Source organism: Fistularia commersonii, chromosome 31, assembly GCF_037954325.1.
Source record: "Fistularia commersonii isolate RoL2024-O1a breed Wild chromosome 31, RoL_Fcom_v1.0, whole genome shotgun sequence".
Classification (NCBI taxonomy): Eukaryota; Metazoa; Chordata; class Actinopteri; order Syngnathiformes; family Fistulariidae; genus Fistularia; species Fistularia commersonii.
This window is the reverse complement of record NC_141314.1, coordinates 8,457,655-8,527,312: the sequence shown is the minus strand read 5'-3', so window position 1 is coordinate 8,527,312 and position 69,658 is coordinate 8,457,655. Positions and strand designations below refer to the sequence as shown.

At 43.1% G+C, this 69,658-nt stretch overlaps 6 protein-coding genes across 8 annotated transcripts; 2 read left to right on the top strand and 4 right to left on the bottom strand.

Moving 5' to 3' along the window:
• Window positions 1–36,330: 36,330 nt before the first annotated feature.
• Window positions 36,331–37,035, top strand: atoh1b (atonal bHLH transcription factor 1b). The gene has a single exon (XM_086178613.1). The coding sequence runs from the start codon at window positions 36,331–36,333 to the stop codon at window positions 37,033–37,035; it is 705 nt and encodes a 234-aa protein (XP_086034739.1).
• Window positions 37,036–37,551: 516 nt separating this feature from the next.
• On the bottom strand, window positions 37,552–42,361 carry dok3 (docking protein 3). The gene is made up of 5 exons (XM_086178856.1): window positions 42,232–42,361; window positions 40,531–40,833; window positions 40,164–40,245; window positions 39,233–39,420; window positions 37,552–38,415 (listed from the first exon to the last, which is right to left on the bottom strand). Exons 1-5 carry the CDS (start codon window positions 42,292–42,294, stop codon window positions 37,693–37,695), a joined length of 1,359 nt encoding a protein of 452 aa, XP_086034982.1. The 5' UTR covers window positions 42,295–42,361; the 3' UTR covers window positions 37,552–37,692.
• ddx41 (DEAD (Asp-Glu-Ala-Asp) box polypeptide 41) lies at window positions 41,680–48,812 on the bottom strand. The gene is made up of 17 exons (XM_086178855.1): window positions 48,630–48,812; window positions 47,670–47,765; window positions 47,023–47,173; window positions 46,859–46,933; window positions 46,682–46,742; window positions 46,463–46,599; window positions 46,299–46,371; window positions 45,564–45,717; window positions 45,263–45,399; window positions 45,003–45,165; window positions 44,720–44,851; window positions 44,546–44,617; window positions 44,359–44,455; window positions 44,039–44,188; window positions 43,884–43,955; window positions 43,689–43,799; window positions 41,680–42,782 (listed from the first exon to the last, which is right to left on the bottom strand). Exons 1-17 carry the CDS (start codon window positions 48,654–48,656, stop codon window positions 42,646–42,648), a joined length of 1,845 nt encoding a protein of 614 aa, XP_086034981.1. The 5' UTR covers window positions 48,657–48,812; the 3' UTR covers window positions 41,680–42,645.
• A 139-nt stretch (window positions 48,813–48,951) lies between these two features.
• fam193b (family with sequence similarity 193 member B) lies at window positions 48,952–58,742 on the bottom strand. 2 transcript variants are annotated; one of them, XM_086178554.1, is made up of 10 exons: window positions 58,478–58,742; window positions 56,617–56,895; window positions 55,986–56,187; window positions 54,130–54,348; window positions 52,891–53,299; window positions 52,591–52,774; window positions 52,258–52,491; window positions 50,939–51,959; window positions 50,759–50,834; window positions 48,952–50,631 (listed from the first exon to the last, which is right to left on the bottom strand). In XM_086178554.1, exons 1-10 carry the CDS (start codon window positions 58,634–58,636, stop codon window positions 50,535–50,537), a joined length of 2,880 nt encoding a protein of 959 aa, XP_086034680.1. In that variant the 5' UTR covers window positions 58,637–58,742; the 3' UTR covers window positions 48,952–50,534. The 2 variants fall into 2 exon arrangements, with proteins under 2 accessions (XP_086034680.1, XP_086034681.1); XM_086178555.1 differs by having other exon boundaries at window positions 54,184–54,348.
• Window positions 58,743–59,843: 1,101 nt separating this feature from the next.
• Window positions 59,844–64,489, top strand: mxd3 (MAX dimerization protein 3). 2 transcript variants are annotated; one of them, XM_086139267.1, is made up of 6 exons: window positions 59,844–59,988; window positions 60,631–60,730; window positions 60,857–60,886; window positions 60,993–61,107; window positions 61,980–62,145; window positions 63,295–64,489. In XM_086139267.1, exons 1-6 carry the CDS (start codon window positions 59,919–59,921, stop codon window positions 63,306–63,308), a joined length of 495 nt encoding a protein of 164 aa, XP_085995393.1. In that variant the 5' UTR covers window positions 59,844–59,918; the 3' UTR covers window positions 63,309–64,489. The 2 variants fall into 2 exon arrangements, with proteins under 2 accessions (XP_085995393.1, XP_085995392.1); XM_086139266.1 differs by having other exon boundaries at window positions 63,272–64,489.
• A 104-nt stretch (window positions 64,490–64,593) lies between these two features.
• prelid1a (PRELI domain containing 1a) lies at window positions 64,594–69,443 on the bottom strand. Its single transcript, XM_086139265.1, has 6 exons — window positions 69,228–69,443; window positions 68,552–68,674; window positions 66,908–67,133; window positions 66,700–66,813; window positions 66,369–66,447; window positions 64,594–65,548 (listed from the first exon to the last, which is right to left on the bottom strand). Exons 2-6 carry the CDS (start codon window positions 68,641–68,643, stop codon window positions 65,427–65,429), a joined length of 633 nt encoding a protein of 210 aa, XP_085995391.1. The 5' UTR covers window positions 68,644–68,674; window positions 69,228–69,443; the 3' UTR covers window positions 64,594–65,426.
• Between the last annotated feature and the right edge of the window lie 215 nt (window positions 69,444–69,658).

Sequence of the window (69,658 nt, the reverse complement as noted above, 5' to 3'; positions counted from 1 at the left end):
TGAGCTGGTTCCGGACAAAGTCAAATGGCGTATCGCATAAATATGGAAAGCATAATGGATATATTATTGCAGATTTTTTTCTATCTTTATCTATCTATCATATGTATTTATATATATGTATATGTGCACATGTACATATATGGGTATATATATATATGTGTGTGTGTGTGTGTGTGTGTACATATACATATGTATATATATATGTACATATGTATATATGTATGAATGTATTTGTTTGTATGTATGTATTTATGTATAAATATTTGTGTATACATATGTTTGTATGTGTATATGTGTCTTTGTATGTATAAAAATGTGTGTGTGTTAGTGTTAGTGTGTGTGTGTGTGTGTGTGTGTGTGTGTGTGTGTGTGTGTGTGTGTGTGTGTGTGTGTGTGTGTGTGTGTGTGCAAATCCATATGTGGCCCTGTGATTGGCTGGCAACTGATCCAATGGTGGTATTGCTCATTAATTAATTCATGTTTTCTAGTTCATTCCACCCAAATGTAATTGTTGTCTAACTTAAGAATAAAACACAATAGCAACCATCATCACAATTGCATGCTTTATTTATTTATTTATTCATTTATTTATTTATAGTTTATTCACCTTGTAAATTTATGAAGAACTTTCGCAACAAATCTTTCACCTGTTTTATGCCTGTTCTCCTGTGCAGCTACTTCCATTTTATTCATCCCCCTTTAAAAAACCATAAAGGTTGATAAAATGGGTCAAAGTGTTTGTCTGGCACCAGCTTTTCACTCGAATTCTTCCGAGAGCCCTAAAACAATGTGCCTCTCAAGTCACATATCAATGCACACCTTCGTCGCCATTAAATATTTATAGCTGATATTGAGGATAACCTCAAACCTGACGCATGCATGGCTGCAGATATTTCAAGAGTTTGGAGCAGCGTTGCCTCCGCGCCGGAAGTTTTCTAGCTCACTACTCTCTAATTCATACTGACAGGTGGGGGGGGCTCTGCAGGAAGGCAGACAGAAAAGCAAAGGCTCTGCTTCCACTCAGCCAGGATGGCAAGAGTCTCACCACAAATGCACTTGTTAGGTGTTCAAGAAATATACAGATGTCATCCTGGTTGGAAAAAAAATCAATATGAAAAAAAAAAAAATTTAATCACATCCACTTTTTTTTTTTTTTTTTTTTTCTGGTTCTAAGAAATCTCTCATCTTCTGCGGCCTGGAGGTGCTTGTCGTATCAATGTCTTCTGACGGAGCGGAGAGGAGCCCGGCCTCTTCGTCGGCTCCTCCGTCCACGTGACGCCTTCATATCTGCCTCTCCTGAGGAGAAGAAATGCCGACTCCCTGCAGACAATGCATTTATTTCTCATTTTGGACTCGAATCTAAACAACCCTTTGGTAATAAGCACCGATATGGCGGAGTGAGATGAAGAAACCTTCATCAAAACAAGGGCTGTCGGCCGACGCTGCGTAGGCACAAAGATCCGTCAATAACAGATGGAGGGATGAATCGTTGGACTTGTTAGACCCGAGTGGATCTGCGGGCTCACGTCTCGCGAGGCGGTGTTTGTTTCACACGGAGAGTTTGTTTTGTTGTTTTTAAAAGGCTGTAGCTGTCATGGCGGGGATCACGGGTTAACAGTTCAGAGCCGACGGAGCCCCGACTAAACAGATAATCCTATTATTCTACTGCATCTCTATCACCGCCGCTTGTGTGAGAGGGAGTGTAATGTATGTACAGGGAAATAAATAGATCAATCTGCCGAGCAGAGCCACGGCAACACGCACGGAAATGCAGCCGCAGAAGAAAATACCACTCTCTCTCTCTTTCTTTCTTTCTCTGCTTTTCTCTTTCCTTTTCGCTCATAAACGCACACGGAGATATTTGCGGTGCTCGCAGACCTGTAGTCTGGGAAACCGTTCCTTGTTTGGATGTGTTGTCAAGGAAACAAAGATTAGGGGGGCGGAGGTTGGGGTGGGGGGGGGGGTGGGGGGGGGGTTGCTGAAATTTTTAGAAAATCCATCTGCTGTGTTGGAACAACAAGAGTCCGCTGTTGGAGTCTGGTAGGACGAGTACTTCCAATAAGAGCTGTCTTCTGAAGGGGAAAGGGGCGCTATTGATTTTGCTACTATTATTAATAACAAAAAATGGAAAGGTGGATGTGCGCTGTACATAAATGAATTCTTTTTATTGCAGTCTGGCGGTACCTTTAACCTATCGAGCCGAAAATGGTGTAGGACGTTAAAAAAAAAACACAGAGCGGGTCGTTTGAGCCAATTACCGCCTAGCCAGCCACTCTTCCTCCCTCGCTCCGGCGAAAAAACGGCACGTCGAATTGTTTCTAATCACCGATGATTGCCGGTGGAAGGTTAAGCCGGGTTCAATCTGTCAGCTCAATCTGCTGTTAAAAAAACAAAGCAAATACTACAAGGATGGAAGGGCGGGTGGGGGGGTGTAATCCTGCTTATTAGTAATGCTGAAATGAAAACAGATAATAAGGAAAATAAAGGTGCATGAGAGAATGAAGATGTGGCCCAAATACTCTTTCCTCCGTTCCTCCTGAGGCTCTCCTGGCTTTACATGGTGTGTTAAACACATGATGCAGTCATTCAATAATCATGTTTCCCACATGCCGGCAAAAACAATTTGCCATCTTCCTCTGACAATCATAGGGTTGTTGTTGTTTCCCCCCCCTACACACACACACAGATGATCAATCATTTATTTAGGGTGTGTGAGTTGCCGGTTAACTGCTGCGGCTCAGGCGACACAACGCTGGGGTCTTTAAGATGTGGAGAAGCAGTTACCGGCGGTCAATCTGACGGACAAAGAGGCAATCTCGAGTGGGAGGGTCCGGCGTTCAGGGACGCCGCGGGATTATCCCCTCTTAATTCTTTACAGATCTTCCCTCTTTTATTCACCTTGCAGATCAGCCGCGATGCTTTTTTTTTTTTTGTTTTTTTGTGGAGGTGCCGTCACATGGCGTGATGCTCCCGCGCAGCCCAGGGCACAACAGCTTCCCTCAGGTTGTATCCCGGCGAGAGAGCCTTGTCAACACATCCAACACGAGGGGCTCATCTCAGCGATGAGAGGATGACAGAGGGTGGAGGAGGAGGAGGAAGAGGAGGAGGAGGGGTGGGAGAAGAGAGGAGAGGCAGGAAGCAGGAGAAGTCCAGGTCATTGTGGGATCTGACAGCGGAGGGCAGTGCCAGGCTTCATTTAGAATTCCCTCCCTGAGAAGCAGCTGTTACATCTTTTATCAGAGGAACAATGGGATGGTGTGCTATTTTCATATGAGGGCGGTTTTCTTAGGAGTACCATCTATAATGGGAAAAGAGTGAAAGAGATGTGTGTGTGTGTGTGTGTGTGTGTGTGTGTGTGTGTGTGTGTGTGTGTGTTGTAAAAATGCATGTTTCCGTGCAGGGTTGAATAAAATTCTTATTTTAGGCGCACAAAGACGGCCAACATGATGCTCATTACTTGCTCCTCATTGCTCAGCGCTTGTTGACTGCAGCGGGTCCTCACCCCGTCACTGTCTGGGTCAAAAGCCTCCTCAGATGGAACGCCAGGGGAGTCGTTTCCAACACACCCAGACAAATCAATACCTAGATCCCGGTTTCTTCCTGCAGTAGTGCTTGTCTCGCGGTACATATACGCTTTCTTACTTTTGGGTTGCATTTAATTAAAACGAAGAGTCGCTGGAGCGTCGTGTCTAATTACTGTAAAATATGCACAAAAAAGACACTGCAAATAAGCGTGGCACGGTAAGGCTTCTTTTTTTTTTTTTTTTTTTTTTTTCATAGACGTTGGAAATGAGCAACTGTTATTCAAAAACTCATTATGATTTCCTTGCTTGGCATTTTAATACTCTGTGGGGGTAAATAATAGGACGGCCCCGGTGGGCACATTCTGGATGTTAAAACAGTGACTTACGCGCAGAGTGATGTTTTCCATTGAGTTTAAGAAAGCTATTAAAAGGGATTCTACATCAAGAGGGAGGCCACTGTACCAAATAAAGGTGTTGTAATTTGTAATTATCTTTTGAATTCATACATTCATTCATTATCTACACCGCTTGTCCTGGACTCAGGGTCACTCTTCATCCTTCATACCATAACTTTGCACTATGTAAATAACTCGTCTGTCTATTTCCTTTTTGTTTTTATAAAAAAAAACCTGTTTGCACTCTGAGTCGGAAGCTCTCATTGCAAAATTTCACTGTGCTTCACGATGAATATCTAGATTCTTGACATGCAGACACATACGACCATTCATGTCTTACAAGGACATCCAGGTCTTCAACCTGGGCTGAGCAGGGACTCCAAAGAACCTCCTGTATGTTTTTGGACCGTCTGAGGAACCTTGAGGAACCCCACGCAGATCCAACCACTCCCTTCAGGAGTCGCCATAAGCAAATCCATCTCCATCTAAGCCGGGGGTGGGAAAACTTTTTTGGCTCAGGGGCCGCATTAATTTTTAAAATTTGACAGATGGGCCGGGTCACCAAAAGGTATGATACATATCTAAAAAAAAAAAAAAAAAAAAACACATTTGTTAACAGTACACATCAGACTCGTCCGATATTTGATATATTCGCTTGCATTTCATGCACTAACTGTTTTTTCCCTTGTAGCTTCACATGCAGCTCATTCATGTGTCAGTACGTCCACAGTAAAGGCTCAATCATAAAGCCAATCTGTCATTCAGCTCAGAAAAATTCTCAAGTAGCTCCAAATATGAAATAATGTCCTGTTTGAGTTCCAACATTCATTGAGCCAATCATGAATTCTGTACCGATTTTTGGCGGGCCGGATTAAAAAGGCCAATGGGCCGGATGTGGCCCGCAGGCCGTAGTTTGCCCACCCAAGATCTAATTGCATTCTTTGTACCCTTGTCTTCCGCATCAACTAACTTCATGTCATCTTTCACTCCATCCATAAACCTTCTCTTTGGTCTTCTTCTAGACGTCCTGCCTGACAGTTCCAACCCCAGCATCCTTCCACCAATATATCGACTATCCCTCCTCTGTACATGACCAAATCAACTTTGTAAGCTTGCGAAAAATCCCCAAAAACACGTGCCGTCCCTCTTGACGGACTCGTTTCTGATCTTCTCCGTCCTCGTCACTCCTTCACACCTTCATCCCTTCCACCCCCAGCCCTGCTTCCTGTGCTCCCTCCAATGCCACGGCCTCCAAACCATCCACTTTCCTTCGCAGGAATTCAAACAACGTTGAATTCATTCACCGGCCGGCCTTGTATCGTGGACCTCTGTCTGGGAGAAGGTCGCCCGGCTGAAACGACCCGGTCAGATCTCGCTGCTCCTGTGTGAGGCAGCCGGCGCAGAGAAGCTTTTAAGTTTTGTTGTCTTGTCTTGGCAGGATACTGTCCTTGGCTCGCATCCGCTGGTTATCCGTGAATGTTTCTTCCCCCACGTCAAGGAGCACTCTTGTAATTACCCGAGGCGGGGCAGAGCTCGCCGCTCGTACGTGTTTGTTTGTCGAATAATTCTATTTCATAGCTTCTTCTGTCAATTTGCACGCATGAGTAACGTGTCAAAAAAAAAAAAAAGAAAAGACTTGGATCACAAATGTCAAAGAGGTCTGTTTGTATCCTGATGGAGCAACAGAAGGAGAGGAAGGATTAGGCTATTTGCCATTTTTCACCCACAGCGGTGCTTTGCCTGTAATTGATTGTTCATGTTCCCAAATCAGATTTAGCCGGGAAAAATCTATGACATTGTCGCTAAAACAACACGTCTCCGGTGCATATGGTGGGGGGGGGCTGTTGCACGTGGGTGCGAAATGAATTCTGAACCGACAATTGAAACACCGGGTGAAAAAACCCGCGGATTGAAACCAGAACGATGATGGCGGCCTTTTGCTTCTAACAAGGCAAATGTCCTGCACATGAAGATGACGCAGAGTTATCGCCTACAGAGCTATTTCCTTTTTAATGCACTGATTCAGATCATTTCCGATAATGCTCTTCTATCTAAGGCAACTGGGGAATAATACCGCTTTACCACATCCCTCATTAAATAACAAGGAACAGTCATTTACTGTTAATTCTGGCTCTTTGCAGACAAAAAGCTGAATGTCCTCTGCTTCCATAAAGACTTGGATTTGTCTCGCACGTCGGTTTTAACACAGATTCTTAACACAGATGCACAGGCGACATTTTGTTCCCTGTCTGCGGCTCACTGCTGTCAACCAATTCGTCATGTTGATTTACAGCCAATTTTTTTTTTTTTTTTTTTTTTGGAGAAATCTACTGCTGGTGCTGCGTTCTTGATATGACATGCAAATGATAGAATGAATTGTCATATGTTTCTCTATGACGTGAGTCAAAGGGTGAACGGTTGCGTGTCTACAGGACTGTCTCAGAAAATTAGAATATTGTGATGAAGTTCTTTAATCTTCTTTAATGTAATTCCAAAAACGAAAATGTCATACATTCTGGATTCATTACAAATCAACTGAAATATTGCAAACCTTTTATTATTTTAATATGGCTGATTATGGCTTACATCTTAAGACAACTCAAAAATCCTATCTCAAAATATTAGAACATCATGAAAAAGTAATTTTTGTTTGTTTTAAATGCATTACAGATGTTAAAGAACTTTATCACAATACTAATTTTCTGAGACAGTCCTGTCTATGTGGCCCTGTGATTGGTCCAGGGTGAATTCCCGCTTCTCGTCCAATGACAGCTTGGATGAGCTGCAGAAAATGAATGAATGAATGATTTTTACTCTTGCAGGCGTTCTGACCGTGTCGTTCTCCTCAATGGCGCAGCGACGGTGGAATAATATTTGTCATAATAAGCTGCGCCGTCGATGGTTCTCCAGTCCAGACGGGGCGTCTCTCGGCGGGGCTTGGGAGGCGCTCCGAGCCCCCTGCCAACACAAACCGCACCTTTCCAAATCTGCGATTTGCATTCAGCGGCACCGCACGACCCGAATCTACAGGGGCCCCCCTTGTTTCCCAGCTGGTGTAAAAATGCAGCACATCCTGCAAGTTATCGCAGAAAATTAAGGGGTGTGTTTAGAAAACTGTCCTTGAAAATAATCTTGTATGAAAAGATAGGTCCGCTTCCTTTCACATGGCTGAAATTAAACAGAGACCATCACAATCTGCAAGTCAAATATCCTCTTTTTTTTTTTTTTTTAGAGGGAAAGAGACCACTTGGCGCTGTAACAAAATACCTTTTGAAATAGCTGACATTCTGGCTGATGGTCTAATTTTTCTCATTTTTACTCTTTTACAGTGTTTTCAAACAAGGTAAAAATCGCTCTTACTCAGGGATTCATGAGATCTAAATAAAGCAAATGTTGCACTCGGACAGCGCTAGAATATTTCCTATATCTCCCCTGTCACACACACACACACTGATACGCTGCATTTTATGACCTGAGGAGCAAAGCCTGTTAACATCCAAGGGTTAGAAGCTTTTTTTTTTTTTTGTCAGATTAATCCCCCAAAAACTTCCATGAAACATTGAACTATTTCATTTCTCCTCCTCCCGTTAAAGCAAACCGGGTTGGGACGAGCAGAATCACCACCGTTTAATTCTGATATCCTGAAAGTTTGCAAATATGCTTTTATCGCTCGGCCATAACGTGCCTTTCTGGGGTTAATTCCTAGGAATCTGTTTCAGACGCCGTGACGCCCCGCAAACAACTGCAACAACCGGCACAAAATAAACAAATATTAAAGGCCATCCGGCGCTTTCGACTGTCGTGGCTGTTCTGTATTACGGCTGATAATGGAATAGAAATAGCTGCTTGTCAGGCTACGTGATTACAGAGGAGCGCCGCTCGCAACATTTCTAGGGGGCATCTTTCAGACGTGTCTCATGTTGCATTTCAACAGTAAATCATAATTTAGTGGTCGGAGCATCACTCGCATTATATACTGTGGTTTTCCCTCGTCGTGCCAGGGGATGAATTATGCACTAGAAAATTGAACAGAAAAAGGAATTATTCATGGAAAACGGAAATCAAGTGTAAATGTGATAATATTTCTCTGCCTTTCACCAAAAAAGACACGGCAATACATCATCCGCGCGCGGCACCTTGAGTCCGCCGTTCGGTCACAGGAATGAAGGAGGGATCGCTCGCTTCCTTCGTTCGCCGGGGAAGTTTTTGAATTTCCCCGGATCTACATTTGTCAGCAAGCACAAACAACAAAGTTACTTATATTATTTTTTTTTTTTTTTTTTTTATAATTAGATTTCTCCCAAGTGGTGTCAACAGCGTCCGCGCTCATGATGCGGAGTAAGTCGATTAGTCGAGGCGAGGGGGTGGGTTGGCCACCGCCCAATGTTGTCGGGTTGAAGCCTCTCACTCAAGAGCTGGATCGGCTCCAGCCGCCAGCAAGTTACCGGGAGTTTGAGTCACATCTGTCCTCGCACTCGCCGTATCATCACGGGCGGAAGGGCTCCGAGCGCGGCGCCAGCTCGCTCTGGTGGCCGAAAGGAACGTGAACGCCGGCCTGCGAGGAAGGATGCCGCAAAGAAGGATGCAATCTTTCTGAGACGCTCAAAGCTGCCACTCATATTGGACCAAATAGTGAAATAATGCGGAAACAACGTAAAAATAGTGCGTGTGTGTCTAGAGCACGGGTGCTCACACTTTTTCAGCATTTTAATTATAAAATGACCAAGTCAAAATGATCTACCCACAACAAAAATGCTAAACATTCTTTATATGTATAATGTATGTTGATGTGCCTTGCATAACCGCATGAGCCAATATTGCACAACACAAAATAAATACGTATATTTTTTGTCTTGACTCACGTTCACTCTCATGATTTGCACTGAATTGAATCATAGTTTGTTGTGATAAAAGTGACTTCTGTCCAGACAGCTGGGATTTTACTTCCTTCACCTTTCTTCTTTCCCAGCTCGCTTTTCGGCGGGGCGTCCGTGTCGTATTTTCCACAAACGGTCCGAAAATGCCGCTCTGCATAACCCTGCTTTGGTATTACGATGTTAGACTTTAAGAGAAAAAACCAAGGGCTAAAAATCGGAGGTAACTTGCTGACCAGCTGGTTAGTTTTGCTGCACTTCGCGCCGTTGTTTGTGCACGTGCAGTGACCTCCGTGTCAGAAAAAGTCAGATGTCATCTGACTGGCTGCCCTGTATATCAATCAAGTGACGGGATGGATGATAGGCTGACGTCTATTTTTTTTTAATGTCATGTGATTTACTGGTATTACCTTTGCGATCGGTGTATCGAGCACCGCTGGTCTAGAGATTTTTATGTCTCAATAAGACGTTTGGAGAGAATTGTTGCATTCTTCAAAATGACAGAGATAAGTCTGAAGTTGACGTGTGAATGAATGGTTGTGTCTCTATCTGACATGACTGCAAGGGTGAGTAGGTGCACGTCTAAAGATAAACGAGAGGGTGAATGGCTGCACAGGACTGTCTCAGAAAATTAGAATATTGTGATAAAGTTCTTTATCTCCTGCAATTAAAAAAAACAAAAATTACTTTTTCATGATATTCTAATATTTTGAGATAGGATATTTGAGTTTTCTTAAGATGTAAGCCATAATCAGCAACATCAAAATAATAAAAGGCTCGCAATATTTCAGTTGATTTGTAATGAATCCAGAATGTATGACATTTTTGTTTTTGTAATTGTATTACAGAAGATAAAGAACTTTATCACAATATTCTCATTTTCTGAGACAATCCCGTATGTCTCATATGACTCCATGCTAAGCTGTATAGATGAATGAATGAATGAATGAATGAATGAATGAATGAATGGCACGATAATGCTCATTTCAATCCTCTTTATAAATGTGTGTTTTGTGTAAAATTATCTGATTCTCCCGGCCCTGGGCGTCTTAATCCTCACCTCTTAACAAAAGTTGTTTACCGTTAACATGTTGTGTTCCCAAGGTCTTTACCAGGACCGGGATATTCTGCTATGTTTCTCTTGACTCGCAGCAAGGACTCGAATGTTGTTGTCGTACGTACAGTGAGGAAAAATATTTCCTTGCTCAAAAACATTCTTTTTCCTCTGCCCGCAGTGAATTCCACGTGGGTATTGGTTACATACTTCCTTAGTAATGCTTAACAAAGATGAGCTGACAGTGGCTAACTTGGTTGATCTTTATGGCGTACCGTATGTCACGACGATAGTAACTAATGTCTTGAAGAGATAAATTCCTGTATAATTGTTTCCTCTCACTCAAAACTACAACGTATTTATAGCATCTTCATTTAGACTAATAACTTTACGCTCTTTGCATCTTTATTGTTAAAATTAAGTCATGCTCTACCTCACAGTGACAAACAGATATCATCTCATACTATAAGTATTATGGGAACACCATCTTTTGTATATTTTGTAACCATAACTGGCATTATAAATGCAAGTTCTTACACATTTTGCAAGGTTACACTGATGGCAGTTTCACAGATGATCAAATTGTATGTAAACCGGCGGTCTCACACTCTCAGATTGTGGCTTTCGGCACAATATTTTGTGGCCCCCCTGCCAGAAATCAAATCTTTGTGTTAGTGCGGGCAACGCCTTTTTTCTCACATGCATCGCGGGGTTTTATGCAGCAGGTTTCAGAAAAAAAAAAAAAAAAAAAACAAGGGAAAAAATGAAAAAGTAACTTCGCAATGTATTTTTTGCTTCAAAATTTGAAAACAAAAAAATGCTTTGATGAAAAAACGTCTAGTGATATTGTTAAAACAAGCTTTTCTTATTTCTATGAAAACCACAAAAACAAAAATGGGCAAAATTAAAAAGATTGATTTAAAAACCAGAGTAGCCTTGTAAACATTATACCCCCTCTTATAAATGCTACCAATCAATTTTCTAATAAATTCTAGTGACAAATTTTCCCACAGTGACAAGATTTTCTCTTTTAACTCAACAATATTTTTAGCATGTAATTTCACAAATTCTTTTTTAATATTAATTTGTCATGTATTTTTTAGAGGAACAATTCATTACATAGAAATATTTTTGTAATTTACCGGTTTACATCTTTTACACTAAAACGAAGGAAAAATTTGGATTTAGCGTTACTTCTAGTTTATGATTTTACTGGTCCGGCCCCCCTGACATCAAATTAGGCCGTACATGGCCGTTTGACACCCCTGATGTAAAGTATAAAGACTTCAAATATTATATTTAAAATTTTTAAAAAAGGTATTCTAAAATTAATATTTCTTGCTTTGTTTGCGAATGTCACTTGATTTAATAATGTTTTGAGATGTTCCTCATCGCCAAGGACACGTCGGTGCAGCTGTTGAGTCCAGAAGATGGTCGTGTCCCATTTTCGCCGGCGATGCTCATCCCCGGCTGCAAGGGCGCAACAAGGAAACAACACATGGCACAGCTTTATTTTCATTCGAACCCCGTTGTTGGGATCTTTTTGCACACCTGACTGCTCAGTCGCATCCCCAAATGAGCGCCAGGCAGCATCTGGAGTCGTACGGGAGAGATGACAAACACGGAGGCAGAACAAACAGCCGTCATAGACAAACGCGGGCATGTATACGAGTGAGTCACTGGAGGGAAGGCGTCTTACTTCTGAAATAATCACTACCCATTAACATCCTCGTGCAGGAAAAACAACTTCTCCGCCGTGGCGGTGTTTAACCGGTGTTAACTTTTCACAACACCGCCACTGAAATTCATTAAAAGAGTAATTGTCAGGATACGATGCTGCGCAGGAACTCGGACAGCTGGGTCAAAATGACACACGGTCGTATTTTTAGACCCAGCAAACTGTTGAGAAACGTGTATTCTTTTGCGGATCGACACGCAGGAACACAAAAAAAGGGATCGAGAAGTTATTTTAAGGAGTTCAACAGAATGATCTTCTCTTCCTTTGATGGAAAACAAAAAAGGTTCGATTGTTTTTGGACTTTTTATATCAGAGAACACGGGAATTTGAAATACACAATTGCTTATCGAATCTCCATTTATTACGTGCTGCTTTAACGGTTGACAGTTCAGGCTGCATTTTAATGCATCAAATCATTTCATCTCAAATTCACGCAAGACAGGAATTCCACAGCGGCGTATCAGATACTTGGTATATACGGTGGATTTCGAGCAAGTAAATGTTCTGACATTGAAAGACAAATGAAAAGGACAAGCCAAACTTCTTCTCCTCGTCTGCTACGGTTCTCTGTCGTCTTTTCGGCACGTTGCACTCATATTTGTATTTGTAGAATAACGAACGCTTTCCATAACACTGCTCCACGCTCAAATTGGCTCCGAAATCACGCGCGTGTCAATCCCGCACGGTATCGTCAGAAAAACAAAAAAATTCAGCCTCGGTTCGGGGGTCAAACTGAGACTCAAAACAGAAACTTAGCGGTTGGATTCAAGAGCACATCCTGCCTGCACGCCGAAGCGTCTCTTGGTAAAACGTCGAACCCCAAGTTCCTCCCGACGGCCCGGTTAGCGCCCTGCATGGCCGCGCTGCCGCCATCGGCACGTGAATGGGTGAACAATGTATGCAATGTCCAATATCCAATGTGAAGCGCTTTAAAATCCACAAGGTGTGGAAGCTGGTCTCCATGTTAATGGACTTCTCAGCCCACAAGTCCCAAAACAACACTGACAGATGCTGGCGACTCCACCGCTACCCCCCCCGGAGGTGAAACCTCAGAAAATGTGGGCACGGGATTCACGCACGACTAAACGCAAACAAGCACGGGCACGACAACGGCACAAAAGAGCAGAACAACCGGACAACCGTGATATGATTTTAAGCGTCAGTCAAAGTAATAGCTATAAACTAGCGCCGTGTAAATGTGTGAACGTTGTCGGGGTGCAAATTTTTTTTTTTTGGCAATGTTACAGTGTTTATCTCAACTAATGAGATGGGTGGCTTGTATGTGTGGAGCACAGCAAATCAGTTCTGGGTTTAATTTTGGAGACGGCCACTTGGAGATCATCCTCAACATTTGGACAATATCTGTTTTTTGGTTGTTTTGCACTGCCAAGAGAAGAAAAAAAATGAAATAAAAAATTGCAAAGGTAAATAGAGCCAAACCGCATCAGTGGGTCCATCACAGATTTGGATATCTGCGGATATTCTCTCTCTCGACTGAAATCCAGAACTCTGCGAACGTCTTGGAACGAACAGCTGTCTTGCAGGCGCCGCCACCAGTGCGTCCTAAGAGCGGGCAATTATTTTAAAAATTATATGATTTTTGTGCGCGGCCTGACTCAGCATCATGTAACTTGGACAAAATTAAATTGCAATTTAAATATTGAAATTTTTTTGCAATTTTTTTTTTTTAATTTAACTTTAAAATCATGAATGATCATATAAATGTACCGACATTATTTTGTATGTCATCATCCGTACAAAATTAAAAAAAAGGAAAAAATAATGAGTTTATAAATTCAATATTGATTGAAAATACTTGGTAAAATATTTAAAGAAAATAGGCCGTAAAATACCCGGGTCTGGCAAAGAGCAAACTAAAACACATTATCCTGTTCGGCTTGTGAAGCTACACGACATGAAAAGTTTGAGCGCTGCAACACCCCCCCCTTTTTTCAATCATCATTTCTAATTTCGATTCAAAATATACGTCTGCTGCCTGCAGGTCGCTCTGAAGAAATGAGTTCCTTTCATTCGCGTCACATTTCTCTTCTCATCCCGTTTCCTGCTGTTGCATTTGTGATGCTTCTTTTCCCACCTTCAAAAACAAAGAGCGGCGCACATTCATTTTCATATCGCAGGCACGATAACGGGGAACCGCCGTTGATACATGTTCGAATAACAGCAACAGACCGCAGCTACCTGTTCAGTTTACCAACAACTCATAGCTCATCAAAGCAACGTTCACCAATCAGTCAAATCCAAAACGTAACTTTATATTTTCCATGCAAACGTGTGCTTGTTAAACGTCTCTCTTTACGTGTTCCACGACTCCCTGGGTGGCGATGGCAACGGTCAACGTCTCGTCCGGAAACATCAGCGATATGCAAATCTGTGCTGGACACAGTTTGAATAGTTAGTACGTGTTCAACTGAGGTCTGGAATAGCAACGCGCCACGTGTCGACACAATAAAATTCTTTAGATTTATTTATTTATTCATTTACTTTATCACAGATCCTGCAGTGAAGGTCTTGGTGCAGGTAACGGTGAGAGTCGGCGTTCAATCAAATGGGCCACATATGGAGACATGTATTTACTCGATCTCACATTCACACACCGGAAAAAATTCATTCATTTTAATGAATTGAATTAATTATTCCAATTTAATTTGATAAATTAATTGTTTTGTTTTGCTTCAAATTATTTCAAGAATTATTTCTATTTTTTTTTTCACAGTACATGTTGTTGAATGCTGACTGCCTAAAACAAAAACTTCATTTTTCAACACTTTCAACAAACCCTATATTTTACATCCCGCGGGCAGTTAATTGAGGAAAATCTAGAAATCTGTTGATGTTAAGGATCTACAAAACACAGGAAGGAAAGCCCCAGTTCATAAAACTATGATGACTTAAATGTTGGTCTATCATTATAAGCATTATGATTATTATTGTTATTGTATTTTAATTTCAGGAAGTTTTATTGCAGTACTTAGGCCCATGTTGGCTCAGAAATACTTCAAAGACATTAATCTCAAAGTTTGATGCGATGATAGTTTCTTCTTTGTGTCCGTATCAATTTAAAACAAAATCACTGGAATGTCAGAGCCAACACTCTGGTTGTGAGAGCGGCGGGCGACTAGACACTGACATTTCGTCGGAATGAGAAGTCCGACCAAAATTGGATTCCGAAGCCGACATGGTTTTATCCTCTCGACTAAAATTCGAGCCTTCGCCATGTAGGATTCCAACATATTTCTGACATTTTGCGCCGGCTGATTAGTTTGGCATGAGGACCAGAGATGGAGAGCCACTGTTAGCCAGACTGCAAGCACCTGTGAAGATCAACGTTCGGCACCGGCGTCTCTTCCTCCAACAGAAATACTCTGGGACTCGACTGTTGTTCCATTTTAGCCACTAGCGGTGTCGGCGCCCACCTAAAACCAGTAATAGTAATTTCCAAATTTCTCTTTGTTTGCATGAGGAAATTAATAATTTAGTGTTAATTAGTGAGCGTCATGATTGCTGGTAGATGTGTTACTTTGCTCTGGACTGTAATTGCCTCCAAAGCTCCATCTCTGTGCATAATACACTGATACCAAGGCGGTCTGGCAACTCTTGACAAAGAAGTAAATAAGCAGATTTTTTTTTTTTCCCCCAAACTCGTGCCAGTGGCTGTTTAGCCAGGGAAAAAAATGTATTTGTTCAAAATACCAAGAGTACTGATGAAAAGTTCCTTACCCAGGTGGGCTCATTTTTTAGGTATTTCTGGTTTGCTTGAGCACTCTCATTTTCCACCGCTTTCTACCCGCACCTCCACACATTATTCATGCCGTAAGTGGGTGAAAGGGTGTGTATCCCTTTATGATCCGTGCATGAGTGTGTGAATGGTTGTGTCACTATGATGTATGAATAAATGAATTGATAGTCTCCATATGTCTCAGCGCAGTAGCTTCCCTGGGACGTGTGAATTGCATGTCTCTATATGACACGGGAACGGCTGCACATCTCTTTGCAAACCGTCGCTCAGTCGGTAGAGTGGACGTCCTAGCGATCCGAAATTCGGCGTTTTGGTTTCCGGCTCCTTCCCGGGTGTTTGCCAACGTGTCCTTGAGCAAGACAATGAACGCCGGGTTGGTCCAGATGGCCCGGTTAGCGCCTCGCATGGCAACGCTGAGGGCATCACTGTGTGGGTGTGTGAATGGGTGAATGCTGCGAGGAGTGAAAGCGCTATATAAGTAGAAACTGTTTGCCATTTACAGTACATGCTTAGGCGGACAGGTCAGGATGATCATCCCTGAACCTGAGAGCAGGTGTAGATGTGAATGGATGGATGGATGGATGGATGGATGGATGGATGGATGGATGGATGGATGGATGGATGGATAGATGGATAGATGGATAGATGGATAGATAGATGCTCTGCAAGAAGAGGAAAGCCGGTGCAAACAAGAAAAACAGTGGAACAGAATGTACTAACATAAGGAGGAAGAATGGCTCAGTATGAAAACAAATATAAAATTGGGGAAAATACAGATCTGTTGCGAGGTATGAATGTAAGTATGGATATCTTTAGAAGTGAAAATATAGATATGACCCGAGAGGGGGGTCAAATCGTGGAGTGCCGTGCAAGTCATTCAGACATACAATCTGTGTGCTTTGTCTCCAGCTGGACGAGAGTTTGTCAGTGACAATGGGGGGGACAAAAAAAAAACTCCATGGTTAAATTCACGTTGACCTGGATTATTTGTAGCTGCAGCGTTGTGTGTGTGTGTGTGTGAATGATTTTATGTGTAAGAATGAGCGCTTGCTTGATGACAGCCAATTAAGTGGGCTCCGGGCCGCTCCGTGAGGACAAACAGGCTGCATTAGTCATGCAGTCTGGCATCAAAACGCTCTCATACGCTTTAAAGGTGACTCTGTTATTGTGTCTCCCTGCATTTTCTGTTTGCTTCTGCAGCTATTCTGTCATCCTTGCCTCACCCCTGGGGGACCGTGACTTGAGGATACCGTCTGCGGCGCTTGGGTTGCAACCTAAATATGCGAGCGCCAAACTTCTAACAAAGCATCTTATGAGCACAACAGCGCAGAGTTCTAAAACCTCGTTGGAAGACGATGGCAGCGTTTACCCCCTGCAAACACGCGGGCAAACAACTTCATTACCGCCGATAGAACGCCGAGTGCGAGAGGGATGCTCAAAAATAAGGCACTCTGCAGTGGGCAGGGTTGCGGTGATATAACGATCATTTAGAAAAGGCCCGCAGAGGTGTGTATGAGTGAAAAATTCTGCTCATTTTATATATATTTCATACTCGATCCATCAGCGCTGACATGAACAGCCTGGGTAATAGCACGGATCTTCTGGTGTAATGACACCGCCAATTACAGGTCGCACTATTAATCAAACATTTTCACAGACCGTCATCTTCCTGTTGTTACTGAAATGTAGATGGTTTCATGTTTCCGGCCTCTTTTCCTGATATTTTATCCCCGGGTTTCTTTTCACCATTCGCCTGGGCGGATTCTCGATGATTTGCTGCCTTGGTCACGTGGGAGTCACAGAGCCGTGCACGCTCACGGAGCTTTATTTATGACTGAGAAGGATGTGGGGGCGGCAGGGCTGGGCGGTGGTTAGCTTCCTCTCGAGAGAAGAAGGTCTCGGGTTCAATTCTGCGTGGAGTCTTGATGCCCAGACATGGGAATCAGACAGTGAACGGTTGGACGTCTTGAAATGACGAGTGAGTGGTTGGATGTCCCTGTACCACAGGGTGAATGACAGTTACGCTTCAATGTGACATTTGAATAAGGCAGTGAAAAGCGTGGTCGCTATATGACGTGTGAATGAAAGGGTGAATGGTTGTACGTCTCTATTTGTGGCCTCGTGATCGATTGGCGACCGGTCCAGAGTGAGTCTCGCCTCTCGCCCAATGACAGCAGGGATAGGCTGCAGCCCTTCACGACCCTACGGCAGGATAACTGGGATAGAGAATGAATGAATGAATGAATGAATGAATGAATGAATGAATGGAGATGTGACTGTAGTACCTCCGGGAACATCCCCAGATCTTCTCTGCAGAGGAGACCTCCTCTCTGCATGTAATACTCCTTGTATTTATCAGGTCATGTCTTGGCTTTATCTCTATTCTATTTAAACTTTAACCTTTGAAATCTCAATTATGTCTGGATGAACGGGCTCATCCTGCGCTTTTGACTGGCGGCTTCATGAGCCAGGTAATTCCAGGAGGCTCGTCCACTGACAGTAATAAACAGTTTATAAACCGTAGGATGCTCATTGTTATGCAGATGAAAGTGTTATCTAATACTGCGGGCGAACCCTTGCGTAGGCTGATACGAAAACTGTGCTCTTACTTTCGAGATAATTCACGTTTGCAAACACAAACGGTTGAAGCCATGTATATTTATCCTCTTAAGGACAGTGAGATTTTTCGCACGCCTTGAGGTCCGTTACATTGTGAAACCCAGACTAATCACGTCCCGGCCATTTACGTCCATATTTGTCCAATCTTTTGCATGTCAGGCACAGCCTGGTTGGCTCCCACACTGCAAAGGTGTTATTCTCTCACAAAGAAAAGTGCCAGCCAGATTTCTTTTCGTTCTTTATTTTGCATCCCAAATTAAAAAAAAAGGCACATAATGCCAATCCTGCACCCCGTGCATAGACAGATAACTCAAATAATTAGGCGTGTTGGGTGTTTTGAATTAAAGATAAGCAGGTTTTTAAAGGAAGCTGTGTTTTTTTGTTGTTGTTTTTTCTATTACACAGCTGAAACCTGTGCATTCCTGAATTCTTTATTCACATTAATCATTTCTAGCTGGGACTTTTTGTGTTCGGGTTGCTACGGTGGTTGGCGCTTCCACCTAACAAGAAGAAGATTCCCGATTGGACTGCGACAGGAGGCCTTTCTATATGGATTCTCCCCGTGTCTGCACATTATACTCCGGTTTCCTCCCACCGTCCAAAAACATCGGAGACCCTAAATTGGCCAAACGTGAATAGATGCACGTATCATTTAGATGCAGCCCTGTGATAGATAATGAATAAATGAATGATAGACTTTCTTTTCCCCGCGCCCTCACCCCCGTTGAAAATCTATTCCTTCATCTTAACGGCACTGTCACGGTGAAGAGAAACTATAAACAAACATGAAGCTGTTGATTTGTTGATGTTTGGCCATTAAGTGTTGGTTAAAGACACTCTTATTTCCCTTAAATGCTGGGGAAAAAAAAAAAAAAGTGGGAAATAAGGCTCGCGGCTGGTCGTTTAGAGACGGAGCTCTCGTGGAGTCTGAGCAGCTGGGAGGAGGAATCTCTCTGATAGAAATGCAGGAACAAGACATCACGCTGAATTATGTTAAATTAAACTGGCAGTGCGGATATATAGCACATAAAGAAAAGATCAGAGTGATGGAAGAAGCCGCGGCGATTGTCTGCAGAAACTAGCAACGGAGTTGATTTGTTTTTGTCCCACTTTTAATTAAAAGATCCTGATATTAACATTTTAGCTTAGCCTTAAATCCCACATTTGAATTTTTGCTATTGATCAATTCTCAAAAACTAAAACATTTATGGTGGGGACTTTTTTTTTTTTTTTTTTTTGATGAAAAATGGATCCCATCTTATAAATTCAAACTTGGGTTTACTTTTCCTTTTTTGGCTTCATGGCACCATAACTCAGTATAATATCATGTCATTACAGCGGCATGCATATTCAAGTGGTTCGGGATGTGATCAAATTTACATCAGTTACGTTTATTCCACCGCCGAGTCCGTGCTGCTTTTAAACGATAAGACATCAGAGCCTCCGGAGCACCGAAAACACAGCTCAATTTCGAACCATCGACTGTCTCCGTCTCTCCGCATGCATTTACAGTTGCCTTTGAATCCATTCTCCATCCCCGGTCTGCCGGCCTTGAAACGAAAGCTCGAATTCATTCAAAGCCTCTGTACTTGATAATCACTATTTTCCAGGCGAGCACATTTCCGGAGATGTCGTCCTGTCGGATGGCATCATTACCCTTCTATTCCATGCAGCCCTATTCAAATAGGCCTCCGTCTTTCCTCCTCCACAAAACCGTGGCCCCGCTGCTCTCCTTGACCTAAATCTGCAGCGCGCGCTTCATTTACAGGTTACACATGACAATCAGGCTCAGGTTTGCAAAGACGAGACCAAGGAATATCACGGCTGACTGCAATGCATTGAAAAATATGCTATTATTATAATCGCATTACAATTATGCGATATATAAATGCTTTTACTTGGGTTACAAAAGTTAAAATAACGCTCAAAGCCGTGCTGATGTTACAATCTGCCAACCTACGTGGATCAAAACATACCACGGCTTTTCATCAGCCGTGAATGCGTACTTGTATGTTATTGTTATATCGTTCAACAGGACATGTGTCAGAAACCTCAATGGGGTTTTTTTTTCCACCGGCAGGTATTTGTAGAGTGTCAATGTTCTCCACATGTCAGCGTGGGTTTCTGCCGGGTTCTCATGTGAATGAGTGACTGAATGGTTGTCTCTATATGTGGCACTTTGATGGATTTTGATTATTTTTGCTCAATGACAGTTGGGATAGGATCCAGCAACCGGTATGAGTGGCGTGGATAATGAACGAATGAATGGATGAATATTCTATATGTGCTTTTGTGCTACTGCATTATCTAAAAGAAGTATACTGGAATCATATGTTGATGTAGAACAATCATGATTTGTCTGGAGGAAAAAAGTCATTTGTTATCATTTAGGATTTTAGACACTGACCTGAACACTGAAGCAGCGAGCAGAAGATGTCACAAGATATCCACGGTGTGTATGAACGACACAGTTGGGCTGCGTCTCTTTAAGAAGGAGCTCTGTGGGTGTGGAGGTCTCGTTGGTGGAAAGACAGAATGCCTCTACGTAAGACAAATGATGAGGAAGGCCGGTAGCTGGCCGGATTGCTAACTCAGCCAGCGCAGCGCTCACAAAAGGCCATTAGCCGGGATCTGCAGCTGACAGATGAAGGCCTCCAAAGGATGCAGGCATACGCTGTGATTTACAAGCTTTATATTTAACCAGAGAGAGATTAATTATTGCGAGAAAATTGACAGGTCCAAGTAGGTGAGAGCGTTTTCTGACGGACGCTGCCAGAGCTCCCGGAGCATTTCTGCCAGAGGGCTCTGCCCCTGACCTTGGGACGCCGGCCATGTCGGACGCGGCGGCTCGTTTTAGCCGCGCCTCGCCGATATTCTAATCGTCCTTGATTCTTCCGCGGCTGAGCGTGGTTGTCCCGCCGAAGATAGTAAACGTACGGAATAACTTGTGCTTTAGAATGTCGACCGCTACATCATGATGCGTGCCGGTGCGTGTTTACAAACTAAGAGAGTGTGAGGGTAAACAAGGTTCGCCCGGAGCAGGAAAACAAAAGAGCTCATGATTCGTCGCTGTTTTCATCCCTCTGCTTTGCCGATGCCCTGCAGACGTCTCAGGCAGCCTCTTAGATGCAAAGAATGTGTGAGGATTTCTGTAAAGTTGTGTGCCGTGGCGATGCCTCGTGCATGATTATCCGTGTGGGTGACGCGCCCAGCTTGGCTATTCTTTGTGATGTATATTTAACAATACAATACAAAATCAATCCCCCCTCCCCACCCCTCCGCCGGGGGCCTGCTAACGAGCTGTAATATACTGTGTTTACACCGATAAAACCTAAAATCGCTGACAATCCGCCACAACAGGTGGTGGGAATTTTTGACAAAACCGAGGTAAGCTTCCCTATCGCTGGTTTATGATTGCATTTTAGCACGGAAAATAAAGGGGATTCATTTCACATTTTATTCCTGTTTGATACTTTGTCTACCGCCGAAGCAGAGAAGCCCAGACTTCCCTCTATACGGCCACTTTGGACCATCCTGGTCCCTCCCAAAGAGAACCTCAGCATCTTCATCTCTGCGACCTCCAGCTCTGCCTCCTGGTTTTTCGGTCTTTGCATCTGTTTCCAGTCCACACGGCATCCACAGTCTCTCCACCGTCTTGTTCACCTTTGCTTTCATTTTGGCTGATGGTCTTCAATCACATATTAGCCCTGACGCTTTTCTCCAGCTCTCGACTGTTTGACCCCGAGTACTTGAAATCCTCCAACTTCTTGATCTCCACTCCCTGTAGCCTCACCGTTCCACCCGGGTTCCACTCATTCACACACACACACACACACACAATCTGTCTTGCTGAGACTAACCTTCATTCCTAACGCCACCCACAAGGAATAACCTTTACGACTATTTAATTTAATTGTCTTTTTGATACCAAATGCACCTCTTTAACAATGTAGGCGAAGCAGATGTAAAGAAATAAACATGCAAGTAAACTGAAATACATTGAAATCAAATCACATTGTTTTCTGTAAAGCTAAATAACGTGTACGCTGAGACTCCTGGCTTGAGATTTAGTTCGTTACCGACATTATCCTGCATCCTGACCCTCCTCCCCGTCCCACCTGACTATTGTATTTCAGATGAACACATGCAGTAACGCAGAAACAGGACCCTCCCAATCCTCCACTTCTAATTGACTTTGAGGAAACATCTGGCTGATTGATTTTTGCTTTAATGCACTCCCACAGCTCAACTTTCAGTCACAGAGTTGCTATTTAGCCTTGAGATAAAAAGATCTGTGTTTTTGGGAAATGACAAACTTTCCTTTAGAATTGTAACATTAGTATTTTGACCTAAGTTTGTCATTTGGAGCAAACGATATTTGTGTTGTTGTTTTTTTTGTTTTTTTTTATGATATCACTTGCTTCCTTGTCAAGACCAAAAGCAGGCCGAGGACCCAAATGTGGCAATAAGGAGAAGGCAGGAAGTATAATAAGGGTGATTTAATTTCCAGGAAAACACAAAGGATGCCTGCAAGAAAGATATGACAAAAAGACGAGCTTGAACATGAAAAGCCGAACACAAGTTTAACAAGAAGTGAAATGCGAGGCAGGTGCGCGTGTCAACGGGTGAGACCCTGAATACTTCGACGCAATAAGAGCAACCGATGCTGTCGGGTGAAGTGTGTCTCCGTACGTGGAGCTTTTCCACTTTGCTGTTTGCTGTGGTTCTGAATGCGTTGACAGTTATTTTATCCATTATATGGTGAATCCAGTAGGGCGGCGTGAAAAGTCATTTTGCCGCAATGGTCACTCGCGTCATCAGGCGGACGTTTGCACAAATTTGAGGTGACGTTTCAACGTTGCGTCCGTCCTGTTTGATAATAATGAGAGAAATAACTTTTCGGTGCAGAGGATTCTCATGAACGCCACTTCGAGTCAGAACGATACCGCGGCACAGAACTAACCGGGCAAAGGATGGTGAGCTTTTTGTTTGTTTTTCAATGTTGTCACTGAACTATCGAGAAAAAACTCCTCGCCAATGCTGTGGCGAGCGATGAAAAGAAAAATACACACATGAATGCAAAATGTAGCCAATACATACTAAACCCCGGTATCATATTCAGCTAAAACAAGGAGCGACACAAAAACTGAAATGAAAAAAATGAATCCATAATATAGAATTCATTTATTCTCCTGTTCAGTCATTATTTATACCGCTTGTGAAAATAATTATTATAATGATGATGCTAAAAATAATAATAATGATACGTCCCATTTACAATGTTTCTGAAAAACTCAAGGACGCTTTACAAAAGAGAACAGTGGATAAAAACAACATGCGATGGGTAAAATCGACCATATCTTGCAGTCAAGGTCACGGCGGGGGGTCAGTGGTCGAGGGCAGGGTTCACACCGGAACCGATCACCGATCAATCACAGGGTCACATCTAGAGACCTGCAACCATTCACTCTCTCATTCACACGTCTGAACAATCGAGCGATCTCCAATGAACCTGCTGCATGTGTTCGGACTGTGGGACGAAGCCTATGCAGATACAGATTTTTTTATTCATTTTTTTTTTTCTTTTCTGTTGTCTACTCTTATCCTTGTTGTTGTTCACTCCGCTGTCCGTCTATTTATTTGTAGATGTCTTTTGCTATCTTTTAATTGTCTTTTTATATTTATACCCATATTTATTGATACCGTTATTGTTGTGCTGCTATGACAAAAGAATTTCCCTTAAGGGGATCAATAAAGTTTATTTTATCTTATTTTAACTTATATGGGGAAAACCCCACACAGAATCCAACCAGGGACCAACCAAGTGCAAAATCAGAAAGTCACCCGTCAAAATAAAACCTTATACGCTATACGACGATGAACAAGCCGGCGATGTTTCCTAAACATGGCTGAATGATAACATGCAAACCTAAAATCAGTGGATTCTAGTGTTGTGTTTACTGCAAAAGAGCTCAGAGAAGCTCTCCCTTTTAATGCGCGGTTTGTTTTTCAGCCATGAGAGAAAGCAAATTGTTCAGAAAATTAATTTTGATTTCACACGCATGTTAGTCACCACTTAATATGCAGCGTTGGTCCGACAGCTTACACTCTGCCTCCAACAGAATTAATCACAAACATTATGTGGTTGGTACGCGCCGTGTGAGAGCGGCAGGATTCTTAACACACGGACCTCTGAAGATAAACGGTAGAAACTTGTGTGTCTGAGACTACCGACATGATGTAACTCCGAATTACCCGCGTTAACACGGGTGTCGGAACGTCTCTCAGATCCTCGGCTTTTCATCTTGGCGTATCAGGAAAAACGCAAAAACCCACACGCAACATTTAATTAGCACGGAATACGTCATTTCTCCGGTGTTTGCGGACCCTCTCGTCCATTAAATACGGTACTCGGGTCATTGACGTGGCCTCCCGTCTTCATCGCCGCTCCAGACTTTCCTCAGTTTCGCCGGATTCCACTTTGCCACCGAGTGGGCGTTTGGACGGCGGGTTGTTTTGAATCGAGTGGCAGGTTGTTGTTGACCGAGAAAAAGCAATTTCAGTTTCTTAGCCCACTGCATTTCTCTGTCAAATCTGCTCGTGGCCACAAGTTTTGTCTGTATATATTGTTGCGTTTTAGTCGTGGGGAAACACCCGGGCGATGGTAAAACGTCCGTTTAATGAGCAATAGCTGTTGTCGGCCACGACTGTTGGGTTTTCACGGTGAAAACCGAGTTGTTTGGTTTAATCACGGGTATTTGAAAGCTCCGCTTTTGATTGGAGGCTACTGAAACATGACACCGTCTAATTTGTCCCCCCGTTTTCTCTCCTCCGCGACTTCCATGCATCCCCTCTTGGGCAGAAAGCAAATATTGCTCTGTTGGCATCGAGCCTGAGAGACGATCCTAAGTAAGAGTTCTGCATATTTCTACCGCTGTAACGGTTCATCTTGCCTTCAACCGTTCACTAAACATCCCTGGTTCCTGGTGCGTTTTGTTTCAGGTGATATCGAAGGGCCAAACTTTTCTACAGGCGTTCTGCCGGCGCCTTTTGTCAGCTGGTTTTTCGGAGGCCGAGCGGCACAGCGGTGAGCCCTTCCGCCTCACAGCAAACTTCCCGGGTCATCGGAGACCTTATGTTGCCCGTTCAAGTGATTTCGAGAATGAATGATTGTATGTTTCCATATGACATGCAAATTAAGAAAAGCGAAAGGTTGTACGTCTCTATATGATGTGCAAATGAGATGGGGAATGCTTGTATATCTATTTATATTTCTGGACTGTTGAGCACGCCCGAATAGAAGCCGCACCGGTTAAAAATATCTCAATAAATACATGGACATCTACAAGCCGTGCTTGTCTATAAGCCGCAAGTGTTCATATTGGAACTTGAGATATTTACACAGAAAGATGTTACACAGAAACTTTTTGTCTCTCACTTGTAAAGCGTCTTTGAGTATCATGAAAAGCGCTATAGAAAACCTATGTATTATTATTATTATTATTTTTAACTTTGAATGATATACATACTGGTAACATCCACAAATACGTACTGGATTTATTTTTTTTTTCTTTTTACTGAATAGTGCCTGTAATGCGGTTGATGAAAAAGGTTAATAATAAAAAACAGCATGAAAATTCCATCCATCCATTCCTTTTTACTATCCTCGCTTTTTCCTACTCCAGCTGATGGTCGTCTTCATCTTCCTCCCGCGCACTAAAACCGTTAAAGTTGTCTTCTTCGGTGTTGGAATTACATCAGAATTTTACAGTAATTTCAATGGTCCGATGCGACGAAGCTAAATGTTTTAACCCGATAGCCCAAAAAAATCGTTGTTTAATTGTTTAAGCTGCAGTGTTCAAAGCGTATGGGGGGAAAAAAGCCGCTTTTAGCGTCTTTTTTTCCCGGAAATTACAGAATGCGGCCTTGTGTTGGACCGACGACCTGTCCAGGATGCGCCCCGCCCCCCGCCTGGGATAGTTTCCAGCACCACCCGCGACCCTGAGCGCAGAATGGGGAGTATAGATAATGAATGAGGCCAGCGCAAAAGACCGCAATTTAGTTGTTGCCACGGATGCAGAGCGAACCCGAAGTTATCTCCTCCTCAAATGCAGTTCTATCTCCAAACACTAATGAGTTGGACCGGACGTAAAGCAGCCTAAATGCTGCTGGCGGCGAAACAACACAAGCAGACGCCGGTGTCTGGACTCCAGCGGAAGCGTGGCATTTAAGTCTGGGCTCTAATCGATGTAGCACGCCACCCTTTTTTAATCCAGATAAGAGATAAATACAAATCCGGCGACGTACCTGCACTTGTTAATTAGACGCCTTTTTATTTCTATATAAAAGTGCGCTTGTGTTTTGGTTGGGGAACCGCTCTCTTATTAACATTTCTTCAATACCTGATTGCACATCAACAAGGCTTCGTTTCGACTGCATCCATCTTGGCCCCTTGAAATCACACACCAATTATGAAATGCATTGGTTTATTGTAATAATCATAATTAGTGTCGCTGCTTTTTTTTTTTGCTTGTTGAATCTGAATTATAACCGGCAACACTTTTCTTGCAAGCTGTTCTGCTGATTCGTGTTTCTGATGAGAGTTCCTCCGTGATTGTCTCCATCCGACTCAATCACGAGTCAGTCTAATGTAGAGGAAAAACATCTCTAATGATAATATAATTATGCCGTTTGTGACAATCTGTACAATTGATGACTGCGAGTTAATGTGGCTTGTTGACTCCTGTTCGGGATTTTCCGCCAAAACAGAAATATACACATGAGTTTAAAGAACAGTTCGGGGAATAAGTTCCAGCAATTAAATTTGGAAATCTGAGGATGTTGAGTCTCACTGTTGCTCTTTTTGTTAAAACTAATTTTCACATCTTTTCTGTAATGTTATATCGCCCGGCAGTGCTGCTCTCTTCACACAGAACAAGAATGGAAATTGTAACGCGGCGCCACCGTAGGGATTGCGTCACACTTCAATTCTGCTGAACAAAATGCTTGATGTGCTTTTTTTTTTCGACATGTTTCACATTCAGTATCTTGTGTTCAGGCTGAACTATAAGTCAGAGGAAATAAAAGCAAATCTCGATTTTAGGGTCTTTGTAATACCCGGTTAATGTCAGTCAACTTCATTATTAAGTTGATTATAGCACAAGAGACAAGTTAAACATAAAGTTATATATTAAAAGTCTATGATTTGTAAACCATTTAAGATAAAATAATTCTCTAAAATGCCATTAAACAACACATTATGGACATTCCACTCATCAAATCATTAAATGCACATTTTTTTCAAAGTTTGACATATTGTTCATCTATGATGTAGTTGATCTCATTATTGAAATACAATAAAAAATAGTTTATGTAAGTAATAAGAGAACAGCAACGGCACCAGATCTCCTATAGCACAAGGGAATGCTGATGAACTTTTTGCACTTGCTATATTGTACCAATAATTCCAGGGTACTGGTTGCCATAGCGATAGCATCATAACTTATGTAATATTACCTTTGCGGAGGGCTAATTCTTCCTAAGTTCATAACATGATATTGCTGCAGATGTTATGTCATTAAAGTCCAGAATAAAACGAAACATAATCAAACTTGGACTTTATTTGTTCGCTGCTTCTTTCTCTCACTTGCAATCTCAGCCCTCCAGGAAAATGCGTTAATAAATAAAAAACAATTGTGAAGCCTTAATGTCAGCTAGTATGGGAATTACACCTCCTTTGCACATTTCGGCGCTCAACAATTGCTTCCTCCAGCTCCAGCCAGTCTCCCCTTCTTCCTCAACCCTGACCTTTGCCTCGCCAGCCTCATCCATCTCTGTTCGCCACCTTCCGTAGCCAAGAGGCTCACCCATAGCTCTCTCCCCTGGCACGCTCACTTGCACTTTGCAGGCTAAGGATCACAATGAAGGAATAGGTGCTAATGATCTCCATTCAGTTTAGCTGCGGGCTCGGGAATTTATGTCCCGGATAAATCCAGAGATTTATGACGTGAACTTTTATCTTCTTCTTAAGTGCGGCGCGGCTACACAGAGGGCAGCCAGGATGGACAGGGGGTGCCATGCAAAAGCCACGACTACCTCCACTAATCCTTTGGTACCCCTGGCAGCTCCTATTACAGATGGAATTATAACAGCAAAGCAGCTCAGCTCATTTGGTGATGCAATTCACCCTGAGCAGTCTCACCCTTGCCTCCCTTCCCTTCTCTATTATTAGCACCTTTACCTACATAGGTTTGAGCTTTAATATGAAGAGATCACACTCATTTGAAGTGCTAGTATGGAAACAATTAGCAGCCGAGTGGAGAAAATTGTTCTTTTCCTAGAGGTTATTTATAGACGCTCGTGCGGTTTGAAACCCACAAAAACAATGCGACGCAGCCCGGTCACAAAAAAAAAAAAAAAAAAAAAATGTGACACCGGCTCACACTGAGACATCAGTGATTTTCAATCCAATTACATTAATCAACCATAGAAAATCCATACCGAAGGTTGATTAACAATCTTTACTGCTAAATTATGGGAATTGCGTGATGATAATTGAGGTTGGTTGCGGCTGTCACTATCTCTCTAATGAAATAATCTTGTTGGAATAACCCTCTGACCGGAAACATGACAGACAGCATCATCAGTCGATCTTTCTTTCTTTCTTCCTTTTTTTTTTGATTTAAACGCTCGCTTGTATCCTTGATAAATATAAAGATTGTTAAACGCAGGCAGGACGTCAAGCCTCATACATGCCAGATGAAGGAAGAGGTCAAGTGAGAGGACGGCGTGATGTGAAGCGTGCGGCATGATTTCCACGGGAGTTTACTGTCCTCATCGGTGCTGCGGAGAAGGTCACGCTCTTTACATAGGCTCCCTTCTTGAAAACATCCTCAGCTGATTTTGCGATGTTCAAATGACTTCATAACAGCTCCTACTTAGTGCAGCAGGTTTAATTTAGCCCGCAAGGTCAAAGAGGTCAGTCGAAAAAGTGGCGCTCCTCTTAACAGTCTTGGAGCGCCGTGCAGCTCCACGTGCACCTCCGCGTACAACAGCGCACTACTGCTCTCTACAGACCGCCGCGTGCCACTAAACCATCTGAAATGGCTCTGGGTTATCCGGGTCGGTTTTCCCCGTCGATGATGAAAATAACAGGAAATGACCATTTATTTCCGTGTGAGTCGTGTCACTCAGGACATTTCGGCAGATCATATTTTTCAAAGGAAGGAAGTTGGCATTAGCAGCCGCCGTGTTCATGATATGATCGCATCTTGTCTTGGCCTGTATCTTGTGGGATGTAATCCCAATAAACTGAGCGCAGCTTTATTATGATAAGACACACATCTTTATCCTCACAGTTTAATAGCTTTCTGGCTGTTGACCATCACCGAAGCTTTTACAGATACCCTCCCTCCAAATGACTGTGTCCTGAAGGATTTATATCCGGAAGAGGGTCGGTAAATAAAATTCTGAGGGGACCGTTAAGGACAGGGGTGTATAATAGTATTTCTAAAGTCATTAAGCTTGATTGATCTTTGACTGCATGATAAAACAACTCTTGATCTGGAGAGGACGTTGCCAAAAACGTGGTAGCAAGTTAATTGTCTCCATCTAGCGGTGATTAGTGGAGCTACAGGATGTTGACTTGCAAACGTGGCAGGTGTTGTGCGCGTATAGCCAGAAATTGCAATTCTCTCTGGAAATGCAATGTAAATGTCGTGAGCTTACATACGGAATACTGATTTAGAAGCTTAATCGAACTGTAGTTTAAAGTGCGAGGGGGAAGAAAAACAACAACAAAAAAAAAAATATTTGGTCTTTTCTACCTGAACTCCCCACAGTATGTTTGTACCATAGAAGCCTCTTGTGAGAGGCAAAATATATCCAAAACGTGAAGCATGTCCAAGAGGCCTGACAAGCTTCCTTCACGGATATATTCTTGAAATTAGATTTTGATTTACAGACATGTTCATTTATTCAATACCATACTGAAGAAAGCTGCACATCCATGTCATCAACCATTGAGTTGTGTTGTTCCAATGTGGTTTTCTCCCCATTGAATTGAATGGTATTTTAATGGCCTATAGGTGTTTAAAGAAAAAATAGGTTGAACATTTTGAGTTGTTTCTTGATGCAGGCTGCAGAAGCCGAACGTATTCCAAACGCATTTAGAAACATACGAGAGGTCGGAATAATCGATCAACTTTAGGATCTCACCAATGCGAGTGAGTCAGGGGCATTACTTCCAGCTCTGATTCACCCGATTTCTATTTGCAGCCGCTAGATTGCAAATAGCAAACAGAAGGATGGGGGAAAAAAAGAGAGACTGAGAATATGCAATTCTTACATTGCACCCTTAAATGAGATGTGTCGGGTGCGTGAATGACGAGGATTCAATCAGTACCTCTTACACCGATGCAAATACAGCAACAATAAGGCAGATGCAAAATGACCACCGAAGAGGAAAAGAGACAAAAACAGACACTTGAGAAGTACGTTTTAGGGCAGAACCGCATAAAACCCCTGCAGTTTAATAAAGACACCATACAGCAATTTCTCCGTCCACAATTATAATTATCAACACTGGAGAACATTGTTTACTGAAACGATACCAAAACTTTTACACTACAACTAATGGCGGTGCCATCAAATGATATAAGATAAAGCAGAAAGTAAATGGATTGAAATATCTTAAAATACAAATTCGAAATTAAAGAAAAAGCTTTTTAAGATAAGTGGCTGTCGATAAGTGATTTGGAAAAACGAGGCAGAAATGTGATTGTTTTAACGTTTCTATTTTTTTTACAGCGTTAAGAAACGTGTTGATTCCTATTCATGTTAATTTTTTTTTTAAACCATAGTTGAGGGAAGTTCTGGGATTAATCATAAAAATTCAATCTCTGTAGTCTCTTAAACTGGATGTCTTGATCTCACTTATAAATGCAAGACCATAATGTGAAATCATTGGAAGCAAATACAACTGGAGCTTTTTATTAGAACAAAAATAGGACCCACATTATAGACTGCTCTCCAAATTTCTCATCAAAATTTAAATGTCTGACTAACACAATAGCTTTCAGCATTCAGTACATGTCGTAGGTGTGTATCTACCAGAGACAGCCAGCAGAGTCCCTGGTGCTGAAGTGTCAGCCTTTCTTCTTCTTTTGATTGACCATGTCTTTACCGCCGACTCCGCACTCGCCTATCTGCCATATGGCGTGCCTGAGAGAGAAGAGCTCACCCCAAACAGCATTTTAGCACGTCGTACATGACAGAAAACCCAGGGATGCTCCATTGAACAAACCCTCTTCTGTTTTGACATGAATTAAGCTCTCTGAAACTTCACCCTGCAGTGACACAATAGCATCAATGAGCAGTGAACCAGTTTCATAATGAGGTAGAAAAATACGTTTGAGCGTATGTGTGAAACTGAATCATGAGCTGCAGTGAAAAAGTAATGTCATAACGATAGCACCGCGTGAATTCATGAATCTGTTGCTGCAAAGCTTGCATTCATTGGAAAAAGCTATGGGGTGACATATACCTCCTACACACACAATACTGAATTCCCAAAATACTAACAACGTCACTGAATAGCAGATGTATCACCAGCAAAAGCTTACAGTCTTAGTGCAAGATGTAATCAATTTTTGCTTTGATATATACAATATATTTGGTTTTTACCACTAAAAATTCACAAAACACAAAACTGCCTCTGGACGGGAGTTGTAACAAAATATCGTTAGGCTTGCATGATGACAATAAAAAACCTTGTTTAGATTCAAATTTTCAGAGATTATACAACACCAATATGTATAATAGACTGTGTAGTTGCATTCATTTTTTTACTAATTCATTTTTCAAAACCGTTTCTGAACAAAATTCTGTAGGGACTCTCCGCCAGAGGCACACATAAAAAAAGAGGCACAAAAATTACTGTTTAGAAAAATTAATACAACTTGGAGATGAAGAAGGTAGAGGATTTTAAGTAATTAGGCTCAGCAGTCCAGAACGATGAAGTGCAGAAAAGAGGTGAAGAAAAAAGGTTCAAGCAGGTTGAAACAGGTAGAGAAATGTAGCAGAGGTAATGTGGGAGAAAAGAGTATCAGCCAGAATGAAAGTTAACATGTTGAAGAGTCGTCGAGAGAGCAGTGATCGCTGTATGTTTTCGAGACACTGGCATCCAGGAAAAGACAGTGAGTGGGAGTGATGAGGATGGATAGCATCAGGAAGGAGTCTGCACATGTTAGATGTTTTGGATATTTTTGCAAGCTTGCAAAATGGTTTGGTCATTTACAGAGGAGGGATAGTGAATATATGTGAATATATTGGGGGAAAAAACGCTGCGGTTGGAACTGTCGGGCTGGCGGTCGAGAGGAAGACCGATGTGACGATATATGGATGGAGGACATGAAGTTAGTTTTTGTGAGAGAAGGGGATACAAAGAATAGGGTTAGACGTTGGAGGTGGATTTGCTGGGGCGACCCATGACGGGAGCCGAAAGGAAAAGAAGAAAATGAAAGCAACTTTTTAAAGAAGCGAATATTACAGGCTTTTTGGACAAGTGAAGTACAACGTGCTAGAGGACTACTCAAGTATTCAATATCCCGACCTTCATCAAGGCCGATCACCCCCTTCGGTCCATTTAATGGAAATTGATATTACATTTCTCAAGTTTGTCACCTTCTTTGAAATGTGCCATTAAATCTCAAAATGAAAAAGAACAAGAGGGAACACTTGTGGACGTGACCAGGCTCCTCTCTGATCCAGGCTCGTCTCCTGCGAGGGCCGTTCGGTCACCGGGAATGGAAGCACGCTCCCCGCATGTCCTCGTTAACAAGCCCGGCCTGTTTGGAGGAAGTGGCTCCGGGCGTGAAGCGGGGACAATAACAGGCCTTCAACTGTGTGATTGACCGTCTGAATCCCCGCATCTCTTCAAAAAGGCACGCGTTTCGCTTACAAAAGCTGTCTGTGATCACCCTGTGATCAGCGGCGTGGGTCGGACGTCCCCGCCCTCCTCCGCTCATCGTGCGTGACCTGCGGGCCCTCGGGGAGGGTGTGCGGGGGGGAGCGGCCCGTCAGCTGGAGGAACACTGCAAATCCCGCAGAGACGTGATTACGCGAGTTCTCGCGATAAGCTAATGATTACTTTCGTACTAGGCAGCGGTCGCTACTGTAAGCTAGTTGTCTCCTTCGCTTACAGCGCATCAATTAGCCCTCAGACCCAATTGACTTAATGAACTGTTACTTTAACTGGAATATTACTTCCCTTTCCCCCAAATTAATGAGGCCGCTAATTGACCTAATTGGAGTGTGAAAGCCCCGCATTAAGACTTCTCGCTGCCCGGCAGCCACCTCCGTAGCTTCGGGTGTGTGAAGTAATTACAGACCGCCGCCTCGCCGACATCAAGTAGCTCAGTGTTCCAGAGTGAGCGCTCGGCGTAGGGGGGGCGACGGGGGCGACTGAGCATGCGCGGTAGTGACGTCACAAACGACCCCGACCCCGAAAATCACGGCTTGATGTAAACATCCGCGATAGAGTTGGAGCAATTAAAAAATAGGTCCGATGGGGAAATGGAAAATAATTTCCACGTTTGCTTTAAGGGGTTACGCCTTTGTAGAACTTTCCAGGAATTTGAGGGGCATTAGTTTGTCTAGATCAAACAAATTGTTATCAATGTTATCAATCAGATGCATGAATGTGGACGTAACATAGAGAATATGTCGGACAAAGAAATGTAGTATGAAAAGCAAGCTTAATAGAAATGCATAACCTTGAATATTTCCATTTATTTCCACGGCATTTTGTGCTATCTATATTTATTAATTTTAATGTTTTTTTTCCGATCTTTCCCACCCACTGGGCTTTGTCTGCAGTCAGACCTAAAACTGCAACAAAACCAGCACAAAACACGATACTGTAGAGTCTTGCTGTGATACCCGATACCCGAGGAGCGTAGAGGTTTTACAGTTCTCACATTATCTTAATGGACCAAGGAAAAGACAGGCTGTTTAAAACCAAGGCCTCAAAAGTAATGCCAAATTAATTATGGATTGCTTGAGGCCAGGGATCCTCAACTGCACTTCCCCAGGGACAAATGGAGTCCGGTTTAATTTCAACGCCCAACCTGCTTCATTTACTTGAAATAAGAGCAGGGGACGTACTTTACTACAACCGGAGCGACTGTCACTTTCAGACGGTTTTTCAGAAAGGAGAAGATGACTCCTGGCGTTTCAGAGTATTTAACATTTTTCGGGGTACCATCGTGATTGATGACGAGGCAATTATCGAAGCACCCTCCGATGCAGCGCCGCAATATCCGAGGACACGACTTTCCGGGAAGGTTTATGGCCTCTGAGCTCTTTTCTACGTACTGACACAAATTAGAGATTCTAGGCAGCGACTCATCACTCTTTTGTCATTTGTTTTACTGATCTATTTATTTCTGCAGGACGGGAAAGGCCTTTGGATGGATGGCAAACCAATCTACGGCAAAGTCAATCTGATGCCAAAAACCTGGTCACCATGTATCTTACTTGCATGTTCGCGGCGCCACAGCAGATCGCCATTTTCAGAAAGTGAATTCGTTTTCGGCGAGCTACGCTGTGTCATACCGGGTTACGCGCGTTATCGGCGGATATTATATCAACAAGCTGTCAACGCACCAGTTAATCCGTTGAAAACACATCTTGTGTTTTAATGAAGAACGCCATAAACAATATGACTGTCTTCTTGCAGACATGCGTCACTGTCCCGCGCAAATCCGCACTTAACTCTTATTTACAGACGAGCTTTTGGTTTCATGGCTTCCAACCAAAGTTGGACAAGCGCTGAAAGTTGCCACTGCTTGCCAGTTGACACCCGTGCAGCTCCTCCTTCACCCAGCGGGATGCATCAGTGTCTCCTGCAACGGAGGGGGGGGGGGTTCTAAAAGTTGACCCTAGAAGTGTTCCTCACACCTCCCCTCTCATGGCCCACAGCAGATGGGTAATGTAGCCGCTGCTTTTTTTTTCTTTCTTTTTTTTTTTTTCAAATCCAGCTCACAGGGATGCAGGCTGTTGCTCTGGCAGTCGCGCTGAAGGAATGAAATATTCATGTCGCCCAAAAACTGAATGGACACCCCAGGGTAGAGAGTGTGCCGATTTATTCAACTAAGACCAGGCCTCATTAAACTGCTGGCGGCCGGGCCGGTCACGGCTATTTTCTTTACCGGTTCTCAACCCCGCCTGTCAGCGCACACACAAACTATTAAGAAGGAGATGCTGGATTTGTTCGAGACGCCGTCGTCGCGACATCTCCGATCCCCCAACCCCCGCCCGCCAACCGGTCCGGTCCACGGCGACGATGAACCGGCTCCTTCTCTTGTAATTGATGGCCTAATGGGCCATTAGCTCTTGTGGCAGCGGAGCGTGTGTCAGTGTGAGACTGAATTGTCACCGCCGGCAGCATATGGGAGATGTGGCCCGGCAGAGGTGCGTCGCCTGCGCCCGGTGCCAGGGGACGGCAGCTGAGAGGCAGAGGAGCCACGTGACCCAGCACGCTCCGCAGCCTTAATGAACTCGGTGAAAATGTCGCGGCGGCGTCAAGGAACGAGAATACAAACACGTGGCCGTTCATCCTTATTTATCGAACGGTTTTCATCCTTTGTGTGCGTCCAAATGACTCAGACCCCCTTATCAGTTGGCTATAAACAGGTGTGTCCAACCCTTCGCATCCACCTGTTCATTTTATTACTCCTCTGCAGACATAGTGTGCATGCATGTGTGTATGTATATATGTTTTTAAGGTTTAAGAATTAACCCGCGAGGTCCTGCGAGCCGGCCAGTTCCGTCCTCGTGATAAATAAAAACATCTCCGTGTTTGTTCCAGGAATGCGATGCAAATTATCGGTTTGTGCAAAAACAAACCTGGAAATGCACGGCTTAAATCCTTGGATCGCAGGATGGATTTATCTCCTGCCTTCTTGTGTGTCACCTGCATGAGCCAGGAGCGCGCGTGTTGCTCGATTCTGCCCGGAAACTTTATTCCGACAGAAATGGATTTTCTCCTGATGTTTCACTTAAACGTTACGATACCTCTGAATGATTCATACTTTTGGGCAGCTTTCTGTGAGAAGATCACATGAAGGTCGTGATTGTGTTACATGCACAACCGGCGTCAAAAGTTAAGCTTTTGTCAAATTTCTTTGCAGGGGTAGAGGAGGGTGGGGGGATCTAGGAGGTGCGATTGGCTGCTGTCTCCTCAGGGCTGTCAGGGCTGTGTCAGGGATGGGAGTGACACCAGACGAGTGGAGGGGAAGTTGTATAAATATGTGCACGGCGCGCTGCAGCCCACTCCAGACATCACCGGCGTGACCTCCCAGCTCCAGGATGACCGCGAAAGCGCAACTTTGGCCCGAGTACCCGGATGACCTGCACCTGCTGCAGCAGCACGGTGTCCCTCACCTCACCTCCAGGAGCTGGATCTCCTTGACGCGGAGAGACGCGCACGGATCCACGGACGCGGGTGTCCACTCCACCGCGGGCGGAGGCCCCTGCTGCCCTCCGGTTTCCGCCGCTGCGTCGGACACGGATGCCGCTGCCGCTGCTGCAGCTGCGGCGGCGGCGGGCCGGACGAACCGCTGCGGGCCGCAGAGGCACCGGCGGGTCGCGGCCAACGCCCGGGAGCGGAGGAGGATGCACGGCCTGAACAAGGCGTTCGACGAGCTGAGGAGCGTCATCCCCTCGCTGGAGAACGAGAAGAAGCTCTCCAAGTACGACACCCTGCAGATGGCACAGATTTACATCACGGAGTTGTCTGAGCTCCTGGCCGGCGTGGTCCATCAAGACCGCGGGGGCCTCCCGCACCCGGGCCCCGCGGACAAGGGCTCCCGCAGGAATCTGATCCACAGCCTGCACCCAGGGGCCGTCACGCACGACCCGAACCCGGGAACCGCGGGGTTGCAGGATCCCGCCGCCCCCGTCAGTCACCTCATTATTCTGGGGGCCTTAAACAAAGCAGCCGGGGGCCACAGCAGTGATGGAGAGTCCTCTCATCACAGCGACCTGGAGGAGATTCAGGGCGGAAAACACTGAAGACTCGGAAGTATCAGGATCAAAAACACCACAGCTTTAGAAATCAAAAGCAAACGACCAGCTGAAATAACTCTTAAAGATGTTGAATGTACAAAGGCCGCTCTGTGAGGCCCCCTTTTTGCACTTTACATGACTTAGACATGTGTCTAAATGATAAATATATATATATATATATATATTGGTATTTATGGGGATATTTTTTAATAGGGATTGGTTTTGTTACAATAAAGATAATGAGAATCACTGTAGCTCACTTGTGTGCATTTTCTTTTAATTAATTCAGTTAATGCAAGATTTTCCAACACCCACTGTTTACATTGTGCAGCGGCGGAATTATATGCAAGAAATGCATCTTTATTCAAGCGAAGGGGCGTTTGAAAGGAATAAAGGGGGTCATGCTCAGTGGCGCAGCTTCATCTACAACCCGGTCCAACAGCCCCCCCACTCACGCTGTGTGATGCCAACTTCATAATCCTACATACCAGAAGCATAAGCTCAGAAACTAAAACATTTTTTTTTTTTAAATTACAGCATAAAATGTATCTCTTATGCATTGCACATAACGTCACCGATGTCCCGCTCTGTGGGACACAGAAAGAAGGTGAAAAGAAATGAATCCGGAGAAAGCTTATCATGGTACGGGACTCTTCGCGTCGGTTAATATTGCTCCTTCCAGTCGGCCTCTCTGAAATGCAACGGAGGAGTGGTGGGGCCGCCGGCTCCGGGCAGGAGGGGCTGCTGGAGCTTTGCCAGATCCTTAGAGATGATTTCTGCCAGCCTTTGCTTAAAATTGTCGGAGGGCTCCGGGGATGAAAGAGAGGAGAAGGAACCGGTGCCCTCCTCCGTCTCCTTCATGTCATCCGTTGGCCGCTCGTTGTACTCGGCCTGTATTTCATGATTGACGGAGGGCTGGAACTGATATCGAGGTTTTGGGACGGGCTGGGCGAAAGATCTGGGCGGGATGCAAGGGGGAGGCGCAGGCGCAGCAGAGGGATACCGCTTCAGCGTGACTCTCTCCACCTCTGAATAGATGCACTCTTCTTTATTGGACATCGGCTGACAGTCTTTATTCGGGGGCGCCGAGGTTCTTGTCACATTGTAATATATGTTGTCACTCTCAGCGCAATCCAGATTTAACGCCCCCAGGGAATGAGTCCGTTCGCTCTCATCATCGTCGGCCTCTCGTGCCACGTCCGTGTTCAAGCAAACCCGGTCCGATAACGACCTTCGGTGGGAAAACTGCGGCCGGACGGGGGGATTCTTCTCCTCGGAGCAGAGGCCGGATATGTTCAGGAAGATCAGGGGACCGTTGCTTGACAGGAAGATGAACACCCCTTCCCCCGACTCGCAGCGGCGGCCTGCCTCGATGCTGAATCCCCCCTGTAATCACATACATTAATACGTGTCTTAAAGGCGTGCGGGAAAATGCAGTCGTTCGTTTTCTCGGCGTGAGGGAGAGGAGACGAACAACGCCATTCTCTTGTGCGTACGGCGCCGATAAATCAAACAGCGGTAAACATTTTAACACCGATCCCGAGTTGACTGCGGCAGATAGCCTGTTGTTTCCGCAACATTCGGGTCGTGACTCCTTAAATAACTCTACTGAAGACTCATGACCCCAATATAAAGTTGCACACTGCCCCGCTCTCTATTTTTTAACGCTATGTTTAAGTTGAGGCGGCACGGTGGCGCCTCCGCCTCACAACAGGAAGGTACCCGGGTGGAGGGATCTCGGGGGTGGGGGGTCTGTTTGGAGATTGCATGGGTTTCCTCCAGGCTCTACGGGTTCCTCCCACTGTCCAAAAAACAGGTGGAGGTTCAGCGGAAACCCTAAACTGACCAGATGTTCGAAAAAGAGTGAATAGCTATATGTCTTTATTGGCGACCGGTCCAGGGTGAACTCTTATCCAATTGCAGCTTGGATTATTCCCCCCTTCCCCTTCCCCCTTCTCTCTGCAGGATAAACGGCATAGATAACGAATGAATGAATGAATTCTTAAGTCGGAGACCAATTTAAAAGTGCGGGTGGAAATGGTGTCATCTCATCTGACTTGGAGAGAAAGTGTGTGATTGGTGTTTTTTTTTTTTTTTTTTTTTTTTTAAACTACTCATTTAAAGATATGTTGGACAAACTCCAGCCTGATTTCTCATGAATATGGTGATTCGGTTTAAATTAATATGGAAATCAGGACTTTACCTCAACTTGTCCGAATTTGCGCAGGAGCCTGTACGGCCACTGGTAGATGATGTGATGGGTCTGCACATCCAGCAGCTGCAGGGCTTCGTCGCCGATGGAGATCACGTAGTCCCCCGTCAACGTGCACCTCCTCGACGCCTCCGTGCTCTGGACGGTCACTTGGTAGTGGTTCGGAGGAAGCGTTTTATCTGAACACGAGAAAACATCACATTTCCCGGCTGCACCAAATACACACGGTGTCTCCAGCATGTCTGAGCAAATCAGTGAGAGAAATAAATGCACTCGAGATATTCTCAAGAGGCCGACTTCAAATTGCGTGCATTGTGTTAATCTCCTGATCGGGCTGCCGGGATTTTTAGAGGAAGTGTAAACCATTAGAAAGTAGAAAAAGAAGGAAATTTCTATAAGTCCCAGCTTGCTGATGCTAACAGACTGTGGCATTCATCTTTGAATAAATTAGTTGCAGTAGCCACTTCCTGCAAAAAAATGCTGGTTTTTTTTTCTGCTGATATCATGAATTTATAATGCAAGGACGTTCAAACCTAAACCACTGGGTTTTTTTTCCCCACACTCAAGTAATGTATTCGCCAATATTTTTCTCACAGCCTCGTTAAAAGTTTCTCTCAACGCGGGTTTCATTTAATAGTTTGCTGGATATCTTTTATCGGCCATGACGGTGTGTGTTTTTCCAAAGAAAGGCACGGGAAACAACACTATTGGGAAAATCGAACCATCCCGACCGGTCAAATCTTTTTTTTTTTTTTATATTAGTAACGACCCTCAGACAGGAAGTGCTCTTTTGCACATTTAAAATCATATGTGGGTCCCATTTCTCGTCTTTTTTTTTTTTTCTTTTTGCAGAAGGCATCTAATATTTCAATAATATAAGCAGCGGTGATAGATCTGAAATCTGCAACATGATATGTCCTACGGTGATTCCAAGACGAGTAAAGGTCATTTTCCTTCATGATCAAGTGATTTCCTCCTTCGAAATCCCCTTCTCCAGGATCCTTCTGTGGACAAAGTGGCACGGCAAACATTAAGCGACGAGCACACCCCCCTCTTATCACCGCTTTATGACTTCAGAAAGTTTAAATGCAAGACAGAACATGGCTTGTGCAAGCAAAAGAATTGGAGAAGTGAAGTGACAAGATGCAGATACAGTATTAACTTCCTCATGGGGCTATCAGCGTCTGACTGTGGGGACGGCTCATCCCTACCTTTCCCAAAACGTAATCCTTGTAAAAATATAAATACGAGAGGGGTAATATAAACTGGCAAAGTGGAGAGCTTTGTACCTGGAAAGCGAGGAGGGTGAGGGCATTTAGCCAATCCTGGCTCGACGTTGAGGCCAAGGTGTAGGTGCACTGTGTGGTTTTCACGCGAAAGGCCGTGCACCCTGGAGGGCTGGAGTCCTCAGGTGCAGACGTGACACTAATGCAGTCACTTAGACGCACCACTTTTCTGTCCGGTGCTTTCAGACAGGCGTCCCTCTGGTCAGCAGCAGTCGCATTACTGTCAGGTAAAGTGCAGATCTCCAGCCGGCCGACTCCCCTGAAACTGGGCTTAAAGAGCATCGTCCACATTTTCCGCCACGTCCTCTGTTCGGGGGGGGGGGTGACACGTTGAGCTGGATTACTTTTCCTGACAGGTTCTTGAGCGAATCAACTCTTGTGACGCTCACAAAGACCGATTTGGTTGTATAATACTGGAAACTACGGTCTATATCCCATTCATTTTCCAAATAGTGGATAATTGATGCACTTGGTCTGCACCCAGTGACAATTGCGCATCTGAAATTAACTCATTGACAGAATAGTAATTCTATTTTTACATCATTATTCATGTAATTAATGAGAAGTCGCGAAGCCCTAGGAAACAAGAACAATCCTAAACGAACAAATGGGGTGCCCAACCCATTCTAACCAAGAGGCTTTTGTCTCACAGTAACGACACATGGCGCAATAACAGTTGATTTTCTAGAAAACTCTGCTGGAGGAACCCTGCTATCGCCCAACATCACTACAGCTGCAATTGGGAATTAAAGTGATCTTTTAAGGGTGAACTAATCACATTAAGTCATGGTAACTTTCTGGTTAAATAACAGTATTTGTATGCAATGCACATTACCTGAAGCCACGCACACTCATCGTGACTTGTTCATTTCAGTTGCTTCTCAAGTTACTTTAGTTTAATTCTTTGCAGATCAGGTTTTGTTTGCAGGATTATTTTGCAGTATTACTTCATATAAATGTAACACAGGCTTTTGTGCAACACTGCTGCCATGATCATTTTGTAAAACGCATCTTCTGAAAAGCTACTCCTTTCTTCCATTTAGCAGCAGGGGTTCACTTTCAGCCCGTGTTGAAGGTTGTAGTTATTCTTGTTCCTTACATTTAGGACGTACTTTTGTGAATCAACATTCTCCAATGACATGTTTACACCAATTTTATACAAATGTTTATTAAGAAGCACTCCATCTAAAACGCGGTACATCGGCATCCTTATGAATCAGCCGAGACAGGACGTGTCTGTGAGTAACAAATGTGTCCGAAAACTGAGCATGTTCATCATCCCGGGAAATTCTAATGTATTTACAGAGGGCGATTCCGAAGAGCTCCATCTTCGCAGCAGCAGGAACTAATACATTTCACAACAGCCTCATGAATAACCCATGTTCTCCTGTTGGAGACGTGACTTAGAAAAGAGGTTCAGTTTATCTAATGTTCATGATGATATTTTTTCCCCCTCCCTCTGCAGACTGAGTCATTTAACAGGAATTCACCCTGTGCTGCTGTCAAAAGAGAAGGGACTTCCACCGAGGCTCGCGATTCTGCTTCGTCGTAGCTTTAAACAGTCTATGTATGAACTTGAAAATAATTCATTTTTACATCCGACTCAAGACAGCCACTCGGTTTTAAGCGTGCCTTACTGTTTCGATCAAAAACTAAGCTGGTACATCGGACCTCACGGCAAAAGAATAGATCCGCAAAACTTACTTTTCTGAACTTGACCACCTGAAGGTACATCATTCCTTCCCTGAAGATGACGTCCATGTTCATCGCTTCGTCTCTCAAATTGCTCCACCGCCCGTCCAAATTAAAAAATCAGCTTTTAGCTGACCATATACTTCATCGTCGGGATGAAGATTGAGGCCCGGTCGCCTGCACTGTTTACACTGATGTGAAACTCCAGTGCTGGCAAAGAAAAGAAACTGAGGCTGAGGACTGCTGTTGTCTAGGCTAAAACTTCCCTTTTCATCATTCAGTCTATTTAAGCAACTTCCTCTGAATAGAAAACACCTCCTATTTCACCATAGAGGAAAATATGAAAAAATAGCAGGTTGTTTTATTTACAGTCAGAGCGGAAAAAAAAAAAAAAAAAACTTGTTCGTAGTAAGTAGTGTGAAATTCTCAGAAGTCCATTGAGCTGTGAGCCAAGTAGTCCTTGCGGCCAATGTTGGTGACCTGCTTAGTCTGCATGGCCTCCAGTTTAGGACAGTCTGTGATACGATGGCCGAGCCCACCGCAAAACGTACAGCCCCTCTCCCCTGCAACCACATGAGGAAAAAAAAACCTGTTAGACACAAGTCTTCGCCCCCTAACATATTCCAAACAAGGCTGTTATCTACAATTTCTCCCATAGCCTCACTGGACTTTGCTACGAGAAAAACAAATAGCTTGAATATTATAGTGACTTTGATCAAAAATATGGTTTCTCGATCTTCTATCTGTCCTCGGTGGTCGCAGCAGAAATCCGCTGTGAAAATCTTCTGCAAAGAGAGTCGTCTGCTGTCTGCCTGCGTTAATTCCAAATAAAAACAACTTCTTATGTCTATTGCAGACTTCGTTGCGAAGGCGTAGGTACACACGCACAGTAGGAGGTTCAGGTTCCAACGCTTCAAAAACAGATTCGTGCAAACACTTAAATTGAGTTAGCGTTTCATATCTCAACTGACCTAGATCCAAAATTACATCACTATCATTAAATTTGACCCCCCCCCCTCCCCGCTGCCTGCAGCGCTCCTTATCCATTTAGATCTTTTTGGTGCCGAGCTGCTGACTGCTGAATGTAATTACTTGGCACTTCATTGTGTTCTATTGTATTTACGAGACGGCAGACATCTGGGCAGTGGCTATATAGCTTATATATGCTTGTGTATTCTAAATAAGAAAAATGTACTGAACAAAAAAATATGCCTTGGTTTGGCTTGGTACTGCGGCTTCTCTGCGTCTGCTATTACAACAGCAGAAAGCGTTTGAATTGTGTTGCAATCAGTGCAATAATACCATTGGCTGGTTAGGGTGGGAAATAAGTCAATGCGATAAGTAATGTGAAATATTCAGAATTATATTAGTGGCTTGTCCATTTATGTATGTTTTAAAGATGAGACTTTTGAACACACACACACAGTGTGGCTCATGAGTGAACACAATGGAAATCGTGAGGGTCTCACCTCCAATATCCAGCATGGTCTCATCTCCTGTCTGGAGGACCTGCAGGACGGGTGGGACCTTCTGCTTGGCCTCAATAAGAAGGGCCTTCAAATCCATCAGGACAGACTCGTCTGTGACAGAAACCGTTCAGCTGTGTTAGAAATTATCTCAAATCCCCACTTCTGGATGATAACGATGCGGCCATAGTTCCTTACCGCAGCCTTTATTAATGAAAGTCGTAGCGATTCCAGTCTTGCCTGACCGTCCCGTTCTTCCGATTCTGTGGACTGAAACGAGGCACCGCGTCAGGAGAACTGAAAAGTCACCAGAGGCACCCAAAGCAGAGCCAATCCGAGTAATTTCCTCTCACCATAGTTTTCTATCTCCTCAGGCATATCATAATTCACTACATGCTGGATGGCTGGGAAGTCCAGACCCTTGGAGGCGACATCTGTGGCCACTAAGACGTCTTTCTTTCCTTCTTTGAAAGCTTCGATCGCTTTCGTTCTTTCCTCCTGATCTGGAAATGATCAAATATATGACATTAAGAGGGAAAATCAGGAATCGACAATCCCTATTTCCCTCGATAAAAACAGTCACATTTGCAGGAAGGGTGCCATCTAGTGGTGTAGAGAAACTACACAGGGATGTTGAGTTTGGATTTAAAGCTACTTTTTAAACTCTTCTTACCCTTTCCTCCGTGGATGGCCACAGCCTCCACGCCTTTCAGCAGCAGATACTCATGGATGGCATCGACATCGGCCTTCTTCTCTGCAAATATCAGCACCTGCGGATCAAAATCAAAATCAAAATGTGGTATACGTGTGCAAAAATATGCACGGTTAGAAAACTCTCATCGCTATGAGGAGATACTGACAGGAGGTGTTGTTTTCTGGAGACATTCGAGCAGGTAGACCATCTTTGCCTCCTCTTTGACATATTCCACTTCCTGTTTGCATCCAAACAAAGCGTTTCAGTTCATTTTCCACACTTTCCACCATCCCGGGGATTTACAACAGAATCATTCATTTTCAATCCGAGAAGATGTGACCTGGATGACGTCCAAGCTGGCGGCACCTGCTCTGCCCACATTGATGGTGATGGGTTTGACCAGAGCGCTCTTGGCAAAGTTCTGGATCTTCTTGGGCATGGTGGCGCTGAAAAGCAGGGTTTGTCTTTGACCCTGGATACAAAATGACATGTTTACAGGACTACGTGTCCAGCAGTCGCACAAAGCCAAAGCACAAGCGCTGACCGTAGTGTCACCACAAACTGCCAATTTTAGCGACGGATCGTCAATTTTTCACAACAATTTGGCAAATTGCCTCTTTTACCTTGAAATAAGAGAAAATGGTTCTGATGTCCTCCTCGAAGCCCATGTCTATCATTCTGTCGGCTTCATCCAACGCCAAGTAGCGACAGATATCCAGGCTCACCATCTTCTTCTGCAGCAGGTCCATCAGACGGCCAGGAGTGGCAACCATCATGTGGACACCGCTGGAGAGGGACAATGATTTTAAACAAAAGCTACAACACAAGAGTCTCTGCGTCAGTTTTGTGAAGCTCAGGGATCTACAGAGTCTCCCTCACTTACTGTTTCACTACTTCCATCTGTTCTTTGACGGACATCCCTCCGATGCAAAGGGCAGATCGCAGCTGCGGAGCTCCTTCCTCCTCGAGCAACTTGCAATAATACTCTATGATGCCGTGCGTCTGTCTGGCCAACTCTCGCTGGAGTAGAAGGAAGATTGGAAAAGGCGCACATAAACAGGAGGTGACGAGGACAGGAGAAAATTAAAAAGCATTAAACAAATTTCAAGTGGACGGAATTGCACTGGAAATGTGCAGACTTCATTGATGAGGTCGATCTGAGAAGGTGGTCTCGGGTGTCTTACTGATGGACAGATGATGAGTCCGTACGGCCCTTCTCTCTTGAAGAAAGGCAGCCTTTTCTCCTGCTCCAGGGAAAACATGATGATGGGCAGAGTGAACACCAGCGTTTTCCCAGAGCCAGTGAAAGCGATGCCAATCATGTCTCGACCTGACAGACTGCAGACGAAACGGGAAATTTCATTTCCATGCAGTTTATATCTACCCGAAAGTAAATTGTAGTGATGTCCAGATCCTGGTGTCATATTAGAGGAGCAATTTCTTCTAATACAATTGAAAAGAACAGTTTTTATCGTGATCTCGGACTCGGAAGGAGACATTTATCAACAAGGAAATAGAGTTTCCCAGAGAACAGAGAACTTCTACTTCCTTTGTCACAGCATTCAGGCCTTTCCCTTTGGGATCAGGTCCAATCCAGGTGTTTAATGTGATGCAAGAAGTGGGGATATCCAGAGGTTTTCGGAACTCGGTGGAACCAAAATTGAAAATCGAAGGAAACGGCAAATGTTTTCTGCAAATTCATGGGCGGACATCAAGTATAAATATCCACTGTGTCATGTTTGGATTATAAGGATATATCCTTTAGCTGGAGTTAAGGCCGGTTCCCATTTGACAAGGAACATTTTTGGTTGCTAATATCTTGATCGTGTCGTATTTTAAATGGGTAAAGACTCGGATCGGGAACTTTCTATAGATAACATTTCACTTCTTGTAGAAAAAGCACAATAGAATGGACATACACAGTGGGGATGCCTTGAACCTGAATTGGTGTCGGGTGCACAATGCCCTTCTTCTTCAAACCCTTTAGAATTGCTGCAAACAAAAGGGAGCAGACGAGTGAGCACCTCACGCAGACAAGACTTTTCTGCGTTTTGTATGTGTGGGATGAAGCGGCGGGTGTCACCTGGTGGAAACTTCATCTCCCTGAAGCTTTTTATCGGCGGAGGGATGCCATCTCCATCTACTAAGATGTGAAACTTTTTCCTCACGCGCTCATTTCTGGTCTCGGGCATGTTGAGGATGTAGCGTGGAGCCTTCCAGCTAAAAGGAAAATCTGATTTATAAGGTCTCCACAAAAACAATTACATCCATTATTTTGGAAATCGCGGACAAGAGCTCTCACCTTGTCTTGATCGGATCGTCATATATAATACCTTTGGCCATTTCCTTCACAGACATCAGAGCTTAAAAAGAAATGTAATATTTCCCCCCCGTGTGGTTAGTTGTGTGGGATTAAAAACATCTGTAAATCTTACTGATGGTCTCATCGTATCTTTGGAAATGGACAAGGCTGCTTTACCTCTGCCTTCTGCTACACTTTCCAGGATCTTCTCTTCCTCTTTCAGCTGCTTTTCCTTGGCCGACTCCTTGCGGGCTGCGGATTAAAAAACAAGGCTTTTACAACCGAAACAACGTCATACCTAACCGTTCCTCTCCCATGTGGATCTTGTTTGAGCTGGATACCTTCTGCTTTCTCTTTGAGGTGCTGATGCTGGTCAAGGAGACTGAGCTTCGAGCGCGGACCCAGACCCTCATCCTCGTCCCTCTGTTCCCCCTCGCTGTCCTTCTGCTCCTCGTCCACCGCTTTCCCTCGCAGACGCACCATCTTCTGAAGCTTCAGGTAACATATAAACATCGATTAAATGAGTTTGTGATTTTTTTTTTTTCAATTCTTAATATCATACTTGGTGTGATTGCTGTTGAGATTTTTTTTTTAAGGAAAATATAAACCATGAAAAATGAGTGTTGTTTTTGAAAGAGGTCTTTTAATGCACGATCAAAGATGTTGAGGAAGGATTGTTCACTTTCTGAGCGGTATATATTCTAGAAATTTCTAGAATTCTTTTTATGGAATATAATACAACCATTACTGGCAGATTTTTTTGTTTTTTTGCCAGCTTCCTATCCTGTCTTTGGCTGCTGCCAATCTACTGCTTTAACGCATATTAGGGGTTTCTACTCCTCGTACTGACTGAAGATTATGGTTTCTTCACCTGGAGAGTATCAGGCTCTGAATTATTCTGGTTATTGTGTGGGTAGTCTGGTTTTTGTCAAGCCACTTTCTAGAACTTGCCATGTAAGGCGTGATGAAAAGGCGTTCAAACACTTACCATTTGTTGCTTTCTTATTTTAACTGGAACATATGGGACATAATCATCATCTTCGGATCCCCCGGAGCCAGACCCGTCATCCTCGCCATATGATCTCTGTGTAAACACAACACATTTGTTATCCACGTTGTCAGTAAAGTCAATGTTGATATGTTTAGGAAATGTAAGAACATTGTATGAAGCAAAAAACAAACAAAAAAAAGAAATCATTACTTTACATTTGTTTCCTTTCCAGTGTTTGTTTTGATCAAATCATATAGACAGCTTGCACTCATCATGGGCAACGATTATTTAATTAAAATGTAACTGATGAGTAACTAATCACAGGGATTATAGACTTCTAGCATTGCATTAACAAATGACTAATAATCCTTAAATCTACAGGATTAAAGTTTGTTTTCTTTGAACAACCAGTTGAAGTTACCCTCTGATTAGGCAGTTGAAAGTTGAGCGACACCTTTTGTTACATTCCCGAGTCACATAATCTGTCATTGCATATCATATTGCATTAAATGTGATTTAGATATTTTATGGATTTCGGGTTCCAGTTTGAAATAGCACGTAAATGCCGCAAAAGGGAGGTGTTGACCGTTTACATTGACGAATTAAGTTAAGACGATAGTCTAAATTTCACCGTTTCTCAACCTTTTCGGGGGGATTAATGTGAATTTTTCATGCATGTTTTCATTGCAAAGGATTATAATTGATGATTTAGTGAAGGAGGAGACAAGAGGATGGGTGAGCTTTTTCCCCGGAAAACATTAAACGTTACAGATGCATAGGTCTTCATAAATTTGCCATCAGATCTTGCGAAATATTCAAAGATCCAAGAATTGAAGATATTAATAAAGACACGATCGACACAAACGTCCATGCGTTTTCAAATGTAAAGGTTTGACTAATGCTATGTCGCTAGCGTTAGCTTGTATTGCTGAGAGGTTAGCATTTCTATTCACTTACCTTTTTAAGTAAACCTTCCGTCTCCATTTTATTCAACAGGTTAACGTCATGCCCCGATAGATAAAACAATAATTTTAAAGGAAATATCCCTCCACGAATCAACAAACAGTTTTCATATTAACACGTTGTTTATAAGTGCAAAACTAAAGAACGACACACAAGGAAATGGCTATACGGAAAGCCGGAAGGGACAAACCTCATCTGAGCGCGACGTCGGAGTCACGCAATCGGGAGCGTTTCACGCATTCTGCCGCGTTTCACGCAATCTGGCGCGGTGATCCAAATCAACCAAAGGGATGAACGTAGAAAGCAAACGCCACACTTTATTTTGTCAAAACTGTATTATTTTAATCTTTCGGAACGAAAGATTTTTCACAGTATCAAAAAGTGAATTTTTCTAGAAAAGAAACAAACCAGCCAACATACACTTGGCTATTATTGGTATAGTATAAATCTACATTCAAAACATTAAGATAATCTTTTCTAATTGAATATAATCTGAAGAGCATCAGAGATGTTATATGAAAACAAAAAAAATCTCAGCACAGATTTGGGAAAGAAATCATCCATCTCAAAGAAAGCCATCAGCTAAAACATGATTATTGATGAAAACACCACTGCCTTTGTCTGAGGTTTCAATTCCTAGGTGGGAGAATCACCGGTAGTTGATTCAGATTTGGCCTTCAGACAGGTGAACTGAGGTGGAGGATTCCACCAAGGTCACAATACATGGAAATGAAAGGAGCATGATAGTTTTCATACACAACCCCTCAGAAATGCATGACAAAGGCTCAAAAGGGCCCAAAATATTCAATCAATATATATACAAGCATTGAAATTAACAATGTCTGATGGTTCAAATGTTAAAATGAACATTGCACACTGATGTATTTGTCACTTGTGGGAAGTAGCAATTAAAAGAACAGTTTTAACAAACCGTGGCAATAGACTTTCCTACTGTAAAACAGAGTGTTGACAAAGCTTTGGATTACAGACCTCTACTGATCGCACTATAGGAGAGAATTGTTTAACACTAAAGAAGGGTTGACACTGAGGCAACGGGAATAGTAAAGTGTGTCCGGTCCAGGACTCGGGAGAGATTTTCTGTTCTACACATCATGCATTGGGACGTATTAGCACGGATACTTTCTATTGATATTCAAGATGCATCTTGTGAGCCTTGTGTTTAAATTAAAATTCATATTTTCATTTTTATATTAAAGTTTTTTTGGCGTACATTCATGTGTTTTTTTTAAAAAACAAAAAACTGATTCCATTATGCCATAAAAAAGGTAACAGTGTAGGTCATTAACTGGTCATCATTGTATGCTTCTAACACTGACTCTCCGATTCACAATTCAGGCTGAAAGAATGACATCGATTCAAACAACCAAATAGCACCAGATGCAATGCTTCTGCTTGTGAGGAGACTTTTAAAAGATGCGTCCACTGAGAGTGGTGTCGTGGGCAAGAAAGTAACAGTGCAAAATGTAATGGCCGGTGAGCAACCATATCTTTGGAGCACCAAATTGAACTGATTGGAACTCAGAAGTTTAACAACGTTAAAATGTCACGATTGGTGATAAAAACATTTATTTAATGTAAGGTAACTGTTTACATACTACATACGTAAGCACATAGATGCAGTGGATTTGACAGCCTTTTTTTTCCATTTTGCATCTCTCATTTAGTGAACACTGCAGTAATAGCAAAAGGTTGAGTTGGCCTTGATATCGGTTCTTGACTGGGGTGCCAAAGTTTCAGTCCTCTGTATGGAAAGAATGAGTTTGAACCAGGGTCCCGAGGCTTAGAAAGGGACAGAATAAAACAGGGAATGAGAGAAGGCCTCAGGTCATGTGGGGCTCTTCTTGAGTTTTTTTTTTTTTTGTCTGGCATTCATCCACGTTATTGAGCTGCATTGGGAGGAACTTTTTTCAGGCTGAAGTTCGACCAATTTACGGCTACCTTCTGACGCGTCTGTTTTGCTGAATCGAGGCAAAACCTAGAGAGAAGACAAACATACAGACAGAAGTAGGAAAGTCAAGTGTTGGAAAAAAAAAAAAACACATCGATCTATTGTTAACTGTGATCTGCAACACTTGCTGTATGGACTCCTCCCTCCTCCTCACCTTTTGAAATATTCCACTTCCCGATCGATCTCATCCATTTCTGTTGGATCCAGGTCTTTTGGGAGAAATACATCATCTAAGGAATAAAAAAAAACAAAAAAAAAACCACCATGTAGATATTTAACATTTTCATGCAGCAATCATATTACAGTATGTAGATATGTCAATATTCACCCGTACCGATGGCACTGTTGGATTTTTCACCCTTGTTCTTGTTCTTTTTATTTTTTCCCTTGGATTGTGGCTGCTGCCCATTCGCTGGGATGCCGGGATGCACTTTGCTTTCGGAATCCTGCTCACAGCGTCCACCTCGTGTCTCCGTGTCACTTTTCCCCCTTTGCGCACTCGAGAGGCCACCATTTGCTCCGTTGGTTGCGTTTCTCGATGACCTGCCCTCCTCCGCTTTTTTAGGCCCATTTTTCTGGTTGTCTGCAGAGTGCTGAGGCTGCTGTTTGTTTCCAGCTTTTGAGGCGTGCGAACCAGTCTCGGCCACTTTGGTCTCACTGGATTTGGAACCGTGCTCCAGAACTGGCTGCTCCTGTCTTTGTTGCTTTTTATTCTTCTTTGATTTTGCATTGCTATTCCCGACCGCGGCGCTCTTCGGGTCGGATACGTCCTCCTTTTTTGCGGTCGCTTGGGCTGGCACGGGAGGAAAGCTGTCAGGCCCAGTAGAAGTGCACAAGTCTGGGGAGCAGACCCTAATGAGCTTTGAGAGACTCGGGGTAGTATGCAGCCGTTGGATGTCGTTGGATCCGCAAGTGACCCCTGTTGTTGCGGCGGCGGTAGTAGGCGTTGAGACGGGGGCTGCGTCTTCCCATCCATTAACCAGGTCCAAATGACTCTTAAAGGTTCCCAGCGAAAGAGGAGCAAGATCAAGGTCTATTTGCTGTAGGTCAGAGGAGCCATTGAGATGAGACAGTAAGTGGTTGCCTTCCAATGTCGCCGCCTTCTTCGGAAAGTCGTTGACATCCAGGTTAAGGTCGTACATGCTAAATGAGGCCCGGATCGAGTCTTTGATGGTGTTCTTAATCTCTTCAAGTCGACTTGTGAGAAAACTATTGACGCGCTCAAGCTCCAACTGAGGCCAGTCCAGCAGGCGACTGGCTTCAGAACCATCCGAGATGGGTTCATCGACTGGTTCAGATGGACTACAGTGGGGTTCACTGCCCGCCGCACCGAGGGTGCTCTGCTGAGCTTTTTCCTGAAACAGACATAAAACAGGAAAGAATGTCGACCTCTGATGTAACTGAGACATCGCTCGGAGGTTTGGCTGGAGTCTGAGACATTTTCAATTTGCCAATTGTGGCTACGGGCTATTTATTGCATATAATGCATATATACATTGAACATAAAGGGTGGTATCTCTTAATTGAAGCCAGGAAAAATATAAGCATGAGCAAGTGTTAGGTATTTAAATAGTACGATGTCTCGATAGCTGAATCTAAAAATACTACCACCGAGATGAAACGCAAACAAAAACAGCTTTATATTTAGCGTACCTTCTTTTTTTGTTTATGACGAGCCCTTTTTGCAGCCTTGGCACTATTAACAGGTTTGGGCTCAGAACTGTTTATGAAGTCCAGCAACTCATCCACGTCCCGGTTGTCAATGGCACCAGTCACTGTGAGTTCAGAATCTTGGCGCTGAGGGAGCTCCTCTTTGCGTCGCGTGAGGCGAGACCGCAGCTTCTCTCGAATCTCAGCATAGTTACGGCTCGTCGGCGCAGCTGGAGGCTGGAAAACAATTGTTTCGATTAATCGACATGCTACAGTACCGGTGGCTTATTTGAAGTCAGCTTTTACGAATATGCAATAGCGAGGAGCCCAAAATACCGCATTGTGTCCAAAGAACTCGCAGTAGCAACAGTCACAGTACTTCCCGTCCTTCTGGTTGGTGGAAGAAGAGGCACAGGAGCTCCTCTCAGAGCTGCTGTCTTCATCCTCCCCTTCATCTAGCTCTGATGACGGGTGGCACAATGTCCCATTAGTCATTTTGTGCCCTTTACATGCCTGCTCCCTAAGGAGAAAAAAAAAAAAAAAAAGAAAATCTCAGAAGGCATTTGTGATCCTGAATAAACGTGTCTGCATATATTCTACATATTTCAAACAAGCAATGTTCCGATGAGTACTGACCTGCAGGCCACAGCTGTCAGATGGCCTACATTTGAGGGGGCCACTGTTCCTGCAGTGTGTCCATTACAAGGATGGTTGCAGCCCATAGATGTGCCCAGTTTACTATGTTGTGCGTTTACTGCAGGAATGTGGGAGTTTTTGCACGGGCTAGGCTTGTGAACAGATGTCGGGCTGTCCGGACTGGGAGAAGTTAGTTTAGCTGTCGGACCATGCAAGTTTGGTACCAGTGGGGAGAAGGGTGAGTGTGCTGCAATACCGGTGGCAGAGGAAGAGGTTACATGGCTATGCTGCCCAGAATTTGGCTTGGGGGGCAGAAGGGAGGAATGCTGGGAAGAAAGTCCAGTGGGACTGTTGGGAGGTACTGACAAGTCTGTATGTTGATGATGATCGCTGGGATGGAAGGCTTCACCTGGTGAAATGAAAAGAATTTAGCATGAATCATTAAATGTCATTTCTTGGTTGACTAATCTCTTCTGATAGGCCGCAAGAGGTGTTGTATTTCCTGATATACAGCCATCGACTACGTAGTTGAGGCAAGCAGCCAATTTAACATTCTAAATTACTGTGCTAATTCACAACAACAAGAATAGAGTCTGTCAGCACCAGAGAATGGTGTCAGTAAGCAAGAAGTGACCTGCTCCTCTGGATCAGCTAACACGCACGCATTGAGCCGATATCTCACATCCCAGTTGAGATTCAAAACGCCGCTTGCGATTCTGATCGACAGACACAAAAGGTCCCCTATTTCTTCTTGGAAATCATAATGTTAATTTTGGAAACACAAATGTAACAGGGGTAGATAGCTATTTACGGGCACAATGTTATTGACTTTGATTCCTGCTGGTTTCTTTCTGGTTAATTGCTAAGCAAATACGAAAATATGCCCCATCAGCAAGCACTATCTGAAGAGCTTGCCATTTACTGGAATGGTGATCAACCGAACCATTGCATCGAAACTCCGAGGACGGGTGAGGGAAGGCAGGAATAGCTCTCGAGTAGCAGGAGAGAAAGTATAATGGCTTTTGAAAAACTATAGATGCTGACAACAAAATGCATTTTCCTATTTGTAATATCTATAATCTGCTATTAAGCTGTTCATATTCCTGTATTTTCCTCGTAATATTCCGGTAGTGATCATATGGCTGGAGCAAAACAGTTGCTTGCTTTTTAATTGAACATTTTAGTTAGAAATCGAGATTTACAGACTCCAAAGAGTAGTCAAAGATACAATCTCCACACCTGGTGGGGTCGGTCGGCGGCACATGGTCTTGAAATGCTTGGGAGTGGTCTTACAAAGGTCTGCTGAGGTAGAAAGGGGGTTCCCAGCAGGAGAGCCACTGGAATTCTGGGTCGATGGGTGACTGTAGGGACACACTTTGGTTCCCGACGTTTTAGCAGATTTCCCAGGTGCGTCGTGAGGTCCTCTTTTCTCATGACAGGCTGACGCGGTTGTTACACCTTGAAGTGGAAATTGAAGCAGCAAATAAATATCCTGATATATCTCATTGACCATTTATTTACTTATTTTTATATTTGATTGTTGGTTGGTTTATGTTGTGTAGAATTATGTTTCGTGGTCTGGAAGCAGTAGAATTTTCCAGTGATGATCATTTCTCCTTATAAGGAGAAGAGATACATTTATATAAACATCTACTCGGACAAAAATGAAATGGCACAGTATTAAAAATAGTTGATTCTCTCTTTCTCAAATCTGACCTGCTTACTTACAATAACAATTTTGATGTCAGCCAAAGAACACTAAATACGTCAGATCACATCCTGCTCGGGGATACTGCAAAGTTGATACCACTCTTTGAAGAACTAAAGGACATTCTGTAAACGGATTGGATAAACACTTTGAAATTGCACTGAATTTCAGTAAAATTATTTTTAGATTACTTTTGCTTGTTCTGGAACAGTGCCAGTGCTGGGAGGTAAAAATATACCATAATGCTAAGAAATAAACAGTATAAGTTAAACAGAAGCAGATATGCAATCAAAAATGTATGAATGTTGGATGTCATCATTCAAAACTACATTCCAAATTTAATATTGATCTCCCTGGTGCTTCTTTTCAAGAAACAACCGAAAACTTCATAGAAAGTAGATTTACAGAAAACAATGGATAGAGGTAACAACAGATTGTAACTCACTTTACTAGTACTGGGCAGAGGAGAGAAAAAAAAACAGTTATTCCCATATTTATCTGAAGTATCACTTTGCATTATGGTCTACTAAGATTTGCTGTGACATTCCATACTATGCTACTTATTTAAATTTAGTTTAGAGCTGGGATATTTTTTTATTTGTTTATATGACTTGATATTTGGTGCTGTGTTCATTTAAACATGAGCTGTAACTTACTATTACTGCATAGAATTCAAATTTCAAAGTGACTGGGTTCATGTTAGGGCATGACTCATGCAGTCTAGACTCTTCAATACTGTGCTTACACTTGGAACAAACACAACTACTCTAGAAGTTCTATCCTCGATGCTGAAATATTCATAGTAACGTAATTCCGTATGCAAGAGTCAATATCTTTCCACACCAGGCTTTAAAGCCTTGGAAACCAAATGTTTTTAAAGGAGAGCTGCACATGAAGATGGATAAAAACAAATGTGAGGACTGAGGTGGAAATGTTATGTATCACAGAATCACTGGATATAGAAGGCGTAAAATCACTTGCGTTTTACCTTAATAATTAAAGAAACACATGCAAACAGCTTACAAGCATTTCCATAATCTGTCAAAAAAATAAAAAATCTATTAAAAACTACAGTCATAAAATGTACCATTTTCACAGAAAGCGATTCCTTTCAAGTATATGATGAGTGTTTATCATTGTTTGATCATTTAGATAGACAACGAACCCTTGAGATGTTTTGTTGATAAGTTCAATATCAAACCACTATTCCTTCTTTTAATATTCTGTACACTGGGGGCAACAGACACCTTTAAAAGCAATTTGTCTCGGACAAAGCTAATTAACAAAGGAACAAACTGGGTGTTATTACTAATGAATCCACCGCAGTGTTTGCGTTTCAGTTAATACAGGACTTAGCATGAGAATCTTGCTTGAGTGGGTCACCTACCTTGAGATGACAGACCTTGTTGCGAGTGAGGGGAAATGCTGTGGTTGCAGTGTTCCCCTCCGTTGGTGTGGGTGGAGTTCCAAAGTCCTGACAGTTTGTGGGCTGACAGGAAGGAACTTGGGTCCCAGTCCACAGTGCTTTGCTCTGGGTAACCGTTCCCACAGCTCTGGGACTTACAGGAGGAAGAGTGTGACAATGGTACCTGCATTAGGGAAAAAAAGGAGGACACAGGCAAATGCATTGGTATAAAGCTACACAGTTAACACAACATTGGCATAGGATGACTCTTGCATAGTCAAGAAGCAATCACAAAGATCATTTTTGGAAAAAAAAAGGACAAAAACTTTGAAATGCAATCATCAGTTATACGCGGAGAAATTAAATGCACCAAAAGACTGTAGGAAGCGTTGATTTTGCTTGAGTTTAAAGTATTTTTAGCATTCGCAAGAGTGAATTCAAATGTAAAAAAAGCAACTTAAGCAGTCAAGGGTCAAGTGATTATGCAAACACAATAACCTGACAATAATAAAGATTATTCAGACAGAGAGTAATGTGGTTTCAGTAAAAAAAAGGCAAAATTAGATGGCAAAGGATGCGGACATATGACCCAATTCAGTCCGCCTTTATTTACCGGTGTAGGCTGCTCCTGGGTGCTCCGTCTTTCCTCCTCTTCCACACTTTTGCAGCAGCTCTGACAGATCCACAGAGGCACCTCTCCCAGCAGGGACTGAGACAGGGAGGGCACCGAATCAGCAAGCTTACGTCCCGGCGCCTCCCGCATTAAGGCCTGGGAGAGAGCGGGCACGGCGTCAGCCAGCTTGGTCCCATGGCCCCCGGGGAGTCCATTCACAGAGTTTGCCCCCCAGTCCTTAAATTCACGGTGGCACAAGAGGCAGCAGGTGTGCATAGGCTGGGTAAGAGAAAACAAAAAAGAAGAAGATAGAGGTTAAACAAGTCATTGGGAAAATAGAATTAACATGGTCTGCTTGATCAGATGTGTCTCAAATGTATTAAACAAATAACTAAAGAAGCCAGATAGTTACAGCTAGGCCTAAACATCAACTAGCTTTAAATATCAACTAGCTTTTCCATGTATAAAACATGTTACCAATTTCTTGAAAAATAATGCGACATCTCCAGGCTTTGTGATACTCATAATAAAAGGCAAAAATACACTTCTAAGAGATTCAAACAATATTGATTAAAGGGCTTGAAAAAAGAAATCCACAAGGATGTTACACAGATTCTGCACATATTATAGTGTGTCAAACAAGCCATTATGGCAGTACACTTACACAGGTTTTAATGTCATTGTCACATTAAGTCCATTAGTTCACACTGTTTTACTTTCATATCATATCACTATATTGATATAAAGCGAGAATACAGAAAAAGATAATTCAAAACCTTCACAAGACAAAAACAAAACAATAAATCATGACCAGCAGTATTGGCCTCATCCTGGTTTCACGAAAACTGCATTTGCGGTGTATTTCCGAATTATTTTTGTTTCTCATACAATATGACACGTAAATATTAAATCTCGATTTGTGACTCCATTGTTGAAACTAGGAGCGTGGCTCCGTTCACTTGCACGAAAAGTAAATATTATGCCAGTTCTGTTACGCACGTGGATAAAAGTACAATTGGCGTTATCCACTGGGGGTTTTCCCGGCTGCAGGGTTGGGTGGCTCAGGTAAGGTTACCGTGTTTCGGTGTATTTTAACGATTTACGGGAGCTTTACTGGTCCTTCACAGTTTGACGTTACTTTACCCGACCAGGGTTGACATCACTGGGGAGGAAAAGTGCGCATTGCAATGGTTTTACAATGCTTTCCATTTCGCCTACAGCGAAAAGAAGCAAACGGACTGGACGTCATATTTGAGGGATAACAAGGTCAAATGAATATTGCGGTCCGAGGCGTTAAACTAATTATGGAGCCATTATTAATCCGGGCTAACTAGCCGATTAGCCAGTAGCTGGTTAGCCGCTGCTGCTGTGTGGTTCCTCCTGGATGGGTACGGGAGTAGGTACTAAGCACGTTTGCAAGCACGCTAGCTGGGGGGTGATAGCCCGGCTAGCATTCGGGCTAACATTAGCTGGGCGGATGAAGAGTTGTTAACGCTGAAAATGGGACAACCTGTCCGCGGCACAATGTCACCTGTCCACTAGAGGTGATGGGCTGCAATGCCACACTGCCCCCAAAGCCTCCTGCCGGGCACAATCCCTCTGACGTGTATTAAGTTGCACGTCTGTATTAAATCACTGTAAAAAAAATGTCAAATGACGTGTGCGCCTCTATATTCACGAGCGGGACAGAAAATACATTTAACTTGCTACTGGGTGCATTTACCTTGCCTCGTGGAAGGCATAGCTATAACGTTATATGTAATAAAACACAATAGGGGATGCTTAGTGGAGCTGGGAGTTCCTAGCTGGTAGGCTAGCTAGCCCATTTTAAAAATAGCAGTTGCCTTGCTTGCTAGCTTACCTGGTTCGCCCTGGTAGTGGCCAGCCTATCCATCCCAGCATCCCCGCCGCCGCCGCCAGCTGCATCGCCGGGAGAGACTGGGCTCTTCGGCACGGTCTGCTGTCCAGGCACAAGCTCCTTCTGGGCGACGCTCTGCTGCTTGCTTTTCTTCCTTGCCATGGCGAACGTGTTGGTAATACGCTTTTGCCAAGTTTGCACCAGTTTTAATTATCTTAAGAGCACACTTTCGTTTATTCTCGGACCTCAATATTCTCTATCTCCTCCAGTCAAGACAACAGTCAATATGGCGGAGGGCTGGCACACTCTGGAGTTCATAGGTTAAAGATACTACTGGCAAGGATGCTTCACTTTCATGAGTGGCGTACAGCCGCCGCTTAGGCAGTACGCGAAGCCAAATGCGCCATATTTAGTGAGGGCAACTTGAACCTCTTTTTTTTTTAAATACCAAATTCAGTGACAATTTAAAGATATGTTAGGAAAACTCAAAACCTGCATAATTCCCCGCGTTTGAGCTTGTTATCGTATGCCGCCTCTATCCCCCCCCCCCAAAAAAAATCGTAATTTTGATTACATAAGGAATTCGATATCAGTCTCCTTGCGCTCTGGAGCAACAAAGCATTAGAGTTCGGACCAAATTTCAAAAAGCGATAGTACAGCAAGGAAATGAAGCAATATATTTTTCCTTTTCCAGACCCCAGCGAGATTGCAAAGCTAAAAGTTGCCGATGTCAAAAACGGCAAACTAACTCCCCTTATAAATGAAACTTAACTTTCCATAGCTGTCGCAATAATATTTTCATTTGACTACAGCAATATTTTCGGATTTAATGCAAACATGAATGGGAAGATGACAATAAAAAAAAAACAAAAAAGCACATAGTTGATATACAGGGAGGGCGGAGGAGGGAACCTGTTTTTGACGTATTACGTTGTCTGTGATACCTTCAATTTTTCCTGAAATATCGTAATCGAGACTCTGAAATGAATATAGATTTAAATTCATTGTTCGTTCCGTTTAATTTTTCTTTGATTCCCATCGAAACAAATGAATGTTTAGCTAATATCAATATGCTACCGCTATGTAAATGCGGTTAAGCATATATTGCTGAGTAGTTAAAGATCCGTATTTATCACAGATTATTACTGGCTAGTTGTGTGAAAAAAGAAACTAGTCGCTATGTAAATGTTCCAGAATATCGTGCTATGGCCATAAAATAGCAGAAAACTCTACTTTAGGACGTAGTATCGACTAGATTAATGATTCGGTGGTTTGCATTATGTTGGTGAGAGATTCAATTGTCCGAACTTTTACTGGGTCCTTGAACGCAACTGTCGCTGGTGAGGCTCTGTGGACTGAGGACGTAGCATTCAGACACTGTTTCACCTACTTCAGGCGACCGACGCTTTTACTATATAAGCTCGTTTATTCCAAGGAAATAAAAATGGAAGGGACAGTTTGCAACATCCAAGTGCTCCTGCGGGCGGCCGAGTTTCTGGAGCGGAGAGAGCGAGGTTCGTATTTCATGACAGTCAATGGGTGAAGTTGATTGCTGCTTCAAAAACAACAAAAATGCACAATGAAGTTGATGTAACCCTGCAGGAAAATCATAACACGGGAACACGATCGGGTGGAATTTTGTGGAAAACCATCGAGATCTCATGTGTTCGCTCGAATCGGACGAGGTTTCCCGTTTGACTCAGTGACCTACATATCGTCCGCATCATTGTACTCAAAGGCGCCAATCTGGTCCAATTTCAAAATGAATCCGCGGCGGCATTCGGTCGCTCGTTATGAAGAATGGAAGCGAACGGAGGCGGGAGAGGAGAAGAAAATCACGTCTTTTATTTGAATTTGAAATGAAAACAAACCACTTTATTCGATGTCCGATCGATGCATTTCTATCCGTTCGCTTTCGGAGGCGACGTTTGTAATGGGGAATTGCGCCAAAAGCGAGAAGGTCCAGCTGATGATGATGATGACGATGATGATGATAATGACAGATCAACCGTCGACTCTTGGACACCGGAGGTCCATCACCTTCCAAAAAAAATGTTTCATAAATAAACAAGCGAGATCGTTGATAGTTTCCATGATCGACAGTGGATTTGTAACGCAAGACTCCTGTCATATCCTTTTTGTCTCCCGCCCTGCAGAGGCAGAACACGGCTACGCCTCGGTCCTGCCTCCCAGTCCAGCCCAGGCTGATAAGAGGAGCAAGCAGAAGAACAAGAAGATATCTGCCGGTGGCAATAGGTGAATGCATTACATAACGGAGGGCGAGGGTTGCTGAGCCTATCAGTTGGGATTCAATTTTTTTTTTTTTTTGAGCTGCAGAAATGCCTTTTGTAACCCAGCTCTCCTCTCTTGCTGTGAATGCAGGTCGGTCCACAATGAGCTGGAGAAGAACAGGTAAGGGAGTTACGTGACACGCCTGCTTTGGAGGTTTTGAGGGCAAAAACAAGGTATATGTTTGTAAAGACTAAAAGTTGCTGATTTTTTTTTTTTTCTTTTGCAGACGAGCTCAGCTGAGGCACTGCCTGGAGCAACTGAAGAAGCAGGTTCCCTTGTCTTCGGACTCCATGAGGAACACCACCCTCAACTTGCTGAGACGAGCCCAGCTTCACATCAAGGTAGAACCAGCTCCCGGGTGTCCGATCGACTCTGAGACGGGGTTTGATGTCAGAAACGGAATCTTTGAGGCAGGGAGAGAGAGGCGGGTGGAGAGTTCAAACCTCTAGTTTTCAAGAGCAAACCGAAACTGCAAAACCACAGCGGGTTCTTGATCCGTATACAATTCATCCAAATGTGCCGGATTTACAGCTTCGATTCATATATATACCCTGTCTTATGTAACGCTGCAGCTCTAAAGTTAGAGTTGCAAAAATATTCTCCAAAAATGAATTGTAAAATGGGTTAGGACTAGCCCAGTGTAGCGCTAATTGTCATTGAAATTAATTCACATCGACTAAAAATAGTTACATTATAGGGATATCACCCTCACTTCCTCAGACCCAAGTTCTTTTGCGTTTTTTTAATTTCTCCTCTTTTTTTGATCTGATATGTAGAAAAAAGCCAAGCATCATCTTTTGACAAATCTGACACCTTTTTGTTTTTGAGAAAATGGTGTTCACACACTAAAATATAGTCATCCCAAAAAGTGATGCCACGGATCCGGATGCCAGGTTATACAATGGGAGTGATAAAATCTTAATCAGCAAAATACTAATTAAGTCAGGAAGCAGAGCAAAAAAAAAGAGAGAATATACAGAAATAAAATCAGTTTTAAAACCAGCCGTATATTCTTCTGATCAAGGAAATATCAGCAGTAGATTAATCTAAAATTCAGTGAGAAATCACCTTCATTTCAATGTCTGACACCTTAAGTGTCGATTTTTTTTTTTCTTTTTCACCCGCTTACAGTTCTCATACCCCAAATGTGTCCACCTCGCTTAAGTTTCTCTCTCTCTCTCCCTCTTTTCCTTCTCCCGCTTTCGCCGCTCAGAAGCTGCAGGAGCAGGACGAGCGCGCGGAGCAGCTGAAGGGCCGGCTGCGCTGGGAGCAGAGGGAGCTGCAGGTTCGGCTGGAGCAGCTGCAGAGAGGCACGGAGAGGATGAGGAACGACAGCCAGGGGTCGACCATGTCGTCCGAGAGGTCCGACTCCGACAGAGGTGACTCTCCCAGGCACAAGCCGATTATTTGATAAACCCACATAAGCCGTTTTTCTGGAACAGACTTTGGCTTTTAGGTCCAATAGTGATAAATTATATAAACTTTTTAAAGTGTTGTACATGCAGCTGGTTTCATCTCTGACATCAATTTAACGTCATGATTGAATGAAATTAACTTGATTTTATGACTAATTAGTTAACAGACCTTTTCATAATAATGATAATAATAATGATTTAGCCTTTATTTATCCACGTTGGGAAATTCGTTCCTTGCAATTAAGCCGTCATTGATGAACCATGAGCAGTAGGCTGTCGTCGACCAGTGCCGGGGAAGCAATTAGGGGTTCGGTGTCTTGCTCAACAACACTTCGACACACTCGGACAAACCTGGGCATTTTACAGCCCGCGGGCCACACCCGTCCCGTTCTTGCTTTTTCATCCGACCCGCCAAACTATTTTCTTTGTATTTTCAATCAATATTGAATTTAGAAACCCCTTATTTTTTTTCCTTTTGTTTAGTTTTGTATGGATGATAAGAAACAAAATAATGCCAGTACATTTTATGATGATTCTTTATTCTAAGTTTAAAATAAAATGCCAAAAAATATAAATATTTAAATTGCAATTTTCATTTTGTTCAATTTATATGATACCTAGTTGGCCCCGTGCATAAAAATGAAATAAGAAATGTGGCCCGCCAGCTGAAATAATTGCCCACCCTTGCATTAGGAGGAGCCGGGAATGGTGATATTAATGACACAATGTGCAACGTCATTAGACGTCAACCTATGTTCACTTAATTTTTTCATATTAATTTATCCTTTATTAATCCCTCATGGAGAAATTCATTATCTGCAATTAACCCATCATGGATGAACCATGAGCATAATGTCCGATAATAACACATCTCTCTGGAATGAAAGACATAATAAACTGATTACTTTCCTGTTTAAGGAAGATTTTCTCATTAGCCAGCACCTGCGATGATATATAGGCTATTCCTGGGAAAATTGATGTCATCCGACAGGTGGATGTTGTTGTCTGATTGAATTTTAACATTTTAGGAATGTTTGAATTGCGAATTTCCCCTCGGTGCTAACGGACTTGATCTTTTTCCCCGTTGCAGAGGACGTGGAGGTTGACGTGGAGAGCATCGTGTTTGATTGTGTGGACTCTGACGGACTGCGCATCACGCAAAGTGATGTTGATCACTGTTACTCCAGCATGGACAAAGCCTGGCTATGACAGAGCACCTTCGACGAGCCGGTCGTAACCCGCGGCGGAGGAAGGAGAGGAGAAAAAAAACATTCCAAAAACCAGTAAAAGCCTGATGAGGGAGAACGGAGGAAGATGTCTGCAACTGAAGCCCATATTTGACAGGAGAGGAGGACATTCTCTTCTCAAAATAGGTCTGACCACACGGTATAGGATGATGGATTGTGGAAGAGCTGTGTCCATTTGCACTGAATAGCAGTTGAAATCACTGGGCTGGAATGGAGTTGTCAGGCTGCATATGTTCCAGCGTCAACCATTGATGGAAATTTGTTTTTCCAAAGCCATGATTTGTCTGTAATCTTATTGTTTCCATAGTCTGTACACTCAAATAAGGTATTCTCGTGAAACCCCTCCACATATTCTTTACTACGGTATGCTTTTACTGAATTCTGCCTTAAATTAGACTTGGTCTAGTACTCTACAGCTTCTCGATATCACTGTCTATATTTTAATATGGTCATGTTTAGCATGCACTTGAACATTAATCTGTTTTTTTAATTTTTTTTTATACATGTCTTATTGTGTAAGCTGTCGTTTTTATTGTTCTTTTCACCTGTTGCACAAAACATACACATTTTGCACTTGTTTTGTCTCAAAGAAAAAAAAAAGTTCAGTGAAAACAGTAAACAGAAATTATTTGGTCATATTTGCACAAGCATATCTGCAAATAAGAAACTGTGGCTAACGTTCTTTTTGGTGGGTTTGCAGACACTTCTGTCGGTGCAAGATCTTTGTCACCCGTGTTAATGATTAACGGAGGTCATATCAGGTCTTCTTGTACACTTAGTTTTTATTTTTTAACAAACGTTTCATAGGCCTGTGCGGTGTAAGCACATTTCATTCCTTGCAGCAAATCAACCAATCTAGCAGGTAATTGCTACTTGTAATGATTATGCAATCTGTGCTGTATTACAAGTATGTATCTTATTGCTATGTGTATTTAATAACTGAAGGTGCATTTTGCCCTCACTTTTCGTATATGCAAGATGCCTTATTACCTACTTTAATAGTATGTTTGCATTCATCTGTCTCTCCGCCCAGTAATATTATGTAGCATTTTTGTACTGGTGTAAGCTCTTTTTAATGAATAAATATTTTCTATATTTAAATTGTTTTTTGTTCTTTTTTTTGCAATTGACATCTTTGCTGCAATTGTAGAGACAAGGAGTCAGAACAGTGCTGTAACATGAAAATTTGCTTTTATTGACAAATAGAGATTTAATTGACAGTTAAGCGCATTGTTGCAGGGATACTTTTGTAACACCTCGGGCAAATTTACAACACAAAGTATCAGTTTGCCTTTTGAGTCACATCCGACTAACGTGAACTGTTGGATGATATCGTGTCGTGTATCTGTCAACAATATGGACTCTTCACTTCTCAATGAACTTCAACTTGAAGCAATGACATGATCAGTCGGTAGAAGGACCAGGGGTGAGTTTCAACTGATCTAAAGAGGGAGAAATGGCAAGAGACAGAGAATGGCAAGAGACAGATACGGGAAAAATTACAGAAGAAATTCAAAGTTTTAACAGGATATTTTGTTACAATGGTGAAATCTGCGGTTGCAATAGAACAGATGCTACAAATCGTGACATACTCAAAAGTGACAGATTGGACAAACAATTCCGATTGGGTGAGGATGATCAAAGGTGAGAGAAAAAGGATCAACATCAGGCAAGTTATATATATATATATATACACATACATATACATATATATGTATATTCAGCCATTTTTTAAAAGATCCCCATCTCGTAAACAAATGATTTGGTATGAAATGGTACAGCATTTTCAAAGACTAGGGAACGGGGAAGACTGGAATAGGCTCTCAAATTCATCTCGAGCCACGTGTGGTCCACCCACCAAGCCGACGGGATGCCTCTTTGCAGAGGTGCCCACCCACAACAGGATCCGTTTGACCCGACCGAGCGCAAACCCTGACCGTGCACGGGGTGAAGACACATTTGTCCCACTGTCGGTGCGAACGGGTCGCGTGCCGCTCCTTATACGTATTGTTTCTTCTGGGCTTGTGAGGCCAGGTCTTTGGCCTTCTCCTTAGCTGCCAGCGCCGTCTCTCTCGCCCGCTCTGTTGCCGTCTCCGCTAAACTTCTTGATGGCACTTCACCTATCAAAACAAAAGTCATGATAGTGATATTCTGAGAGGAGTTACATTTTTCCCCCATACATTTTCAATAAATTATAAAAACTATACAGTGAAAAACATTCAAAACTGCACCGCAGTTGTTTTGATTATATATATAAATGTAACACTTAAGTCACTTTGCCAATTCCAGAACGTTATCACATGAACACAGCTTTAAAGAAACATGTAGATGACCTGGTGACTTCTTCAAATCGACCAATTTGCCTATTGTCCAAAATCTGATTACCTTGTACTTAAACCCAGTGTTTGTTTGAAAGATTAGACAGACCCTATTAAATAAAAAGATATTTAAATAACGTAATGGATAAAAGCAAATCGGGAACTGGACAGTTTTCTACCACCACATGCAGATTGGATATTATTCTTTGTATTGTTTACACTTTCCCAAGTTATGCAGATTGACACAACCCAAGGACATACCACTAAAACTTTAAATTGTTGAGCGAATTTCTGTTGTATTTTTCTTGATTTTCAGGTAATACTTTTACTTTTTCTTTCAGTGAAGGTAAAATAAATTATCCACAAAAAGTTCAGTCAAGGTGTAGTATGGTCATCGCCTCATCCTTTTGGGGTCAAAACTGAATTGATTTAATAACACAGTACATTTCTGAGCTTTACAATACAAGATGCGAGTTTTCTGTCTTTTAATATCTCGAACCATGGCTTGTTATTACACCCCATACTATGTACAAATATGATAGAAATACATATTTCATCCATGGTTTCCTTAAAAACATGTATCAGAAAAACATGGAAAAAGGACATCCTTCAGAAACCCTACCTTGCATTTTGGCCAGCACGTATTCAAATCCCTTCATGGTCTTGGTGACACTCGTTTTAAACCTGGCGAGGCCGAACTCCTGTCAAGAGAGGACACCATTTCAGACAGAGGAAAATAAAGCGCTGACTGTAAACACTTTTACTGTAATAAAAAAAGACCCCTCATCTGGTCCGTCCTACCATGTTTACTATTTAAATCCTATCAGTCAGTTTCTGCTGAATCAGAACTCACTGGACACGGAAGTACTTCGAGAGAGTGAGGCGCAGATCAAAACACCAACCCTACTATGTCTGCACTGTATAATGTTGCTCACTAATTTCGCTCTACTGACCTGAATACCTCTAGAGAGCCCGTAAACTTTGGAAGAGATCCAAGCTTCTCTTTTTATCTCTGTCCAGCTGCCATTCTCCGGGTTAATTCTGTATTCACACCGCTCTTCCACCGACTGGGGGTGAGAAAGGCAACAGACAAAAGTGACATGAGGCCACGTTCCACATGTGCATAATGCTGAGTCCCTATGGGAGGTCGGGTTTTAGTACCATGAGACGAGCGTGGCTGATGTTCCAGGTTAGTGTGGTCATAGTTCTTTTCTGTGGGTCCACAATGGAGTCCTCTATGATGTATGCTGAACTGGCCATGTGTTTCGGAAGGTACCTCTCCATCCAACGAGGCGCACGGCTAGTTTTGGTCAATAGACGTCTGGAAATGAGGCAATTGCTCGGCGTCACCTCTCTAAAGATGATGTCTTCAGTTAAAACATGGTTGCTGGGGAGGAGAAGCAGACATGAGCGGAGGTAATCTGGAAACCCCGTGAGAAAAACCAACAGCTTCTGTCATTTTCTTTGCCAATGATCAATACAAACTGCCATCTGGTGCTTGTGAAGTGGAAAATTCTACGAAACCTGTAAATAACTTTATCCCCGTTCTAATTCACTGAAAATTGAGTGGAAGTTTCCACTACACTTACGGATGATGAAATTAAGAGTTTACTCTTCAGCTCTATGTAACCGAATCCTCGCCTCTAGTTGTCTTTATATATTGTAGATTGTATCCCGTCGTGACAAGGAGCTGTCAAAGATAATGGCCAGGATATGAAGGGTCTCAGCTGGATCACCTTTGCACCCTGTGCAGGTCCGAGAGTCCAGGAGTATAAATCAGGAAAGTGTTTTGCCACTGCTTTGTGTTTGACTTCCTATGGGCCACAACCATACTTTAATAGACTCAGAAAACATCTTTCTTTCCTGTCAGCTGGTCCCTTAAGGGGTCACCACTGCCATTCATTTGCCTCAATCTAACCCGTTCCTCTCCCAGCTAAATGCCTGCCCTCTTTCACTCTGTCCAAAAATCTCCTCTGGTCCCCCTGCTTGGCAGTTCCAGCGTCAGCATCCTTCTGCCCAGACCACCATATCCCTCCTCTGTCCATGTCCAAATCACCTCAGTCTTGACTTTATCTCCAAAGCATCTAATGTGTGTTGTCCCTCTAATGGACTCATCCCTTATCCCATCCACCCTCTTCACTCCCAAAGAGAGTCTTCATTTCCAGTCTTTTCCTCTTCTTCTGCTTTTAGCTTTTCCCTTCAGGGGTCGCCACAGCGAATCAACTCTCTCCATCTAACCCTATTATCTGAATCCTCCTCTCTCACACCAACTACCATCATATCCTCTCTCACTACGTCCATAAATCTTCTCTTTTGTCTTCATCGAGACCTCTTGCCTGGCAGCTCCAATTCCAGCATCCGTCTACCAATATACTCACTATGGCTCTTTTGTACAACACTGAACCATATCAGTCTGGCTTCTCTGACCTTCTTTCCAAAACATCTAACATGTGCTGTTCCTCTGATAGACTCATTTCTGATCCTATCCATCCTGGCCACTCCCAAAGAGAACCTCAACAAATTCATCTCTGCAAACTCTAGTTCTGCATCCTGTCTTTTCGTCATTGTAACTGTTTCTAGGCCATAATTTCCGGTCTTTTCCTCATTGTCTCTAAACCGGACAACACCGCTGATCCCCCCTCTGTTTCTATGCCTTTCTGTTCATTCTTGCATCTGAACCAGAGAATGTGACCTGACAAATGCACTGCACATGCTGGTCTCACTAGCCAACGGGGAGGTAACTCGAGACTACACTGCTGAATGCAGGAAAAAAAAGGAGAGATGGGGTAGGATCCTTGCCCTCACCTGTAGGGGTTGGGATATCTTTGCCAGAAGGCCACGCAAACTTGGTCCCAGGTGCTTTTCAGCAGCCCTGCGCAGCAGAAGTACTTCACCATTGTTCCCTTTGTTTATTCTGGAGAGCGGAGCCTGTGACCATTTACAGAAAAAGCACAAAAAGGGCAAAGGAAAGTGACAGTGTGAAATGGTATCAGTCGACATCTGGATACTAGTGACAATGGAGGCACAATGAAAAGTCATGAGATTATAGTGCAGTTTTTGATTTTTGAGAAAAAAAACACCGGTTATTAAACCCATTTTAATTGTAAGTCTCTCATAACTAACGTACATTTTACTGTGCTTATCGCACTGGGTCCACCTTAAGCTAACGCAGGCTTCATGGCAGTTGAATGTCATAAAAAAAATCCGAATATCACAACGGACCTCCTCAAAAAGACCTAGTATTTAGGTGTAAATTAAAATGTAACGATGTCACTAGGAAACTACAGTGAAAGTAGCTGTCAGTCGTAGCTCAGGTGAAAGTGTGGCGACGGCGACACATTTGTCACGTCCGCCTTCCCGTTAGCATCAGGCAGCTAGCATGACGCTAAGCAGACTAAGTCTGGTCCAGTAACTCTTATCTTCATTGACTCATATTCCGGAAATGTATTCATAAGGTTACGTTAGAACGAAATGCAATTACCTGTACGGCGAGAGTATTCAGAGGACGCGTATTTGCATTTTATATTCCGGATGTGATTGAATTCACAAGCGAATCATGTCAAATGTGACTTGTGAATTGGGGCCAAGAGTTTGCGCAAGCTAGGACGGTGACGGGTGTTCACATTGGCCACGCCCCAGACTTATTTCATTGGTTCCCCCGGACACTTCAGCCTGACAACGGAAAAGGGAGCAGTTAAAACTACTACGCACAACCGCTACCTAAGAATACTACGATTAAAAAAAACACCATTCCTTCCCGTAAAATAAAAAATATCTAAGAACTTTATAGTCGTTAAAAAAATCAATAATGGTCTGTCTATTTTACACAATCAATAGAATGGGGTTGTTAGTAGATCTTGATCCTTGTTGGGTTCAGCTGCCAAGTGTAATAAACTTTGTAGAGATGATGAT

What these genes read in the sequence shown, in the direction of transcription:
- atoh1b (XM_086178613.1), top strand. Translation starts at nt 36,331, where the DNA reads ATGACCGCGAAAGCGCAACTTTGGCCCGAGTACCCGGATGACCTGCAC.
- dok3 (XM_086178856.1), bottom strand. Translation starts at nt 42,294, where the DNA reads ATGAACATGGACGTCATCTTCAGGGAAGGAATGATGTACCTTCAGGTG. An exon ending in AGGTGGTCAAGTTCAGAAAA is followed by an intron (nt 40,834 to 42,231) that starts GTAAGTTTTGCG and finishes CCCCCCGAACAG; the next exon opens with AGGACGTGGCGGAAAATGTG. An exon ending in GCAAATTCGGACAAGTTGAG is followed by an intron (nt 38,416 to 39,232) that starts GTAAAGTCCTGA and finishes ATGTGATTACAG; the next exon opens with GGGGGATTCAGCATCGAGGC.
- ddx41 (XM_086178855.1), bottom strand. Translation starts at nt 48,656, where the DNA reads ATGGAGACGGAAGGTTTACTTAAAAAG. An exon ending in GACGATCCGATCAAGACAAG is followed by an intron (nt 46,600 to 46,681) that starts GTGAGAGCTCTT and finishes TTTTCCTTTTAG; the next exon opens with CTGGAAGGCTCCACGCTACA. An exon ending in GGAGATGAAGTTTCCACCAG is followed by an intron (nt 46,372 to 46,462) that starts GTGACACCCGCC and finishes TTTTGTTTGCAG; the next exon opens with CAATTCTAAAGGGTTTGAAG.
- fam193b (XM_086178554.1), bottom strand. Translation starts at nt 58,636, where the DNA reads ATGGCAAGGAAGAAAAGCAAGCAGCAGAGCGTCGCCCAGAAGGAGCTT. An exon ending in CCACTACCAGGGCGAACCAG is followed by an intron (nt 56,896 to 58,477) that starts GTAAGCTAGCAA and finishes TCTCTTACCCAG; the next exon opens with CCTATGCACACCTGCTGCCT. An exon ending in CCCAGGAGCAGCCTACACCG is followed by an intron (nt 56,188 to 56,616) that starts GTAAATAAAGGC and finishes TCCCTAATGCAG; the next exon opens with GTACCATTGTCACACTCTTC.
- mxd3 (XM_086139266.1), top strand. Translation starts at nt 59,919, where the DNA reads ATGGAAGGGACAGTTTGCAACATCCAAGTGCTCCTGCGGGCGGCCGAG. An exon ending in AATGAGCTGGAGAAGAACAG is followed by an intron (nt 60,887 to 60,992) that starts GTAAGGGAGTTA and finishes TTTCTTTTGCAG; the next exon opens with ACGAGCTCAGCTGAGGCACT. An exon ending in GAGGTCCGACTCCGACAGAG is followed by an intron (nt 62,146 to 63,271) that starts GTGACTCTCCCA and finishes TCCCCGTTGCAG; the next exon opens with AGGACGTGGAGGTTGACGTG.
- prelid1a (XM_086139265.1), bottom strand. Translation starts at nt 68,643, where the DNA reads ATGGTGAAGTACTTCTGCTGCGCAGGGCTGCTGAAAAGCACCTGGGAC. An exon ending in AGATATCCCAACCCCTACAG is followed by an intron (nt 67,134 to 68,551) that starts GTGAGGGCAAGG and finishes TCTCCTCCCCAG; the next exon opens with CAACCATGTTTTAACTGAAG. An exon ending in GGCTCTCTAGAGGTATTCAG is followed by an intron (nt 66,448 to 66,699) that starts GTCAGTAGAGCG and finishes CTCTCTTGACAG; the next exon opens with GAGTTCGGCCTCGCCAGGTT.